Raw genomic sequence first — 69,957 nt, 5'->3', positions numbered from 1 at the left:
ATATAATCATCAATTCATCATGATAGAAGCAGAAAATATACATGCACTCCAAAACCTGAGCGATTTGCTCAGGTTATGATACAGGAAAACCTTCCCTCTTTATTGAATGTAAATCATACCTGGTAGTCAGGTTTGGTAAAGTAGTCAAGGCTGGAGATGTGATCCAAGAACACACCAAACTCTGCCGGTAGATGTTTGAGCATCAGACGATGATCATAAGTCTCTTTCAGCTTTCCCACATGTTCCTAAAATACACAAACACACATCAATTATATGTCATCATTTGGAGCCACCAGGACAGAGCTCATTTTTTTCAGTGCCCTCACTTTATCCTTGATCTTCCTCCACGGCAACTGACCGACCAAGAACTCCACCAACATGTAGAAGAGAGACCACAGGTCATCGTGACGTCCCATCTCCTGCAGAATGAAAACAACTCTGAGTTAACAGGATTGGATAATGTTTGACTGTCAAAAAAGAAAAGAAGAGGAAGACATATGCAGGACAACATCACAGATGAAACAAAACCTCTATCGCATACTTGGCAGATACTGACCTTATTCTTGTGCGCATTGACAGATGCATATCGCACTGTTCCCCTAAACCCTGCGACTGGACGGGGCTGACAAATAAAGACAGGCATAGTCATTAAATGGTGATGCTGATGATATCTAACCTGTTTATGGTTAGTTTCAAACAAGATTTTTAGACATAAACTTTTAATTTGCTTCCTGTTACAAACAGAGATTTGGAGAACAAGATAAGAATTGGTTTAAATTTCAAAACTCTACACGAAACTACAAAAGTATCTGTCTTTATAGCTGCAAAACATGCATTATATTCAAAAGTTACTTGTTAACTTTGTCTCCATTGTGGATTTACAACAGACCAAAACAATAAGCTACACAAAAACTCAGTAAACAGAGCAGAACCTTTATCAGTGGAAAGGTCCCTGTTCTTAAATGTGGAAGTTAAAATAGAGCTAAAATAGGACTTTCATATAGTTCCACTCCTCAGTTTAAAAGCTAGATGTCACTAAATCCTACATACTGCTCCTTCAGATTCAGTATATAAGCCATAACAGAGAATGCACTTACAGGTCGGACCTCCTGGCAAGAGTTGGTGAACTGGCGAGCTAAACCAAAGTCCAGCATGTAGCAGGTACGACAGGTGCTGGGGAAGCGACCCATGGCAAAATTGGACTGTAGCAGAAACAGGAAGTTGAAAAAGAGTGAAATCTATGTGCAATAAAATGTCATTTCTATTTACAGTATATCCATATATGAATAAGAAATGTCTTCCAGTAAGGGAATATAATTTAAGAAAGCACCTCAGATGATAAACAATATTTACATTTGTTAGTTTTAGGAATCTAGCCAACACTGACGCTGAGCCGACTTACTGCAAGCAAAAAGCAAACTACTGAATCAGCAGCAATGTTAGCAGCCAGTTACAAAAAAATGATGTCAGTGGCAGAGTCCAATGCTGACAATAGAAATAAAAATATGACTATATTTATATTACTTATCTGCCTTGAATATACTGTAGGGACATATGTGCAATCAAAGAATGTCCTGCACCCAACTCCCTGCTACACACCGGTTTGATGTCACGATGCAGGAAGCCAACAGAGTGGATGCTCTCTATAGCTTCCAGGATCTGGCGCCCCAGACGGAGGGTGGTGCTGATGCTGAATGTTCCTCGAGGCATACTTCTCCTCAAATCGGCCAGGTTTCGACCCTAAAGGGCCACGCAAGCAAGTTATTAGTATAGAGGCAGTTGTCTGATAAATCTCCCCATTGCACCTGGCTTTTAATGAACAACAAGTCAATCAATCAAATCATCCATCCATCCATCCATCCATCGTGCTCTAAACAAAGTGAACAGTGTTTGAAAAATGATGAAACAAAAGAACAAAAGTATTTAAAGAGGCTTTACTGTTTGAAATGTTTGGCCTGGGCGATAGACAGATGTGTTCAGCGGGCAGGAAACAAGCCAAAAGTGAGGTAGAACATGAACTGAGCTGCACACAACAGTTTAAGCACATGGTGTGGTCGGGAGCCAGTGCGGTGCAGTAAAATTTGACATTCCTGTGGGAATGGTTGCACAAATTACAACCAGATCACACGTTCATAACACCCCAAGGCCAACTACTATCCAATTCAAGTAGGATGCATTTATAATTTCTGATCATGTCTTGGGTAACACAGCCTCATGTGGTCGATGGAAAACGAATCTTATACCTGCAATTCACAGCATGTGATGCAGTCTATCAATAGCCTGCAGCTTGAGTTTGCTTCTGCCTGATATTCTGCAAAATGCTACATGCATTTAAAGTGGAAATAGTTACTGTTCTTTTGGCCATATTTGTTTTTTGGGGGGGTTTTTTTGCATATACTGTAGGTTAGCTGCTGAATTATTTACATGCAGCAGTATTTTTTTAGAAATTTCTAAAATGTTTATTTGCTTTGGTTTCATGTAACCATCTTCTATATAACAGTAACTTTGAGTAAGAGCTCACCATGATTTCTCCAAGTCAACAGCCCAAAGTCCAATCAAGGCCAGGGTAAATAATCAAAATGGTCAAACATTGCACATATTGACTGAATGGTGGCTATGACCACAAGACACAGTTACAGCATGACTGGAAATACGCTAAACAGAAGCAAGCTAGTAATCAAAGCAGAATAGGTGCTATGAGGATGTTTATTAGCTCAATTATAAGTTTTTTTTCTTATTAATTTAGTTTTCCCTTTGTTTGTGTTGTTATTCTTGCTCTTTGCATGGTTGTGCTTTTTTTTATTTTATTTCCCAAATAATCACTGAGTAAAATGTCTAAAAGTCCACTCAAATAAATTCTAGAGCTTTAACTTAGCTTGACTCTGTGATTTTAAAATGCTTTGGACAGCCAGTAATCCAATTCCCACATTTTTTACATTTCCAAATATATGAAACACAGAAAGGCAAAAAATCTTTATTGCACAAACTGAAATTAGCAAATGTTTGACACTTGCTTGGTGAGTGATTTTGTTGACTCTTAAAGAAGCTTCATTTAGAGTCTTTTTAGAGACTAGTCTTTTCCTTTGGGACTAACCTGAAGCTCCATCACCACGTAGTTAAAACGGTCATTACGGCCGCATCCCACAAAGCGACACACGTGGTCTTTACCTAAGAGAAAAAGGACAAGAGAGTTTCAGGATCCTTCCTCTCACCTTACACGTGCTGTATTATTTGAGGGCTGGTTGTATGAATCATAATGATGTGTGCGCCCATACTTAGTCGCCCTACCGTATCCAATGTCCGTGCCCTCTCATCAGCAGCTTCACTGTATTATTTCCCTGCTGATTTATGGGATATAGCACATGACACCAGGTCTAGACATGTGTGCATGGATGCCTTGAGCATTTGTGTGTGTGTTTATGCATGGGAAGGACATTGCTGCACCGGCAGGTTGGCTGCAGCCACACCCCAAAGCCCTTCAGCTAGCAGCGTCTACATGCATAGTTAGTGACAAGACCTTCGTGCTAAAAATGCTACTATTTAGATCATTTGTTATTACAAAATTGTTATTTAAGGGTAAAAATACATCAAAGTTGAAAGTGGGTTATATTTTTTACTCCATTATGCTTTATATATCTGCTGGTTGATATTTACTCTCTACAGCTGGGCGGGTCAGCAATGGTTGGGGGGCTGGAATTGAGCCCATCTCAAATTATATGCTGGTTCCCTCAGGAAGCAACAGGACCACGATGCTCCAGGCCAAAGCCATTAGACAGCAAACATGATCCCAGCCCATTGATTTTCTTCTTGGGAGGGGGGAGGTAAAAAAGCATTGTGGGTAAAAGGGAGAAGGAAGGACCTTTTTTCTTTTATAAAAGAAAGAGAAATGGAAGTAACATAGTCCCCCTAAAGGATCTAACTTTATGTTAACCCTGGGAGTGTCCAAGCACAGACAACCGTACACTTGCTGTGTTGTTTCTGTTAAAAAGCAGGACCACCACAGATGTTTTTTCCACAGCATGGACTGAGGCAAATTGTGCTGAACCCTGGGCCAAACTGTTTTCAGATCTATATCTATTCTCAGAGGGAGAGTTTATTCTACCCTGCTCTGATGCTAACAAGTGATACCAGCATTTTCTCCTAGGAGGAGATTTTTGGAAGGAAACATGCTAAGGATAGACATTGTGAATGCTTTTTCTTCTCTTAAACATTTGCTGGATGATAACAATAAATACTCTGCACGTGTGAGACGATGGGCCAGTACCAATAAGTGACATCAGTGAATCCATTTGCACTCACCCTGGAGCTTCTTGAGCACCGCGACCTCCATCTTCAGCACCTGTTTGGGCTGCTGGGCCGACTCCACCTTCAGTGCCACGCTGACCCGCGTCATCAGGTCCGTCGCCTCGTAGATCTCCCCAAACCCACCACCCCCGATCTTCTTCACCTGGAGTAAAGATGATGGCACATATGATATATAAAAATACTACTTCTACTTCTACAGAGTAAAAGTAAGAGGTGAAGATCATTTCAGGCTTCACAGAGTTTATGACAATTAGGTGTTTTGTCAACTAGAAGAATACTACAATGGCATATGAGCCCACAAACTGTATGCAAAAGACAGATGTAGCCTTTGAGTCTGTAAAGGGCCTTAAACCTGTGCTTTTTCTGATGGTGAGCAGGGGGTTATTCCACTTTAAAACCAACCTCCTTGCGATTTAATAGTATTTATTATCCTTTCTGTGGCGTGATATAACTGCGATTTGGTTTGATCCTTAGTTGGAGATTTTTTGTTCTTATTTGAATGTATAGAATTGAATTGAATAGTTTTTTCTTTAAAAAAAACGATTCTGATTAAAACTGCTGGCAAATGGGAAATTTCTTTCCTGGTTAACCAGCAGGAATTTATATGACTCAGTTTATAGTTCACCTATACTTGTGCATAGCATCGTCCTTATTTCATTCTTTTAGCTGCTTCTCAACTACCAGTATTATTCAAGCTCATCTTGTATCTCAACTACTACAGCTTTAATTTCCCCTAAGCTCTGATGTGCCCTTCACTGTCCTCCATGCTCGCACAGAGTTTTCTGTCGCACTTGGAGCTAAAGTTGTGGGATTAGCTGCAGCATTCTTATGTAACTCCTTAGATGACAGGAAGTGGAGCCAGTTAGGAATAACAGCCTCACATGGAGCCCAGGCTGGCACAGCAGTGAGAGACATGGGCCTTTGGGGAGCACTGCTGCTGCTGCCTATAGCACAATGCACTGCCACAAATAGCTATACAGGCTATTTTTGGATCACCCGTACTGCAGCAGCAGAACCTGGACAGAGAGACATGACCCCAAACTGTCGAAAACACAGGTGAGACACTTAAAAAGAAAGCGGTGGTGCTCATAGGCAGGGGAAGCATTGTTTGAGGAACAAAGAAATCCTGTTTGTGGAACAGAGGGTGACCTCGGGACAGGCAGTGATGGGGCTGCACAAACACGCTGCCTATTGTAGCTGGAAAACACGGCGCTTACCACTTTCCATCGTTCCTTAACCAGGGAGAGCACGCTCAAGATGTCAGTTTGCTCTGCTCCCCCACTCATCCCGTCAGCAAATCTAGGGACGCTGCCCTCACTGCTTCCTCCACGACCAGCAGCCTCACACTGGGCAGAGCATTTGGGATCTGATGAAGAACCCTACGGAAGTCCAAGAGAGAAACAAAGCAGTCAGAAGCGGAAGGAGGAAATCAGCTGTAATCTGGTTACATTTGACCAAGCTGCACTTTAGCATCTCAGGCTAACATCCAGCGGGTTTTACGGCATTAAAAACACTACAGAAAGCATGCATGCCGCTCAGTTGAGAGACCGACCGTTGCCTCAATAGCTGAAGCTTTCTGATACGTGACCATTGCAGCAGCTGCCACACCTGCTGCCAGCAGCTGTCCTTCTAGACAAGCTCACCCAACAAACTCACAGGCAAAACTATTACATTACAAAGAGGTTTCATCATCTTAGTATCATTTTCCCTCTTCTGTGTATGAAAGCCAAGCAGCAGATCTTATGAGTGTATTATCAGATGTAATGAGTCTGTTTAGTTTCCTTAATTTAAATCGACTCAGTAGTGAACTGATTAAAAACAAACCACACAAAAATTCACATTTTTATAAATAACTGAATTTACACAAAGCACCAACTATTCTTAGAAATTACATATTCATTCATTTCATTGTGTAAGACAGTTTTAAGTTTATTTTTAATTCCACACACAAATGAAATATGGATATCTGCAGTCGTTATTTCTATTCTGTTCATTTATATCACGAGAAATTGAATGATTAAAAAAAACAAAATCAAGGGACAAACCAAAAATGTGTAGGTTGAAGCTACAGCTTACATAATACCTACGCCTGATACAAAAGAAAGAAAAATTGGCATCAACTGGGAAATTGAATGAAGATAAAAGAAAGAAAAGATGGACGATTCATGTCAAATCCAGCTGTAGATAAACTCTTTTCACATTTATCACAATACTGAATCATTCTGTAATAATTCTAACTTACAGTTCATATTAAATAAAGTTAGTTGTGTCAGTATTACTACATATACACGGTAATCATTTGTTAATAAAACATTTTTGGACTAGATGTCTAAAAAGCACCATGCTGGAGGATAAACACCTTCCAGAGGAGCCAAATTGAAGGCTTCTAATGCATTAATAGAAAAATTATTAATAAACTTAATAATAATTTATAGAATCTCTATAAAATACAACCTGTTAAAAAGTGTTACCAATCATTTAATTAGGCTGACATGATGTGGCCAAACTCCTTTAACACACATCAACTTTAAAATGGAATTTCCTTTTGAAAAACCGAGTCCATGTTCCTGCATTATACAACATCCGTGTCGCAGATAAACATTCCTCCGGAGAGCACTCGCTAGATACTTCCTTTAGTCCGCCTTCAAACACTCGCTTACAGCAAGCCCGACTTTGATTCATCATTCTGTACACGGCGCCCGAGCATCTACGGTTACGCAACCAGCCTTCAAAACACTATTTGGTTACAGGGCATGATCCCGGCATCAAGGAGGGAATCAATCCCATCATGCAGCATGCTAGTGAGGCTGGGAAGAGGGAGAAGTGTGGTTAGAGTAGATAACAGTGAAGTGATGAGCATGAAATGTGACCCAAGGTTAAGGCTCAGGAGTAAGGTGGTCTTTGTTGAAGCTACACAGATCCAACGACACAACTGGACCAAACAAATCCCTTTTAATGACTCGCAATTACTGTAATGGACTTACATTACACTAACACTACAGTCTATTTTAAAATGTTTACCTTCACGGGACAAAAGGGGCTTGATTATGAACCCAGCTGCATATTTATATATGCTTCCTACTATGAATGTGTCTACATCTCCTACAGCTTTTCAGTTTTTTTGTTTTACATGAATTGGTGTAGCGAGGATAATAATAAGCTAATTTATTCTTTATTTATAGGCGGTTAAACATATCAAATATGTAACAAATGGCATGCATAGAGCTCAACAAAATACACGACCAACCAAATATCTTCATAATGGAAAAACTTAACTGAAATCAAGACACGTGCGATAATTCGAAATCAACAATCACTTACTAAATGTCGTAAAAACAGCGCAGTGTAAAAAATATCAGATGACATTAAAGTGGTTGTGCATTTTGGCCAGTGCAGCACAATGAAGCGGCTTTGAGTGATCAGACTTGTGACAATGCAAGGTTGGAAATTTGTGTGCGGTCATTTATAACACTGCATATATTCAGTATATATGCTCTGATTTAGTTTAAAATGCCACTAATCTCTACATTGTACTGTTTTGCGATGAACTAGGATGTAGCACAGTTTTACTGCTGAAGAAGCCTTGAGGCTAACCCTAATCCTAATCCTTACCTTTTATTGTGTAAAAATGACTGAAAACCATATTTAATGATACTAAAACATTTTAGATTGTCGAACTATACTAGAGTATGCTCTACAGGAGCGCCACTCATTCTGTTGTCAGCAGGCTTGGATTAACAGAGATCACAGTCACCATTTCACATGCTAGAATTTTCCAATTACTATACCAAACACAGCAGAGTGAGTGCTGACATTCATTCACCATTAGTTCTTTTAAGCATTGGGTCATTCACTCTTCTTCTTTCAGCTGCTCCCTTGGGGGCTCGCCACAGTGAATCTTCTGCCTCCATCTCACCCATGGTTCCCTAACATCCTCTTCCGTCACACCTACCCTCTGCGTGTCCTCTGTCACTACATCCATGAAGCTGCTCTGTGATGTTTCTCTTTTACACCTCCCTTGCACCTGCATCAACATCCTTTGCCCAGAATATCTGCTATCCCTCCTCTGCACATGTCAGCCTTGCCTCTCTAACTTTATCTACAAACTGTTCAACCTGAGCTCTCCCTCTCATGTACTCATTTCTAATCTTGTTCATTTTGGTCACTCCCATTTAAAATCTTAGCATTTTCAGTTCTGACAGCTCCAGCTTGGCTTCCTGTCTTTTTGGTAGTGTCACCAACCCCAAACCATAAGTCATAGCAGGTCTCACTACCATCTTGTAAACCTTTCCTTTTCACATCCTACTGTCACAAATCGCCTCTGACTCTCCAACCCACTCCACGCTGCCTTGCACTCTCTTCTTCATTCTCCATTGCTTTGAAAGATTGACCCCAGGTATTTAAAATCAACCACCTTCATTACCTCCGCTCCCCCCAGCTTCACTGTTACACCTGTCTCTCTCTAACTCCTCTTCTCTCCTGAGCATACCTCCTGAATCTTTTATCTTGCTTTGGTTCAAGAGAATCAAAAGTAAATCAAAAGAGGAAATATTTTTAATTCACACCGGCTAAACTTCTATAAAAGTATTTTTCTTGGTAAATTAGCGATGAACACAGGAAGTCTTTGAGCCAACTGTAAATTCTCAACGTTGAGCTAATTGCTGCTTATGCAAAATCACAGAGCATGCCATCAAACGTGCTGCACAAAAATGCTCATATCCTCAAGGGATGGGCAACTTTCTCTGTGATTGAATAACTAGTGCTCTGAGTGAGAACTTCAAGGTCATCCCATGTTCCTGTGCTTTCCTTCAGGGTGTTTTTTCCTCAGGGTCACACCTGGGTATCACATATAAGAGGCTGTAGCAGATAATTTGCTTACAATTAGTCAGAAGTTGGAGGTTGTTATTTCATGCAAATAGGGTGTGGGGAAAGAAAGTTTTAAATAGTGGCTTCATCTGAGGCCATCTTTGACCCACAAACACACCAGCATTCATTCAAACATAAGCTTGTACACATATTGCACAAATCAACACACCTGCACAAGCCAGCCCGGCTGCCTCACGCTGTGACTAATCTAACGCCTTACAGAGGGGGCACGGTTCCGCTCCTCCTCCTCCATACCAGACACCGCCAATGACGAGAGAGAAAACAACAAGCCCACCAGAAGCAGCCTTTGGACCCCAAAATTAAAAGCCGCGTATGACAGCCAGCTCCTGCCTCATAATGCATCCCGCTTCCTGACACCAGCATCTCCATGGCGACGATGGTGCAGTGCCATTTTCATTTGCTGACTGCAGCTGGTCATCGCCTCTGCCCTTTAGGTCTGCTGGAAGCTGCAAGTTTACAGCTACAAAAAGCATCATGAAATGTCAATGAGTGATTCTGCCGCAGAGTAGCTCTCCTTGAGAGTGAATATGAATGTGATTTGATGGTGAATATTCACAAAAACAACAACAACAAATCAGACCTGACCCTGAAAGCTTGCTATGCATACATGCGTATAAGCCTGGATCCAACGAGAATATCTTCTGTCTAATCCAAGAGTGGCCTGGTTCAGTGGTAGGACGGAGAGACTGCTGCTGGATGAAAATTTATCTCTGGACTGACTTCTCTCCAGAACGATGGGTTCTATCAAGAGGAGGCTGGGAAGCTGGGAAAGATGGGACCAGAAAGTGTGTTTATATAGGGAATCAAAGATGCATTCACGTAAAGAGCTACACTTGCCTCCAGTGCATCTTTTTGATCATTGTTAGTGCATACCACAGTGACCAAGCAAATACAGAGAGGCCTTCTGTATCGTATTCAACGGGATGTGTCGATAACAAGCTACAGCCGAGTCCCAGCAAAGGTGTCACGCCGCTCTGCAAAATGAAACCCCTTCTCTTGTCTGCATAGACTGACCCCGGCTTTGCTGTGGAGAGCTGTTGCATAGCGATTTGGTTGCCACAGCAGATTTACTCAGGCGCGTCCACGCACATTGGCCACCCGCAGGCCACGCAAGCCCATCCTGCCTGACTTTAAGCGCTGACAACATGCAGGTTAACAAACCGAACGCATGTACGAAGCTGCCGCCGACAAACATGGGGGTGTTAAGAGTGGTGGAAAAAAAGAGGAGGCACTGAATCATCTGGATCCTTACCTCGGGTCTGAGCTGCCAGCCCTTGTTCCAAAGAAGAGCCGGGTGTGGTTACGAAAAATCCTTTTGGTTTGGGGGCGGCGGGGACGACAACGAGCGGAATCCCATAGCGAGCGAAGCGTCCATAGGCGGAGGTGGTGGTGGAGTTGTCGGTGACTGGAAATAAAATAAAAGAGCGAATGGAGGAGCGAAGGAAATATGTCTTAGTGTGATCGTCCGTTTTCTCCTTCTGCCTGTCACCTCAGCATCTTTATCTGTCGCTGCGGATCCGTGACGTGACAACTCTAATGATCAGCAGCCTTCCTGCGCGCGCGGCCCCGATTCGATCGCCCCTCGCAACAGCACGGCCACGCGCGCGAGGGGGCCCTCTTTAAAGCTCGTCTCCGCGGTTTAGCGTTGCGCGCACGCGCAGTACGCAGTCACCGCGTCTGCGTTTGTTTTCCCAGCCCAAAGCGTATGCGGAGTGTCATCGTATATGGACGTACAAAGGAGATATGAGAAAATGATGTTAGAGGATAATATGAAGGATACAATCGGTTTGGTTTGGAACGCGGCCACAAAAGACGGTTTTTTATCAATAACACTAGGGGGCGGCATTAAGCAAAAGACGCCATTGCTATACAAACAACAAGACTCAGTGATGAAAAGTGTATTTTACAATACAAAACATACGATACACGGTTTTTATTTAAGTGGAACAGAAAAAAGTGCGACAGCAAAGATATTGTCAAAAAATGTTGCATTTACATGTAGTGATTACGTGATTTTCTTGTAGTTCAATCTAAAGAAAGGAAAGATGATATAGTAAAACAATTGTAATGGAGTTGGGGTAAATAAGTTACCTCAAAACTCTGCTTTCGGTCATGTGAAATAGAAAGTTTAAACAGGACTGCATAGAGTTCTGTGAAAAGCCAAGTGCACACAAAATACTTCTAATTAAAGAGGGCAAGTAATAGCAAGGTGTTGCTAATCAAATGATCATCAGCAAGTGTGAGCATCTCTATAAAAGCAGAGGTTTTGGCATTTTGCTGGTCCGCAGGACTCAGATGTGTGTTATTACAATGCTACACAGTGTGATATAGGGGAAATTGCAAAAAATCCATCTTCTCTAGTCTCTTCTCTCTAAGTAGCACAGCTTGGGAATGCAAAATTGCATTTAAACAAACCACACGAATTCTGGAACAATGTCCTTTAGAAAGATGAGGCCAAAGTGGACATGTGTGGCCATAAATCACAAAACCAAACACAGCATATCAACACATCATACTAACTATGAAGCACAGCCGTGAAAGCATTATGATATGGGTTTGGTTTTCAGCCACAGGACCTGGGCACCAAGACCCTAAGGCCACCTACAAATCTAAAACTGAACAGCTGGAAAAGAATCAAGGTGTTGCAATTTTCCAGTCAAAGGGCATTCTTCAACTTGATTTAAATGCTTTAGTGGATCTTAAAAGAGCTAAAGATAAACAAGGGCCTATAAACCTCAATGAACAGAGACAACATTTTAAAGAAAAAGTGGGCCAAAACTCATCTGCATCAATGGGAGAGACTGATGAAGTTATACAGAAGTCATGGCACAGACATAACACATATAAATAATGAAAATTTAATGTCAGCAAAGGACTGCCGTAGAGTTAGATTTACATCACAGTTTCTAAATCCTTACTTTTACACATATATATTGCATATGAAAATAATAACATACTAAAAATGAAAATACTAAAAATACAACCCTAAGAAAATGTGGTTTGTAAAAAGACTATCCCATTTTATCTGCATAAAAATAAAATATCCAGTGAAAAGATATGTAAGATTACTGTAATATAGCTCCATCTGCAGAAAAAACTGCAAGATTGCAATACAGTTATTTCTGTTTGATTCTATCTAGCATGCTCTGTGCACACTGTGCACCCTATTTTCCCTGCACCACTATGGTGCATTGGTGTGGAACAATTGTTATACAGTGTATATTCAGCACAGCTGAAGATTTTATTTGTTTGGAAACCGAGTCTTAATAATTTCCTGTTTTGCACAGCTTTGATTCAATTACATTTGAGATTAGTCATTGGCATCATGCAATGCACTGTAACTGAACAGCAGTTTTACTAGGTTTATTCCAATGATTACTTTGACTTACTTTCTTTTAATGTGTACTCTCATTTTATTTTTGTTATTTATTCTCTCTTTTCTGTCAGGGGATCAAAGAATTCTCAGTATTTTTTAAAGCCTTTAAGCTCTTTGTCACACTATCTTTGAGAATTTAGCCCGCACAAAAGTGCTGTGGAACATCAGATAAACATCAGCCACAGCCATAAGTATCCTCCTATTTGCAGATATCTGGGTCAACATACGATTGCAGGACATTTTCTGTCCCAGCCATAATTTGAAAATAATGAATTCATAAATACTAAGGTATGCATTTGCTGTGTAAATACACCATTCCTGAGACAAAACGTAAACCTATTGTTGGTTTGAAAAACATTATTTAAAAATACAAAATGGCCTTTGAGAACCTCTGAGAAGATCTCATTTAGAAATGTCAAACCATTTACTATCAGCATTTTTTTTTTTAAAAGGAAACCATTCACAACATATATGCATCTCAGTTACCAAAACCTATTTAGCCTGGAGGAGGAAGAGACGAAAACAGGGAGACAACCTGACAAAGAAGAAGTGACATAGTTGAGTCATGTGCTAGCACCATGGGTTGACCAAAGATCAGTCCTCTTTGACGTATTTTGTCTTTTTCCAGTAATTTCTGAAGACTGAGTGTGTCACTCTAACTGCAAACCCATTGCCCATGTTATCAAAAGAAGACAAACTCATTTCAGAGTTTCTGTCCTTTTATTTACACAAATACATCCTTGACTTTCACAGATCATTAAATTCCACAGATAATATCTTTTTCTGATAAAACACTAATACTAGTGCTGATTTGCAACCCTGCTATCATATAACATTAACATAAGAAATGCATATTAAAAAATTACAAAATATTATTATATTAACAACAGTTTTGTGGTCCCGAGTATTTATTTGTCGCAAATATGTCATAATCTACAAATAAAAGGATATATCCATTCAGGCGAGTCATTTTTTGCAACCCTGATACTCTAACTTAAACCCTGTTGCCATGTCACGATTGATAAAATGATCAGAAATCTTTTTGATTTTGGTTTGATCAGAAATAGATCAAACCTCACAAGGGTTTGATCTATTGCCTTTGTAACATTCTGAATTATTATATAATGGGTGTATCTGAGCAAAGATGTGGAAAATAAATACTGAAAAATGCTTTAAAAAAATTGTATCTTTGATGCTCGAGCTGGATTTTTTTTTTTTTTTACAAAATCCCGCCCCACAGAAAAAGACAGAAAAAAATATAAAGTGAAGGGTCCTTTCCTTTTTTCTATCTTTAAAATAAATGTATTCATCTATTCATCTGTCTATTTATTCATTTATTCATCTTTCAAATATCAGCCAGTTCCTGTCAAGCGTTTGCAGTTCCGTATATCAAATGGCATAGTTAAAAACTGTGCGAAAGCTTTAATTATTTCCTTTTTTTAAAAATGGTTTTGGAGAATAAATGATTACAAAAACCCGAAGTTGACAATTGCTTTGGTGTTCTCGAAAGTCCTCGCGATGGCAGGTGTGTTAGCATTACCGAGCTCTGAAAAACAATGTCAGAGTGGGAGCTCTGTCTGTCATAACGCTGCCTCGTCATTGTTGGTGACGTCCCCCCTTCCACCCGGTCAGAGCTGTGTTGGTAGCTGGTAGGCAGGAAGCTAGCTGCTGGCTAACCTGCCGTGCTACCTCCTCCGCCTCCGAAGGCAGCTGAACGGAGCTGTGAATGAACCACGCACTTCAATGCATCCCGTGTGGCCGCGATGGCAGCGACAGAAACGGTCTGAGCCTTAGCTCTTAGCCATGTAGCTCAGTTGTCTGTTATATCTGTAGTTAATGTTAGTGTGATTCGTGCCCTTAGCTGTTTCCACCAGTAGCTAGCTTTTTTTCTGTCCGGGATAGACAGCGGCAGCTAGCCCCCCTTTCTCGCCACTACAGGAGGATGCTGAAGCTGTTTGGTGCACTGGTTATCCTCGGACTGGCCCTGGCGTGCATCACCTCCTGGGTGCTGGACAGCTATGACACGGCTTGGCACCCTAAACGGAGCGTTCAGCACCCGACTGTCGGTGATGAAGCTGAATCTAAGGGGAGTTCTCCACCATTTCCCGGCGAACACTTGAACAATATATTCTGGTTTGTACAGGTGGGCTATTATTCCGTCTGTAGTGATTATTTACATCTAGTGTGTATACAATACAGACGTTTGACTTTGTGTTAGGGTTAAGCTCTGAATGATTGACAGAAAGGGGTCAGTGTCCACAGAAGTGCTCCGATGTTGGGTGAAAAGGTGTTTCAACACAGAAACACAGCAACTCTGAGCCAGACTCTTGTTCTATAGCCTTTATACCACAAGAGCTGAAAATGTCACAGAGCCCCATTTAAAATATTTGCCTTTACCCCTCACCTCCGTGTGTGTGTGTGTGTGTGTAATTCAAGGTGTCCGATATTCACATTAGTCGATTTCATGACCCAAGGCGCATCCCAGACTTTGAAAAGTTCTGCACCGACACCATAGAGGTGATCAAACCAGCTCTTGTGCTTGCAACAGGTACAGTGATCTCTAACTAGTTCCTGTTAAATTCTTTGCATTATAATATGACTGAATGGGTGTGGCTCAAGATCGTGCATTGCCATCAGATGACAGTTTGCTTACAGATATTTCCTCCTTTTTTCCTTTACCCCAGGGGATCTGACTGATGCTAAAACAGAGAGTAAGGTGGGATCCCTCCAGCATGAGGTGGAGTGGCAGGCGTACCACAACATCCTAAAGAGGTCACGTGTAATGGAGCGCACCAAGTGGATTGACATCCGCGGAAATCACGGTGATTAACCATGGCACTTTTTAAAAAAAATTACTATGGTTTCTCAAGGCTCACTGATTCAGCTGAAACATCTTCAGTGTGCCGAGTGTACAGCTAAGATTTTCAGAAGAATCCATGGAGCATCCCACAGGAAGTGGTTCTACCCCTCCCCTTCCCTTTGTCTGTGACTGGATGTGAAACAAGACACCCTGAATTTGTAACTGTCAAAAAAAGGGAAAGCTGTTCATTGGATCTGCAGTGGCTCTGACAACTATTCTGCTGCTGATTACAGCTGCTGATGTGTTTCCCGGATGTTTATCTGTGGGTCCTTTAGTAAAGGGAGATTTTTCTTTGTTACAATACAGTACAAGAATAGTTCATCGGTCACCTCCCATACAGCTTGTACACTGCTTAATCTCACAGTTATTTCATTTTTCCTCACAGATGCTTTCAACATTATTTCACTGGACAGCATCACCAATTATTACAGGTTAGTACAAAGTACCAGTAAATGGCCAGGATAGTCCCTTACTGCATTTCACAGCAACAAGAGAAAGCTGATTGGAGTATGCTGTGGCATTTGACGCCCTTAAACCAGTATAGTTGCAGACTTGTTTTCCATTAATAGTTCAGCTATGTGAACATCCTGACGACAAAAATAGAAGCAGGACCTACACGAACACGCTGTTTCTTTTTTTTCTTTTCATGTTTTATGTGACATTGGTGATGCTTCTGTTAGCGCTGGCTGGTCTTTAATCTTCCCGATATTCTTTAAAGATCGCATTTATTTATTTATTTAAAAAAAAATCTGTTTTATGCTGTACAGTAGCTTGATGCTCATGTGTAACGTTTCTCAATTTTTATTCTAGGAAATACTCAGCCAATCAGAAAGTAGGCTCTTTCCACTACGTTCACACGACCCCCTTTGGCAACTACTCCTTTGTCTGTGTGGATGCCACCCTGACTCCAGGCCCCAAGAGGCCGTACAATTTCTTTGGTATTCTCAACCAGGTGAGTTTGTGCAACATCTCTTCATGAACAATTCTGAGATCTTTAGAAAGAGCCCAGTTCTTGAAGGACCTCTGTTAGAAAATGTGGTCCAACAAACGGTAAAGAAAACAGGAAAGAAAACTGTAAACGCACAGTGTTTTAGTTTCTGAGTAGCAATAACGAAAGTATCTGCTTAGCTGTCAGTTTTCATAAACATGAAGTTTTTTTGTCATATCTGACAGACTCAAATGGACTTGCTGGACACGTTCAGAGCTGAGAGTCTGAAAAGCAACCAGTCGATCTGGTTTGGCCATTACACCACCTCCACCATCGTCTCTCCTTCTTCAGGAGTACGAGACATGATGAGGCAAGAACAATCCCCGATTTTGAATGTTTTTTTTCTTCCTATTTTTATTTTAAGGGTGAGCTGAGGAAATGAAACCTTTTTTCCATCACGTCATGGTGCAAACATTCAGCAACCGCCTCCTTTTGGCTGCAAGCTAAAATTGTGTCTCAGTCTTAGAATGATAAAAAACAAAAGTAAGAAGCATTTTGACTGGCTGCTTGTTTCAAATTCATGCTGTGGAGTAAAGTACATCTTCAACTGCCTCTGTTTGCAGACACTTAACAAGTCTAACTAAAATTTCTACGTTTTTGTGTTAAGATCTGCAGTTGCATATCTGTGCGGCCATCTGCACACTCTGGGTGGCCTCATGCCTGTGCTGCACAGCCGGCATCCCCAAGGCACTCTGGAGCTGGAGCTGGGCGACTGGATGGACAATCGCAGGTGTTTATATTCAATAGGTGTTTCTAACAGTAATTTTCTTACTTGTATTTCTGTTTCTGTCGTATTATCGCCCATATTTTTCTAACATCTTTCTACAGGTACAGAGTTCTGGCCTTTGACCATGACCTGCTGAGTTTCTCTGATCTGAGGTTTGAGCAGTGGCCTGCAGTGCTCATCACGAACCCCAAAGATGCACAATATCTGCACCCAGGGGTGGAGCCACTGGGTCGGATACGAAGGTCGACGCACATCAGGTGTTTTGTCTATGCGTTGAATTTTCTGTTTTCTTATGTTCCAGTGGAAATGAATTTCAATTTCTAATATTTAAGAATTCATTTTCTTTCCTTTTCTGAAGGATCTTGGCCTTCTCAGAGGCCCCGATCACTGCGGTGCATGTGAGTGTAGATGGGGAACCACTGGGGAAAGGTCACTCTGCTGGAGGCCCCCTTTATGTTCTGCTATGGGATCCATCTCTTTACCTCACAGGACTGCATACAATCAGAGTTAAAGTGGAGGTCGGTGCAACATTCATTTATCTTCCACTTTATTGTGTTCTGAGACTTTTGAATATTTCATGGGTCTTTTATTAGATTAAGAAGATTTGTTTTCCTTTGTTGAATTATGAATAGCTGTATTAGATTTGCTGTCTGGGAATTGTAGCTAGAAAACACCCACTGGTGGCTCGGGGTTTGTTGTACTCTCATACTTTTAAAAAAATGCTTCTACCTTTCTCTAAAAACTAAGAACTTCTTGTCTTTCTACATGTGCATGTGAGTCAGGACGCGGCAGGCCGGTCATCAGTGCGGGAGCAGCACTTTACTCTGGAGGGCGATCTAACTCCTACCTTCGGCTTCGTGCAGTCTTTCATCCTCCTCACAGATCACTACGTCCTGGGCCGTGTGGCCTTTATATTCATGATGCTGCTGAATATTGGTGTTCTCATGGCCTTCAGGTTTATGCCTATTCTCTCGGGCAGAGGTGAGCTGTCTCTGACTAACCTTCAGATAAATACACCATCATAATGTAACAGACTGTTCAGGTTCAGTCGCACTGAGCTTGAGACACAGACAGGGTTCTCAATAAGGATGTCAATGTCAGCTTTTAAAATGCACACTATAAGAGGTCTTTCTGCACTGTGCGCAATCATAGATGTTTGGTATTTCATTATGTCTACAGGATTGACCTCTCAAGTGTGTATGTCACTCCGCTTGGTCAGTAAAATAGACACTTTCTACTACTCTCTGCTACTGTTCAACCTGTGCACGGCCTTAGGTGAGTTTAATGCTGTGCCTTATTCCCATTTAACTTTTTCCATCCTCTTTGTCAAAAATTGTATTTTATCTGCCATTCTACACTGTATCTGTCATGTGTAATAAACAATAGAGTTGTTTGTGATTGCCAGATTTGAAGTTTGTACAAAGCAATGTACAAATAACATCTGGTTTTTACAAGATTACCCAGTAATCTCTCCTATGTTGCTGTAATCCATTTCTCTCTTCCTTCAGGCCCGTGGTTCATAGGAGAGCTGATTGATGGCCACAGTGGGGCCTGCTTTGCCTTTGGAGTATTCATTGATGGACATTTCCTAGAGGGCAGTCTCACCTATGTGGTTGGAGTTGTTCAAGTAAGAACATTGAATTTTTTCCCTCCTTGTTTTGGACACATTAGCCTCTCTGTGATTCTGTGCATACATGTTATATGTCCAGCTGTAGACTGTTACTGAACATATTTGCTTTACATTTAAATTAATTTTGTTTTCAGCAATTCTTAGGAACTGTGAACTTCCTGCCCAGCACTGACTGTTGTATAGGAAAAACTAACAGCTTGTCAACACTGTGGCACCCTTAGAGGTGGAAAGCTTGGTCAGGACCTGTAGAAAAATACATCAGTGACATGGAAATGAAGGGAGCATTTCAGAAGTTCCCCTAAACTACTTAATAATGATCATGATTCCTGAAAACAAACTCTTTAGGGTGGAAAAAATCACTGGTTGAGTCATATTGCCACGAACTGGATCAAAGGTCAGACATAATTGAGCAATGTCGCAAATAATGGAGTTAAAGAGAACTGAAAATTCTTTATTTAAACTGAAAGTAAATATACAGTGGCAAAATCTGGCAGAAAGTTGCAGAAAGAAAATTAAACTCAAAGTCAAGCTTAAACAAACTTGCCTGCTGGGGAGAAGAGAGAGAATGGTAGCTATAAGGTCCTTTTTAAACAATTAGTAGAGTGGCAACATATTTCCTCTAAAGACTCATCTGTTACACCCTTCATGAACCAGAAAGAGGAAGGACAAAGCATGCAGATGTGTGGGGGAATTACAACATTCCCTCTCTAAAGCTAGAAGCTATGATATAACCTGTGGGTACTGCTTCATTTATAAATGCATGTTCTGTTCGCATCAACTAAACTCCTTTCCTCTCTGCCAGCTCCTCTTCTTCAACATGCCCCTCACTTCTTATCTCTGCTGGAGCCTCCACCACCGTTGCCGTGGCAACACCTTCCGATCCCACTTCCTGCGGCCTGGCTGCCGCTGGAGGACTCTGGCTGTTCACCTATTCATGCTGCTCCTCCTCACCTGGCAGGCCCATTCCTGCTACTTCCTCCTGGAGACCTATGGCCCCATGGCCTTTTTCCTGTCTCCTGTGCGCACGTGGGCGTTAGGGCTCAGCCTGCTATTGGTCTACCGCGCCTGGACAAGCCCCGCCTCTCTCATTCGTGACACAAGCAAGAGCGTCTCTCCCTCTTGACAGTAATTGCACGGTACCGCCGCTGCTTCCCCTCAAGCCTGACTCTCAGATATATTTTGCTGTCTCTATCCACGGCGCAAGCCTCAGTTTTCCCTGCAAAGCAGCCCCTTCCTTTCTTTCTTTCCTCTATCCGAAGCCACTTCACAGTACATCACTCACTATCCTGTTTCTAGATAGTGTTGTTTACTTAATATGCATGTTGTTGTAAATCACCGGCGAGCACATTTCTGGCCATATTCATAGCAATGTGTACAGTGTAAAAAAAACAATCAAAAAATACCTTTGATACTAAAGGGTAAATTAGCCAATCTGAGCTATGTGACAGACTAGTCCAACGTATGCTGCTGTTGACAGTATACTGTATTAGAGTTGTATTCTCCTGTGGTTTAAGCTGAGTCATTTACTTGAGATTTAGCACTTTTTGGAAGTGTTGCCTTGGCCAAAATGCCACTTCACCACTGCCAAAGGATGAATAAGAAAGATTTCACCTTTCCTTTTCTTCTTTTCTCGTTAAACCCATTTTCATACGCTAACGAAGGCTGGATGTGCCAAAATGATCCTTGTGGTTACCTTCTGATAACAACTCGGTGCATAAGAAAGGATTGAACCACCTTTTGTATGCTATATCCTTTTCCTTTTCCATCTTGTGAAGGTCACGCCAGTAGTGGAACCTAGACGATCGTATTCTCAAGTAAATTTTACACACAATTACAGATAATCACATGAAGGGAAGTACAAATTAATCAAGTACTGTAGCTGATGTGTGTACAAGAGGTTTATGACTGCTAGTTTTCAAGTTAAACAACTGCCAGTACTGTTCAATGTTCACATTGGAATATTCATATCAAAACTTTAATACCAGTCTTTACCAAAACACAGAGAAGCCGCCTCCACTTTTTTCATGTTCCTTTAAACATGACTACAGAAAGCAGCTGTTTGTTTCTCAGGAATGTGAGCAATTGAACAAAAAGCTGGTCCAAGTAGTACTTCAGGACAATGTTTTTGTACTCCTAGAGTAGCTCAGTAAACTAAACCCGCATTAAACAATCCAAATGTGTGGTGGCTAAAAAACAAAAAAAACGAAATGAATGTTTTAATAGCTTTGGTGAAATGAGATGAGCCAGCGCTATGCTGTTTTTTTTTAAATTTATTCATTCTTATTCTATTGTGTGATTTTTATTTCTCCCCACTGGTGTTTTAAATCTGCACTGGAAAGTATTCTTCATTGTCAGGATGAGTGTGGTTGAAAAGATTTTAGAGCATTCCTGGTGTTTGAAGTCGATCTAACTCAGCAGTCCCCAACCCTCGGGCCTCGGACCGGTACCGGTCCGTGAGTCGTTTGGTACCGGGCCGCGAGGGTTGAGGCTCAGGTGTGAAATGTATGGTTTTCAGGGTTTTTATCGGTTTTCAGCGTTATTTTTGTTATCGTTTTTATCGTTAACTCTGTTTTCCTGGGTCTTTTCACGTGTGTTATGAATAAATCTTCTTTTTTTCTGGTACCAGTACTAGTTTTATTTTGTTGTATTTATCCGCGACACCTTAAGGCCGGTCCGTGAAAATATTGTCGGGCATAAACTGGTCCGTGGCGCAAAAAAGGTTGGGGAACGCTGAACTGATCGGCGTGTGTGTGTGTGTGTGTGTGTGTGCGTACAAACATGTTTTCTCTATGTTGCTCAGATTGCTAATCTGTGGGAACTGTAAACTAAGTCTTTCAGTCCTTTCTAGTCAACAGTAGCAGTCGCCTGGATTCTACAAGAACTCATCTGAAGTACAGAAATGTGTTGAAAGACGCATTAAGTGTTTTATTTTCTTTTTTTATCCTCAGCCATACACAGCAAGAACTGTGGGGATCTGACCCTCATGGTTTAATACTAGAACAGCTGCCAGACACTAAATAAATGAAAGTATGTGCCGTCTTGATAACGGTGGTTTAATTACTTTTTCCACCCCTTTCTGCACAGACAAGTCTTCATTTGTATAGGAGAACCACCAAGTGTACAAACAGGAAACAGATGGATATTTGGAAATTATGGACTTTTGTTATTAGGGATTTCTTCTCTAATCATGCTCAGTACCTCAGTCAAACTGTGTAATCTGTCCACAAGGAGGCAGTGTTGAATGAATATGGATGAATCATGACTGTGCTGCATTTCACTCTCACTTTAAAATTATGCATGGGAATGTTTTTTGTTTTGTTTTGTTTTTGAACAAAGCATCAGAACTGTGTTTTTATTAAAAGACGGGTTTATTAGTTTAATGCCACTAAATGATTATGGTTAATAATGAGTCTGGATGTGATTGTTCTGTACTTTACACAAGAAAAACTGACAATGCCTCCACAACCATTTCAGCTCTTACAAGGAGTATATTGTAATGTGTTCAAACACTGAAGCATATGATTGAATAGATGAGGATTTTACACCTGCCACATATTTTTCTTGTGACAACTGAAATTAGAGCCGACCACTATTTTATTTTATTAATGGTTTCTAGTGCTGTGAAATAAAAATGTTCATTATAGTAAATAACTTTGTATAGATTCATTCATTTCCAAATGATGTTACACAGAAGGGAACACGGAGGCAAAACAGTGAAAAAGACAGATTTAAAAAACATACTGTATGCAATAATGGGAAAAACCCTTGAGCCACCCCTTATTTATGTTTTGTGTCCAACATGTGTTTTTGTCATTTTTAAAGTGGGCTTGAGCAATAGTTCTCTAGGCTTTCTGAAGGTTTTTATAAGGTTTTATTCATTCTCAGTCCATTCCTTAGAGCTGAACACATCTTTAGACACTTTGTTACTAGCAACCTGCTGGAAGAACACAATTCATTCACAACATTCATTTATGTGAAACGCGAAAGGCCATTTTCAGAAACTGTCTTGGTGGAAGAGCTGAAAGAACCCATCCTTTAAGAAGGAAAACTGAGAAAAGGTTGATGTATGCAAGTTACACAAGTACCAAAGTGAAAATCTGTGCAGTGATTGGTGTTATAAAGTAATATTTGGCATTTTTGGTTTAAATAATCATTTCGTGAGAAGGTCAGTGTCTCTACAGCCATCAGTAAAACACAGTGAAAGCCCCATCATGGTTTCAAGCTGCATTTCAACCAGTGTTGTTGGATATCTTGTTAAAATTAATGCAACTACGAACATAGAAATAAAGAGTCAGAATTTGATCCACCATGCAATACCACCTGGAAAGCATCTGATAGCAACGGCTTCATTTTTCAGCATGACACTGATCTCAAACACACTATATTGGAAACCACTTATTTCCCACTTTCCTAGCAAAATATGAAGAAATGAGGGGTGGCTTAAAACTGATGGCATCAACAAATAATGTTATTAATTGATTTTCTACTGACCAAAACTGGACAACAGATTAGAAAAATGTTACCTGGTCTGTTAATGGTATGGAGGATATGTTCTTCATTTAGCCTACCCAAGTATAGCTACTGATCATGCCCATCCCATTATGACCTGAGTGTACCCAGTAACTTTGAGTAAAACAGAAAAAGCCCTGCTAATTTTGCTATACTAAAGCAGAGAATTTCCAGGTTTTATCCCACATCGGCACCGTTAAGAGACTATGATTTTTAAGTTAATATCATGTATCAGTACTGCAACACTGCTCTACATTTCTTTCACTGCTGCACCAATTTCCAAAAGACTAAACAAACTCTTATTAAAAACTGAAGACTTGTTCGATTGCTAGATTTTATTATTTATAATTCAGTTGCAATTAGCTGGCCTCGGTTAATCAGCGCAATATTTTGACTGCAGCTCATTAAGTAACTTAATGGCAGAGATAACAGGCAGCAGTAAGGTTAATTTCCCATGGTGAGTGGTGAGAGCGCAGCCTCCACTGGAAACACTGGTGATTTTCTTCAGTGGGATATTTTTATGATTTGCTTGCCAATGTTTCCGCCTTTCATCATAGAGCAAAATGCATCTGCAAGAAAAGGAAAAAAAAATGAAACTGCCCACAACAACTTATAAAATTACAAAAATGTTGAAATTCATAAATACCTCCCATATTCTCTATACCATTCACCACAGTTTCCAGAACCTGAAGAGTGAAAGCAAGATTAAAGCGATGAAAACAAAGACAAAGATGAAGCGTGCAATTTGCAAAGGTGCTTATACAGTGAACCATACAGTGAACCACACAGCATCACCATTTCCTCTGTACCTTGATTCGACCTGATTTAATCCACTGGCTCAGCTCACACAGGGCAGCGTCTGCTTTGCTCATATAGTTTAGCACCGTAAAACGTTCCCGGGTGATATTTTTACTTTGCAGGTTCTTCTGAGTCTCCTCGCTCAGAGGTGGTGGATATGGCACATCCTTGTTATACTGTGAGATCTGACCACACAGGATTATGTGGCTGCCGTTGTTCATCTGGAGATGAGTGCAAGTCGATGTGTCAAGTTGAGCTTACAGCACACAAAACACTCACTGTTACACCTACAGCCATCACGTCCAACACTATTCTTTTACAGTACAAACCGTTTACTTCCCAAAAATGATTCATCCCCCTATGAAAAATTCATTCCTTTATGAGTCTCTTCGACATAAAAGCTTGGCTGGTTATATTTTGCCGATATTCAGCAAAATATAGTTGTGATGGAAGTTTCCAGATGCATTTTTAACCCTTTCCAAAATGATTAATACCTGCCTCACTATTAAGCCAATTGTTGTTTACTGTGCAGTATTTGAGTACACTCAGTATTTTCCAGATGTCTCTACAATTTTAAACAAATCCAAGCCATGTTGATTTCTAAAGCATTCCTGGGGGCTATAAATTGAAGTGAATTGGTATAAACACTCTCAGTTCATGGTCAGTACTAGGACATCTGCCAGAATGTAAGAAGAAAGAATTAGGTGTGGATCTCCGGTCATGTGTTTTAAATGCGCGTGAGAATGCCATAGGCTACAAAACCATATCCAAGTGACTCAAAGTTCCTGATGCCAGAAAAGAGCATTGTTAACAATGTATTCCACACCATCAAGAATGGAAAAGGCTCCGTTAGAATACCTAAGGGGACACCTCAGCTCACAGCAGGCCAACTGTAACCCACACAACAAAACCAAGGATATTCTGCAGAATACCAGCAACTCCAGTTTTCATGGTTCTCAAAACAGACACTGCAGAGAAAATTTTACAAGGGGGATGGGAGTCTTTATGGTCAGGCAAGGAAGACCACTCCTCAGTTACAGGCATACAAAACTCACCTAGCCTTTGCAAAAGCTCATTTGGATTAAGAAGCCTATAATTAACCCTATAGTTGCAAATAAGAGATAAAAAAAAATAAAATTCTGATTGAGGTTTAAAATGTCTTTTCAAGAGAGAGTTACATAAAGATTTTTTGTCAGTGTCAAATAAAATGCAAATTATTAAATATATAAAAAATTCATGTGCCTGCATTTCTTAAAACCTTATGTCACCTTCCTATGTTTTTGTGCAGGAGAACACTTGTGCAGAGTACCTGTGCTATAACAGCATCACTAATGGCACCCCCTACGTTGTCAAAGTAAACATCAATGCCATCAGGACAGCTCTCCTTAAGCCTCGTCGGGACATCTTCCAGGTGATAGTTGATGGCTGTGGAGAAACCCAAATCTTCCACTATAGCTTTACACTTCTCATCAGAACCACAGATCCCCACCACTCTCACACATCCATCCAACCTGCCAATCTGGGAAAAAACAAAACAAAACAAAACAAGCAGAGCAATAGATCTACAATTTTATGGAAGTCTAGCGCATTTTTCCAACATCTCAGATAGTTTAATGTCTACAAAATACACTAAACTATCGGGTACTTGTTGCATTTACCTGCCCAGCTATGGAACCACAGGCACCAGCTGCGCCGCTTACTACCATCGTGTGATTGGCTCTTTTGGTTATGTGACCCTTCTCTCTGATACCCAGTAAGGCAGTGAGACCTGTTATTCCAACTGCACCCAAAAAGTAGGACAAATGTCCATCAACCAGCTGTGGATCAACCTGCAAAGAGACCAAAACCTGAGTGACATCAGCATACATACTGTAGCAGGTAAGCTGCTTTTAGTCAGTGTGTTTTGCAAACACAGGGTATGAATCAGTTCCTTCACATTTGCAGAACACAGTGTAATTTTTTTTATATACATATCATTAAGAAAGGTTTCCTCTTCCTGTCTGCAAGAGGAAATATGACCCTGTTCACCAAACAGTGGTGACACACAGCAACAGAGACCTTCTGTAAGTCACTTCCGGTCATAACAGCATGGGTTTGCCAAGGCCAGTTGAATGAAATGACCACATCTCCCGCAGCAAAATTATTGCAGCGGCTGGAATCAATCAGTCCCACACCTCCACCATCCACGCACTTGGAAATCTGCCATGGAGTCAGGTAATCAGCACCGGTGTCCTCATTCATTCTACATCGCTGACAGGGAAAGAGTTTTAGTGGGAGTTAAAAAAAACAAAACACAAGTAGTTACTTTACTGTGCTGTAGTCTTTAATTTTAATTACAACGTTTAATTACTCCAGACAGCAAATGCTAAAGGTCATTACTGATGCCTGCTGTTGCTGTATCAATGTCATGTGTTTGTATTAATACCATGTAAGGGTCGACTGAAAGATAAAGCGTCCGAACAAGAACTTCCCCATCTTTCAGGTCAGGTGCTAAAGTAATCTCCTCCAGGCGGAAATTTTCCGGAACTGGCGCCCCGTTTTTACCTGTATGCAAAAATAGAAGGTTGAGTAAACACTAGCCACGTGATTGCAGTAATGGTGCAGTATCAGTTACTGTATTAAAGACTTAAAAACTCAAGGTGCAGAACACGATAAAAGAGGAGAGTAAAAATGTTACACACCTGGTCGTGAGTTAAGAACGACTCTTTGCACCTGCATCTCACTGAAATATCGCGAGCACCGAGGTTGAGTTCGTAGCAATGACTAAAACAGGCAGCAAACGTTAAGTTTCTGTGAGCGGTGGGCTCGGTTACAGTGTTAGAGAAAACAATGTGGACAAAGTATTTTACCGTAGCAACACGTGAAGATATCCAACGGCTTATATTACCGAACAGGTTTCTTGTTATCAGTTTGCAGGCTAGCAGAATGTCAACAGAGACCACGAAGAAAGTCACGACCACAAGAGCGAGAGAATTCCGTGCTGCTCAAGTCCGTGTTCGTTTAAATCCCGCGAGGCTGACTGCTTAGGGTTGGTGGATTTTTTTTTTTGTGTGTGTGTGTGTTTTTTAGAAGTTTTGTCTACATTTAGATTTGCTAGTAATTCATTCTTTTTTTTAAAATGCAGTATATATTGAAATAATATAAGCTCTAACTTGAGATACCTGAATGAAAGTGCGACATTATTCAACCGATGTTCCGGTGCAGCGGGGGTTTACTATCTTGCCTGTGATAAACTGTGATAAACTAGGTGCCGTTGAGCCGTTAAGACATAAACGGTACGCGGCCTCAACAGCCCCATTTTATTACAGTCGAGTTTATCAACACTGCAGCTAATTAACATTTTAGCAGTTCATAGTTCGTTTGACATTTACACATTCACTGTTAATGTCCCGTTGCACCATCGACTGCTAGCTAAAACTGAATCAAAGTAGGACTGGGGAAGTGACGCCTGGTGAGGGGAAAAAAAAGTTTGATGCTTAAATCAGTCGCTACCGTTACACTATTCTAGCATGCCGTCAGGATTAGGTGCAGCGGGGCGCTGTCGAAACAGCGAGATGATGAAGGCTTATGTGCCATGGAAGGGCAGTGTTTAATGTAAGTACCGTTACTGCATAAGGGCTGTTTTGCATGCTGCTAAGTATTTTGTTTATGAAGGCGAATGCTAAATGGGAAGCTATTAATGTGTCATTACTAGACAGCAAGCTTTGATCTAACCCCTGTTTTGTTTTTTGTTTGTTTTTTTTGTTTTGTTTTTTCTTTCAACCCACGTCCTTCTCACAAACGCGAGTTGTAAAAATCCCAGAAAGCCCCCAGACTACCATTCATACCAGCGATGTCACATTTATCTGAAAAGTCCCTCCTACGTAAACAGTGACACTTGTAAGTTAGGTTGGAATGTGGCGACGTGCTAAAACGTGACTTTATTAAGGAGAAGCATCGGTTTTGGGCAGTCGTTGCAAAAGCGTGTCAGCATTTACAGTGACATTTATGTGCACTTTTTAGAAACCTCTTCTGTTGTGTACATGGTAGATTAGATTACTGTACTGATTAAGAATGTGGGCTTTAAAATGTCAGCACACAGAGGGAAGATGCTTGTTTTCTTGTGATTTCATGCTTTCCTTTTCTGCACTTTGTTCTTACTGTTTCCAGAAAATCCAGAATCCAGATAATGAGCTGGATTCCTCAAACATTAATGACTATTCCATTAATCAACCAAATGTTACAGCCATAAACCTTGAAAACTTATATTGGTGAGTCCTGTCAAGTAATTTGAGATCCACAGAGAAGAAGGAGAGACTACAGGCCTGCACTGCCGTGATCTTGCCCAGTGTTGTAGTAGAAATTAAAGGATGCAGCCGTAATTAATTTGATCCTTTACACATATGAAAAAAGGCTATGCACATTGGTGAAAAAACACCCACACCCCTTTTGGTTTATTGAATTGTTTCAGTTCACTGAAGTCCAAAGTCAGCTGATATAGGCTTCAGACCCCCTGCAACTGTGATATGGTTCAGAAAAGGGGTGGATGGTTGACATGAATGTGTACATACATGTACAAAGAATAGTTCTGAATAGAGAACACCACAATACAGTTTTGCTAAAATTTAGCGCAAGCAGTCAGGGCTCTTTCACTTTTGTTTTTAAATAATACTCATAATAATAATAATAATAGTAATAATAATAATAATGTCATTGTCATCATACACACACACACCTGTTGTTGTCTTCTTTCTGTCTCTTTGTCTCCATGATGATCTCCTCCTTTTCCTCCTGTCAGCACCACTTGCCAATATCACTATCTGTTGCACTTGTTCACTAGATAGAGCTCTTCTTGGGAAAAGCACAGATTTGAGATGTGTCTACTTGTACAAAGGGAGTTCTTTTTTTTGCTTGTCACAATAATAATAATAATAATAATAATGACATAATAATAATGATGCAGGTATAAAATATTCACTGGATACTTGCTTCTTCATTTGTGAGGTTCGGCAGGCCTTCCACTGGTGAAAGCAGCCTGGCTTCTTCATTTAGATCCAACCACAGTTTCAGATTATAAATCCACTGCAATTGTGAGGTGCTGCTACAGCTATCCTCTTGTTAGCTTGCTGAATTGGTTGAGCAAAAAATGAAAACTTCCATTAGCTTCCTCCAAAGGGTGCACGGGCTCGGCCTTAAGAGATCGGATGAGGATGAGCCACTATTTTACCACATCAAAAGGGGCCAGTTGAGGTGGTTTTGCAGACATGTCCCACTAGGAGGAGGCCCCAGGGCAGACCCAGGACACACTGGAGAGACTGGAGAGATTACTCTAGGCTGGCTTGGGAATGCCTAGGTGTGCCCCTGGCAGTTAGAGGAGATGGAAGTGGTGGAGGCCCCTGGGTACTTGCACAGAATGCCCATTGGATAATCAGGCCGAGCATACAGATAGTCAGCTGTTATATTAGTGCATTCCTTTAATTGCACCTGTGTGCTTCCTCTTATTAGTTATCTGTGAAACTGCCAATTTCTACTTAGAGTATATCTCATTTCTCTGTTCCACGTTTATTTTCACAGTTTACTTATTTGGATAGCCATTTAAGCTGTTTTTCATTTAGAAATCCTTACATGCTCTGGCTGCAGTCTATGATTCAGTGTGGAGATTTTGTCCTTATCTGTATTTTGTCAGGAAATTGGGCGTGCATTTCGCAATGTTTCCTAAGGTAATGAAAATATCCCATTGAATTGAAGACAGTGTGATTCCTATGAAGTAGCATTTCATTGTTTCACATTATTATATGGAAAACTAAATCACACAACCCTTGTTATAAACACTTTCTGTGCCCACACCCTCAAGGGCCTTTCTGCATTTGCCTCTAGAAACAATCTTCCGTCTGCTGTTTCCACGTGTAAACATTACACATAGATTTCACAGAGAAAATATTCAATAGAAAGCAAACAAGAAGTGTGAATGCAGTGAAAGGAAAGTGAACGTCCTTCCCCTTCAGACCGTCGGTCCTCCCATGTGTGTTGGAATTTCCCGCATGGACTGAGAAGGATCTTGCTCCGTAAATTACGGCGCCTTGCATGTCAAAGGAAACCCCTTATTTGGGCAGGGAAGTGGGTGTGGCCAGCGCGCTGGTGGTGTTGGAGGGCTGGGTTGGTGGCTGGGTTAAGGGAGGGGTGAAATCACAAGACGAACAGAGACGCTCAGAGCAAATAGGCCGCATTGCCAGTGTGTATGTTTTTAGTGCAATCATCGTGCAATAATGTGCAACAGACAGCGGCATCACTGCGCTCACGTTTCTCCAGATTAGCACCCCGTTTCCTATCGGGAAGGACTCTTGTTTACGCAGCGAGGTTGACCCGCGCACCCCCTCCTCTCTCCCCTGTCTCTCCACAAATTTTCCCTCTTTGTAAGGGGAGGTGAAGGGAAGAAAAGTAGCAGTGAGTGAGTGAGGTCAGCAACATAGCATGAGTCAACCTCGGGGATATATGCAGTCATCATCGCAGGAGTGCATTGTGCGGGCCTGCTGCCGCTGCTGGCCGCACAGAGCTGCGAGTGTGCGATCCTGCGGGCTGAGCTGCCGTTAGTAGCAGCTTTCATGACAAACACAGTAAGTATCGGGGAACACGGGGCCGGAGCCACGCTGTCGATGACTGTGGCGTTGTTGATACGGTCGACACTGCGCGTTATTGTGGCCACGGCTTGCTGACAAAGTTTTGTTTACCTCGCCCGTGGCGGACTGGGCGGTCGACAGATCGGAGCTCCATGCGGGGCTTACCGCTCGCCCTGTGCGACGTGTTTAACGTGCCAGTGAACGCGGATCGCAACGAAAATACATAGAAAGAAACGTGACGTATTAATTTTTTTTGACAAGTTGAATCGATTAGCGTTGTCTGTTAGCCGTGCCACCACACTTTCTTTCCTCTCTCGTCACGGGGAGCTGCATTGTTGCTTCGGTTTGTTGCAATGGGACATGGCATTAGTGAGTAGATAATCCGTTTTCTGCAACAAAGGGCTTCTCGTAAAACAGGCTGGAAACAGAAAGTGATGTGGAGGGAGTGGGTCCAGGGCAACACGTTGAGTGTTCTTGCGTTTTCTTTATTTGTGCAGGCCGCGTATTGTGTGTGTGTGTGTGTGTGTGTGTATGTGTGAGCGCTAGTGCTGATTTTGAATTAGGAAATGGCGATGGATTAGGGCGGCTAATGGTGCTTGACATTTATTTTAAGCCATTTAACGTGTTAGTTTGTATATTGGGCTAAACCCCAGGCTTGTGTAAGGCTGCACTTGTGATGCGTCATGATGATCTCTTACCTCAGATGGTGCGGTTAATGCTCGGCATGGTCAACCTTAACCGTTTTTATTTAATTATTTCTTTATTTACTTGTTTATTTTAATCATCCTGCAAGAAACGTGCAGCTTTTCGTAGTGGATGTGTCAGAGTTTGACAACGTGTCTGCATGCATGTGTAGCAGCACATTGTGTTGCTACTGATGCAGAAACAGCTTCTTAGCCCACATAGTGTGGCGATTCACTTTACTCTGTCAGTGGTGTCTCGCAGAGAGTGCAGGATCTGAACAGCTGCAGCTTTCTATTTTAAGCTGTGTGTGTGTGTGTGTGTGTGTGTGTGTGTGTGTGTGTGTGTGTCTTACCAGGTCACCAGAGTAAAGGGTGACAATTGTCAGTCACTTCCTATGTTGTCAGAAAGGACCTTTGGCAAGGCCATCCTGTAAAGATTCTCATGTTCATTTATGTAATCATCTTACCAAATTGTTGGTGTGCAACACGAGCCGTGCAGTGATTACAAAGCTGTAATGCTTTTCTCTTGAAGTTGTTTAGTGTTGCACAAGGTCTGTTTTGTTTTACACAGACAGAGAATTGATTTGAAATTTTAACAGGAGCAGCCAGGATGTTTTTGGCAAACTGGACTGTGCCAGAATCTGTTTTGAAACTCGGACATCAGATAATATTTTAATAATGGGTTACCAGCAATTGTCAAGATCTTTCCATAAGCTAAAAAAAGCCTTCAAGGCCATTTTGACTTTTTCCTTGCTCCCCCCCTTTGCATAGATAGTTTCATACTGACTCATCTTTGCTCACTTTCAGTTGCCCTTCTTTTTCGAGTCTCCGGCCGTGGTTCAAAGGGCATGGGTTCCCTTCTTTTCCCTTTGATGAGTCACTGAGTTGTAAGAGAAAAAGGAAAAAAAAAGTGGTTTCTATCACTTTGAGTCCGCCGTCTGTTACGCGGGAAAGGGAGCTTCCTTTTATTCAAAGATCACGTGTGCTGTTTGATAATGGTGATAAAGCAGTGGCACAATGTACAATTATGCTTCTTTTTTTTTTCTCCCACAGTGCTTGTTTTTGTTTCATTGCTGATTAAATGCAGCACAGTAATATCCTGTGTAACATTTCCAGGAACTATTGATTTGGCTGTCTCTCTCAACTACCTTATTTTGGTTCCAGTTTTCTACACACGTCTGGTTGTATACATGCTAGCCTGCATGTAGGACATCATCCCTTTGTCACATGAGCTTTGTGAATAGGCGCCTCGCATGCTCTGTTCTCACACCCATGCTTTTCGGTCGAGGTCTATTGCTGAAAAAGCAAACAACAGGTTTTTAAATGATTGAGTCAGGGATGTTAATGAGACCCTCCAGTGGGGAGAGTCCCTTTAGACTGATAGCTCAGTGCTTGACATCTGTCTCATTTTCTCTACAGGGTGTTGTCCATGAATGAGAAAAACACACAAACGTCTTCATATCTGTTCGCTCCCGGCTGACAACCTGTGACTAGGTCACAAAGAACTTCAGAGGGGATAGACGATAACCTTGTTCAACCTGGCTCCTGCTTATTCTGATGTCAGTGTGATTTTTACTGGTTTATTTTATTGTACATTCCCTATAAAAGGGTATACGTGTATATTCCCATCTTTGATTGCTGGATTGATACATTCAAGTGGAGTATTATCACTTTAGCTGACTGAAAATTTTTACCTGCCTCGGAATATTCATGCCCGTCATGAGCGTACCGGCGCAGCAGAAACCTAATGCCAAAAGAACAGGCAAACGAATCACATTTTTCAACGATCAAAGTGTAGCAATGAAGGAGACTTCTCAGCACCCAGATGGGTCCTACTATGTGGCGAGTGGTAATGTTTCAGAGCCTGGACAGAGTGAGGCTGCAAGTACTGTGACATCCAATCCAGAGGGCCCTCATATGTACCTCAGCTCTGTCATCTTCAGCCCAGATAAGGGCGACCACAGCAGGGGTCATTATCAGCAGACTGTACCCATGAAGTGGGCTCACCAGGAGCCCAATCAGCAGCAGTCGAGAGCTGCACCTTGGACCACCATGCCTCACTGGGGGCAGAACTTTCCAAGTTATATTGGAGGAGTAACTGACTCAAGGACCCAGAATGTATTTGTGAAGTCAATGCAAGAGACCGCTGGCTTGCAGCCACATCAACAACCCCCTAACAGAGCTGCAGACAAACCTGCAGTGGAAGTGTTCAGGGATGTAGGCAAGTCTCGGGGGATGGAGTGGGAGCAACAGCAGCAGCAGCCGCAAGTTTTTCAGGACACCTTAAAATCCGGGGTGATCAACACCCAGCAGCAGAGCACATCCCACCCAGGAGGAAGCTCAGTCCTGCAGTCCTTCCAGTTGGCCTTTGGTCAGCCCAAGCAGCACCTGCCTGCCTACTACCAGACGTTCCAAGGTAACAAGACAACTCTACCTAACCCTCCAAACTACTCGGCACAGAATGCAAAATCCCAACATCATTTACAACAGCTGCAGAAGCAAGAACAAATACAACGGCAACATCTAATCCAGCAACAAATGCAGCAGCAACAAATCCTTCAGCACCAACAACATGTGCAGCAACAGCTACAGCAGCAGCAACAAATACAGCATGAGCAGCAGCAACAAAAGATGCAGCAGCAACAGCTCCAAATTCAGCAAATGCAGCATCAGCAGTTGCAACAACAAAACCCCCATGTGCTTGACTATTACCCTGGTGTGCAAAATGCAAACCCTCACGCTCACCCCCAGCCCGTTGTGGTACACTCCTACGAGTCCTCTGGTCCAGCACCGCCAAAGATCCAGGAACCAATCATCCAGGACATCACACCAGAACCACAGCAGCCATCAGACCCGCTGCAGCCCCCTCTGCAGTCTGAGCACCTGACTCAGTCGCAGCCTCAGATGCAGCCTCAATCCCAAACGCAGCTTCGCAGATCTCGACGGCTCTCCAAGGAGGGCGGCGCGCCTTCGGACAATCCCTTCCTGCCTGTCCCCTTGGAGCAGTCAGCACCAGTGCTTCAGGGACCGCAGAACGGGTCACGAGACATCCAGGCAGCCCCGACAGGTGTCATCCAAAGCACACGCAGGAAACGCAGGGTTTCCCAGGAGGTCAACCTGGAGATGCTTGCTCAGAAGGCCTCAGAAAGGGAGTCTCCACCATCACATCTTAAGGTAAATGCATAATTTCATTTGGAAACTGGCAATGCAGCTATTTTTCCCCCCTTGCCTTTGCTTTTATGTGCCTTTCTGTTTTCCATGTTGTTTTGCCCACTCATCTGCTTCTCAGCTGTTTTCTATCAAGCATAAGGACAGCAGAAACAAGTATTGATGTAAAAGGACAGAATGTTCTGAATCTGAGTGATTGCACTGCTGTTTAAATCTAAACTTGTCGCTACAAGCTGGAAGCCTTAATTGCAAATATTTCGGTGAGAGCTGGAAGTCTAGGTTTCTAGCGTTATCCCAGGGTATAATTGCATTGGGATTTTTACTCCCAGAGCAAGAGTGGGAACTGGGACAAATGCCCCTGCCAGGAAAACTGTGCCAAAAGTTGTGTTGTTGGTGATTAACGTGTTGCTGGAAGAGATGCTGAATGTAATCAGAGCCCAGTGAAGTGTACGCCGCAAAAGTAAACTGCTCAGCTCTGCCCTGTGGGGAAAATCTGCAGCTAAGACAAAACTTTACATAGCAAATATTAAATTGGGGTAAAATGTGCTCTAGGAAAGCCTCAATGTATGACTTTACACCTCTCACAGGATTTGTTAAATGTACAAACCTGATATTATACCCTGACTGTACCATGCAAAGTCATACAATTATCTGTGTTTATGTGCTGAATGTCTTTATTGTGCAACAAATGCTGTTGCTAAACAGTGCTGAGTCAGTACGTCTATAGTTAAGCATGGCTTTGGCCTGAATTTCCCTCACAGTTAGCTGCTTGTACAGGCAGTGTGTTTAGTTACATGCTTGCACGCCCTCCCCTTCAAAGCAGAGAAACTCCAGCCTGCCCTCCCCCCTTTATCTATACAGGGAGGGGTGCAGGGTTGTCCTGCCTGCCTGCAGTGCTCAGCAGAATATCTCTCCACCACTCTGGTGGAAGGGCTGGAGTTTTCCACCAGCAATAATGAGAGCTGCTCCAGCTTAGCCACAGTGCTGCATGCCTTTCTAACCATGAAGATGCAGCGTGCAGAGACGGCATGCATCTGCCTTCAGCTGTCCTATAATGTGGTCGTTTAAATGGCTTTGAAGTTGTTCCTCAGTTGATCGTGGCACAGAGGCTGCTCGGGCCCACTCATTATGGTTTGTCGAAGGAAAAAAACTGTGAAGAATGCCTTTGGGGGTTGTTCCGTCGAAGTGCATGTTAAATATGTCACTAAAGTGCTGCACCTAGCAGTAAAATACGATAGTGAAAGGGCTGAGAGTGAGACATTATTATATTTCAAATTCTGACATTTGAAAATTTTCTTTCCACAGCTGTTCACTTTCTCTTGTGCTTTTTTTTTTTTTTTTTTTTTTCCCCCAATGTGATTGGTGCCTGCATCTGTTTGAGTATTGATTTAATTGTTGTTTAGTGGGATTCCAGTTCATTGTACTGATTAGAGTTCGGCAGCCTGTTCAGCTGAATTAACACCCATCCTGTTAATCAGATCTATTTACTGGGGTGTGCTAAGCTGGAAAACAAAGCTACTCTTCCTTGGAGTTGGTAGGCAGTGGCATTGTTTACAGATGTTGTTTATAGGCAATTGATTTAATTGCTTGGCCTTTTTGCTCGTTGCTTCTGGTGAGTCTTTAGTCTACAGTGTTGTTGTTTGAGGAGTCAGATTAGCTTTTTTTTTTTTTTTAAATACTATTGAGTAGGCAGTAGAACTCATTTAGTATGGGTATAATTTTTTGATATGTCATATGCTTTAAAAGAAAACCATTTATAAAGAGCATTGCAATAACGAATTTTCATCTCTATTAGGAGCCACACAGGCCATGGAGTCCCACAGAACAAGAGATTATGAACCCTAAGCGACCTCGAGACGACAACCTTGTTCCACTTGTTATCCCCGTGTCTGTTCCAGTCCGGAGGCAGGAACCCTCGTCTCCCGAGAGTGACGAAGCAAGTCTGGCAACCAACTGGCCTCACAGGTCTTCAAACTCCCAGGATCTCGGGCGCGCAGACCACAAGCCCTCGGTCATCGTCACCCGAAGACGCTCACTGAGGAACTCCTTGTCAGACAGTGCAGAGCAGGTGGATACACGTGAAATTCTTGCTGGTTTTGCTTTTTCTACACTTAAAACACACTTTCATATGCAGAACTCATTCACCAAAATCTCAGAGGGAAGTTGCATGGGACTCTCCATGCAGTTAGGGAGAATAGACTGGAGTCCCAGCTTTTATATACATTTGGTTTTTTTTTTCTTTTTAATTCCAACTATAAATCCTTGAATTTATTCCACATTGTCCCACCCATGAACACATTCTCCCTTCCCCCAGCCATGCTTCATGCGTTCCCTGCCCCCATATTCGTCCTGTACCCTTTTCTCCCTTTCTCTCATTTATTTGGGTGGAGGGGGTATAGCTGGTGAACTCTTTGCCCTGTCCCAGATCAGGCAGATTAGCAGGGTTTAGCACTGCCATACTGTACATTATGTACCTAAGATTTGAGGGTTGGGGTCCCTGTTCTCTCTCTTTTTTTTCTTTCTTTTTTTTTTTTTTTGAGGCGTTTACAGTCACTAAACCAACTTTGTGTATAATTGTTTTTTTTGGTTTTTTTTGCATGTTTTTAATTTGAGACACAAAAACTTCTGCTATAACCTCACCTCTTAAAATAAAATTTTCCTTCCTTCCCAGAACGATGGCGCAGAGGGTGAAAAAGACGACGATGGCAAAAAGTCCAAACGCCGTCCACGCCCTGAGCCTCTCTTCATCCCGCCACCTAAACCTTTATTCATCGCCCCGCCCGTCTACTCCAGCATTACACCCTACCAAAGCCACCTACGTTCCCCCGTACGCCTCGCCGACAATGCTATCACCATGCCCCCCTATACACCACCGCCGATCCTCAGCCCTGTTCGTGAAGGCACCGGCCTGTACTTCTCCACTTTCCTGTCATCTGCTTTGGCCAGTGGCCCAGGCCTGCCCCCTCCCGCTACACCCAAGTCAGCCACACGCAGCCTATTGCGATCTAGTAAGTAAAAAGGAAGTTTATAAAACTCGATTGAATGAATTTCCAGTTTAGATGTCCTTTGGATCAAAGTTTTGTGCACTTGTAATAAGCACCTTGCTGTAGTTCCCCATAAAAAACTGAATGTAAGACCAGGTACAATTTATTTATTTATTTTTTTATTTTTTATTTTTTTTAAATATATTAGAATTTTGACGGACTGCATATTAGTGTACTCCTGTGCTGTGTCTTTGTTGTTGCTGGAGTGAGTGCGTTATGTGTGTGTTTTGCTGCCCCCTTAGACAGCTGCGACATCACACCACCAGTTTTGTCTGCTATGAGCGAGGCCACTCCGGTCAGCAATGAGCCGTGAGTATTTCTCCTGTACGATCAGTTTAGAGGTTAAGTGCTATTTTGAAAGGAATTATATTGCTACAATGAATTATTCAAAGCATAACAGTGAATTGAATTATGAAACGTCTAGAATGAGAACATAGACTTCTTGAAATTCTAATCCCGTCTTTTAATGCAGCTTCCCCCTTCACCACAGTTACCACTAAATTCTTTTGCTCTGTCATCCACAGCTAACATTATTACCAGAAGTTGTCTCTTTGAATCAACTATGTGGCCCAATGTCGCACTAGAACATCGCGTTTTTTAAGGTGTACATGAAACCTGGTTTCAGTGTGATATGCAAATGTTATTTAAAGTTTTGGCAGAGTTGGAAAGTGATTAGAATGGGCACATGTAGCCGTTACTGATAGTAAAGCGGGGCTACCTGTTTTGCTTTAAGGATGCTCACTGGTTGCACTTACTGTGTTATAAATACAAAGAAACAATATTATACAATCTCATTTAATCAAAAACTTAAAAAAAAGGACTGCTGTTGGAAAAGAAATGCCTAGAATGAGTAATAGATTGTGAGCGTTGTATATGGTAAGATCCTAGATGGAAGGACCCTAATCCAGGGTGAGAATGGCATACACTACAGCTGCTAGTGAAAACTACTCTATTGAACGTTATGCATTTACTGAATGTAAATGTATAGAATGGCCACTCCAGAGAACTAGTGAAAGTAGATGTTGTAATGAAAATGTAAAGAATTACAACCTTAAATGCATTCCTAGATAAAGTCAGCAGTTACTCCATGAATAAACAAAGCCACTGATAGCTGGGTGTGTATGAAAATCCATTTTTTGTAGTTGCATCAACGACGAGTTGCAGTTTATGGGGGTGCATTGTGCAAGCTGTTGCTTCACTGATGCCAGCTGCTCAGATGTTAGGCAGGGACGAGCTAGGGAGGCTTCCCATAAATCATGTTTTCAGCTGGATCTGGTGTGCTTTCAAACGCAGAACAGCCTTTGCAGGTCAAGTTTTAGTAGCCCACTTTCTCTGGGGGAGGCTGCCAGTATACACACACACACACTCAGCTGGGTACACAGCAGTTTCTCTGGAAATGCAAGGGAGGGAGGGGATATCCTAGCTCTATCTGTTGACAGCATAATTTTCACAACTTTCACACTGAGATATCTGGTTTGCATTGATATGTAAGCTTTTAAAGAACTGTATCTGATTCACATTTATTTTTGCATGGTTTTGTTCTTTTTCTTGCTAAATCCAGACCATCAGTTCAGCTGGGTTAACAGTACAAGAGCTGCAATGTTCAGAGCCGGAGCGCCTCAGCAATTTTTCTGTGACCTTTTAAAGAATATAACAGACGAGCAAAGAAAATAAAAATGTTCTCAGAAACAACACGAGCTTTACTGTAAAGTGCAACTTGATACTGATACTCATAAAGCAAATGCTGTCTTCGCTAAAATATTTAAGAGTGAATAAATGCCTCGTGAATGCAGAAAGAGTCGATGAATTTTAAATAGATCAAACACCTCCTGCCTTGTTTTTAAAACTGATGTCCTGTTCCCAGACGCATAAATATTGGCTCACGGTACCAGGCGGAAGTACCAGAGCTGAGGCAGCGATCTGGTGTCGAGCAGGATCATCATCGTGCAGAACTGGTCTGGGTTCCCCTGTGCGATCTGGAAGGAAAACCTGACCTTGAGGAGAAAGGTGAGTCACTACCTGAGAGTTTTTGAGAATATGAAGTGAAACCGAAAGCTTATATAATGGCACGCAGATGGTGGTGCAGTGAAAGGTTTGATAAATGAAAGTGGCCTTAAAGAAAAAAAACGGCTCTTCATAAGAATTTCAATTCATAGTATATAAATGTTGCAATATTGCGGAATTGATTTAACAGCTGGAGTATGTAATTTTGTTGAGTCATGGATAATAAAAACATACCAGAACACTGAAACCAACCATATTTTGTCTCCATGTATTGCACATCTTAATAATACATTTTCTTATTGTCATCACTGTATGCAAAATCATTTTTTTCTCTCTTGCTTTTGCAGTGGAAGACCTCATGCACTTGGCCTGCTCCAGCGTTTTATGTGGAGGAGGCACCAACCAGGAGTTAGCCCACCATTGTCTGTACGAGTGCAAAGGGGACATAATGGTGAGTTCAACAGAACAATCCATACTGACTGCAACAGGGATCACCGTGAATAATAAAAACATAACTGGGAGCTGTACTTCACCGTGGTCGGACTCGAGCCAGGTTTTCTTCTAGCCCACTCACACTTTACACCAACCTGTTTACCTCTTAAGACTGTTTTCACTTACAGATCACAGATAAAGTCCACACAGATTATATTGTGTTACAGTATAGTAACATTCGGTAGAAGTTGTTAAATGGTAATATTTCATATTTGAGACAAAGGCATCATGCATAGTTCTTATATGCTCGTTTATTGTTGCAGTGCTCCATGTAACAGAATGAATGAATTATATTTGTCGCAGCACAAAAGCAGACAAGAATGCACTAATAAATTACTAAAATTTAAATAGCTAGAATATTTGGCAATTTTGCTTGAGATTTTATTTTGAAATCTCATGTGAACAATTCTGCCTGCGTGTTCAGTGTAGGAGAAAAAAGGCAGAGGAATGAAGAAAAAAATCAGTATTTGTACTGATGTGTCCTTGTCAAAATAATTAAATCCTGCCTGCAGAAAACATGTCAAGCTGTATCTTCGGTACCCTGAAAATAGACCAGCACCATTTCAAAAATGCACTGCAGAAATCTTGAGCCACCCAATATTTCATTATACCTTTCTAGGAAAATGGCAAATGGGTGCAGTGATTTATTGCAACATTATTTATCTCAGTCAAGATGATCCCCTCTGGGGAGGCCAATTCATTACTGATAGGATTGCATGGTCTTTTTTTTCTTTCTTTTTTTTTAAACTACATATGCATTTATGGAACTGAGAGTGTGTTTGGGATCATTTTAATGCTGAAAAATGAAGCAGTTATCATCAGATCGTGTTGTATGGTAAAACTGATTTGGATTTCAAGATTGGATTTAGCACTTTATAGGACTTACTGCCACTGATTTTCAGTCCAGTTCTCGTGTAATTTGGAATACCTCAGACTTTTCTTCCCGTTTCCCTTCCTGAAGAATGGCAGATATTAATCTTCTGTAGGCTGTTGGCCTGTCACTTCTTCTTGTTGTGCTCAACATGTCCAGTTTCCTCGAAAATTTTAAAGACACACTGCACATCATGCTGAGATATACCAAGTTGTTGGATAGTAAATCATTGGGAATCACTGTGTTGGTAGAAAAATACTCTACTTTTCATAGATAAAATGAGTGCTGCTTTGAGATTTATGCAGTACACTACTGTATATTATAGAATATACTGACTGCCTGCTTATACATGTTCGGTTTAGTGATGAGTGCCCTTACATGTGCTGAGCATGTTTTTAATGTAGTCATTCAGTGCCTTTAGCACTTGGTGAGTAGTGAAAGGAAGTGAGTGATCAGTAGAATTTCACTTTACTCTGTTCTGAAACCCCGGTGGCCTGAGATGACAGAGATAGTAAAACCGTTTGGCCGTTTAGTCAGAAGCAGACTGATCCTCCTGTATCGAGGCACTAAGAGGTACATGTGCTGCTGGGGGCTGTAAAGCTGAAACATTTATTTAATCAGTTGATAAACATAAAATGGTTAAGGGAGATTTTAAAAGAAATGTGCCACATTTTTGATAGCTCTCATGCTCTTAGTCGGAGCTATCTGCCTTTTTTCTTTGTCATATGTGGTAGTGAACATATCTTTAGTGGTTGATGAAATTGTTGGCTGCATTCCCAGGTGATTAGTGTTATGTTTTGAGTGTGCTTTAGTGCATTGTTTCACACGTTGAGCTCAGAGAAAAAGACAGCACGGCCAGTAAAATGTACCGTGGCTGTCAGTCACGTTGTCAGGTTCACACATTCTTCTTGGCGTTACTCGCAAGAGAAAAGCGCCTTAAATGCAACATGTGACATAAATGTTTATGACCTTGCCATCACTCAGCGTGGCGTTCCTGAGAAATCTGCCTGGACAGACGGGTGTTCCACTACACTGCAGCTATGGTGCATCCTGTGTCTCATACTTACTGCAGACCACTAGTTGCATCTGAGCACATGAACAGATCGATCTAGTGAAGATTTCAGTGCTGATACTGCAACATGTAAGCCACCGACTGAAACGCAACTTTCACAGCTGCGTTCAACAGCAGAATAATAAAACATTTACATAAAACACACCAAACCTCAGTGTTTGTGTGAGAAATAATAGACTCTGCGCTTGTTGTAATGAGGTCAAAGAGTGGTTGCTGTTAAATGTTGAGGAGGCAGCATCTCTAGTGGCTCTTACCCACCATATCAACCCCATTAAATTCCCAGCAACTGAACATCCAGTGACTTTTTCATATATATTGACTTTAAAAACAATGCTAAATGTCAGTCACTGTTTCCTGAAATACACAAGTGTGTTCTTCTGTCACACTTGATATGGGCTTAGTGTAAAGACAATTTAAAGAGGATGTGACTGATGATGGTATGGTAATTATGTATGATACTCATCAGCAGAGGAAGACTCTTTGCATTGCGCATTACGTTGCACTTCATTACAGTGACTTTAATGCAGATCTTAAATCAATACTTCCATTACTGAAGCAGAAGTTGTCTTGCAGTGTAGTAGTAGAGCTGTCAGTGTGCTTTATGATGCTGGTGGTTACGATTTCAGGCCCTAGCGACCAGCAGTGGTCCAACGTTGTCAAGGAAACCACGAGGGGAGGGGGAGGGGGCTGTCATAGCGCCCACTCTCTGCAGCGGGCCGGCTCGAGCTGCCGCCTTCCAGCATTCATGCACAGTCAGTTTCTCCTTTAAGAGCACAAAGTTAATTGTTATTTTGACAATGGCAGAGAGCGCGTACAATTATGATATAAAGCCCTCAGATACCTGGCATTTTCAGGGAAAGTGAGAGCAGTGGTTATCTCAGTCCCTAGTTACCTGTGAGAAACTGATTCACGCTTTGGCTCAGAGTGTTTTACGGATCTATAAAAGCACAATTGGAGCGCCTAATAGAGCAGGAGTTGGCTTTGTGTAGCAGGAGGGACTGGCTGTATAAAGGCTCGTAACAATCACTGCTGTGCAGCTGCTGTGCCGTGTTTATTCACTTTCAAACACTAATGGTATGTTATTTGTTTTTCAGGCTGCTCTGTCCATGCTGATGCTGAGGAATCCAATTTTCCCAAAGTCTCATCATTTGTCCAACTACCATTACTCAGGTAAATTAAGATTTTTTCTTTCAAATAACGTTAGATTTTAAAAAAGGGTATTTGAGATTTTTTGTAAAGTAGGAAAAAAACACTTGATTCACTATCAAAAAGTTGATTTTCAAGCCTTTTTCTGTGCTAAACATATCCAAGTTGTTTGGTTTCGGTCTGCAGTGATATTAAGTTCATAACGTGGGGTTTTTAGACTGAGTGCACAAAGCAAGTTGCTATACGGTAAGATTATCAGATCAGATTAGATTAAAATCAAATTAAATTGCACCGTATTTATGCACCATCCTTGTTTTTGTGACCTTGTCAAGTAAAAGTCATATCCATTATTGCTATTTCTGTTATACTCCAACCAGCTGGTACTTCAAGAAACTCAAAAAAATTCTTATAAATCATTGAGAATTCTGATTTCACCCAAGATGAACCCCATGTGTGCATATTTTGGCTTTCCATTTCATTCTTTAGACCTTTTTTTTTTTTTTTTAGCCCCAGTTTTTGTGCTTTCATCATTAAAACAGTGATTGACTTTGAGCCCTCTGCCTTGCCTCAAAGCAGCAGCAGCTGCAGTAGTGAGAGTGTGGCCGTGGTGGGTTAGTCGGTGACTGTGGAGGATTGTCAGAGTCAATGTGATGAGGGAAGTAGGAGAATTGGGTGGGGGGGTTGGAGAGGCTTGCAGCATGTGGTTAATCCCAAGCAGGAGACAGGGGAGCCTTTGTTTATCTAGTAGTGTGTGTGTGTGTGTGTGTGTGTTGAGAGTGGGGGTGGAAATGAACTTGATGAGGCTCCACACACACACTTTATATGGAAACAGATAGTTTTGGAGTGTTTTAAACTAACAACTGCATTTTTTTTTCTTTCTACTTCTCCTCCTCCTCCTCTGTCTTTCTACAGGATCAGACAGTTGGACAGCAGCTGAGAGACGCCAGTTTAACAAAGGCATCGCTGCATACAAGAAAGACTTCTTCACGGTGCAGAAACAGGTATGTGTCCTTTCAAACACAAGGAGAGGGAAGTCCAGACTACAGTGATGGAAGAACAAGGCCATCTAGTAGCTGTCAATCACTTTCTACTATGATCACTGTAGACATATTTTTCTTCCTTTGAGTTGCTTCATAGAAGTATTTCCTTTTGGTTTGATGTTTTTTTTGGTGTCTCATAGTCAACAGGTTTTTCTCAAAAGTGCAAAATGATACAATTTTGTTGTCTGAACCATTTCAGAGATCAAGGAGGTTTTCTTTCAAAAATAAAATTTCAGTGTTGCTGAGGTTCCTGAGGATTTTGCACATGACGTTTACTTGTCTGCCATATTGGACCTATGATAACTATAGTAACAGTGTCGGGTCAGTGAATAAGGCCCTAGTTACACAGGCCTAGAGGCTGGTTCATAACCATCTGGCAACCAGGGATCATGAGGGGACAAAAATGTATATTCTCCAACTGTGCCTTTGGTCACGAGCAGATTGCTGTGGTCAGCCTACATGCAGACTCGCCAGCTACTTGCTGAATGGTAGTGAAACTGTGAAAAGTGCAGCATGAACTGGAAACTTAGGCCATGTGCTTTCAAAGCAAAGCAAATTTTATCATTTTCCAGTTTACTGCACACTTTTCCAAGTTTTATTACCGCTCTGAAAGCAGTTGGAGTTTGCTTGCAGAGAAGTTTGTCTCTACAACTTCAGGCAGCTGCAAATATCTGCCAGTGACCAAAAGAATCCTAAAGATGTTTTTGGTGTAAAACCCTATTTGTGATCAGCTTCACCCAACAACTGCCAGCAATCCCTTGCCAACCATTTGGGAATACCAATTTTCCCCCAGAAGATGTTGCATCACATCCAATATGGTGGATGTGATACAACCCCTGTAAGGTTACTTTAACTATCATTGGCTTGCGTCAAGACGGAAACACACTCACTTTAAGAGAGGGTGATGTGGCATCATTTGTCATTCGGGTTATTGCTTTACTAAAATAGCCTCTCTCTAGCCAGTGAACCCGAGAAAGCTAATACTGGGCACTAGCATGGTCCATGCCTTTACTATAGACTGAGGCTGGAGAGCTCCTTACCTGCCACTCTGCACCAAGCACATCAGCTAGCTCAGCGTTCCCCAACCTTTTCTGCGCCACGGACCGGTTTATGCCTGACAATATTTTCACGGACCGGCCTTTAAGGTGTCGCGGATAAATACAACAAAATAAAACTAGTACCGGTACCGAAAAAAAGAAGATTTATTCATAACACACGTGAAAAGACCCAGGAAAACAGGGTTAACGATAAAAAACCGATAACAAAATAACGCTGAAAACTGATTTAAAAAGCCTGAAAACCATACATTTCACACCTGAGCCTCAACTCTCACGGTCCGGTACCAAACGACTCACGGACCGGTACCTTTTTTAAAGGTAGCTTTAAAAAAAGCTACCTTTAAAGCTCTGACCTTTAAAGCTTTAAAGCTCTGACCTCATTTGGGTGCGATTGCTTGTTTTAGCAGCTCTGAAATGCTCATCCATGTAGAGCGACTGTATGAAAAAGAGAAATGTTTAAAATTCACTAATAAAGAGCGCGGTTGCGGTTCACAGGTATCCACAAAGACGGTGGCCCAGTGTGTGGAGTTTTACTACACCTATAAGAAGCGTGTGAAGACTGGCCGCAATGGTACGCTAACCTACGGTGAGACAGAGCCTTTGACCACAGAAGAGGAGATGGACCGCAAGGTCAGTCTTAAACCATGTTTCACATTAGCGTTGCAGAAAATAGCGGATAAAAGGATGTCTGTTTAATACATGCAAATATCCTCACTGATCGCTGTTGAACTGAACTACCGTATGTAAAAGTCTGTAGCTGTCTGCAACTGTGGTTCATGGTGTCTACAGTAACCTTACACACTGATAATAGAAGGTAGAGCATGTTAAAAAAAAGTACAACTGCAGGCTGTTTGGGTTTTATGGTAACTGAATAGTGCTGCATGCATATATATATCTCTATATCAGCATGTTTGCTATAATTGTATTTAAGTAGCCACAGTGCGAATGAAGTCATGTACAAAATAGCTCTCAAAATTAATTGTATACTAGTAGATGTAAGTTTCCCTCAGACATGTGTGTCTTACAGTCAATGTTCTTCTTGGACCAGCAGGGCTCTCACAGACTGGAGCCACAGCGGGAGGAGGACAGCAGGAAATGGGAAGGGTCAGCTGACAGGAAACCGGATGTCTGCCCTACCAGGACGTCTCATGCGCTGCCGTCCACAGAGAATGTACGTGTGCAATTAGAAGAGCTGCATGAATTAAAGATGACGTGAATAAATTAAATGAAAACATGTATAGCTGAGCAGCGAGCGCAGAAGTCTGTCCTTTCAGTGTTTTCTCCTCTTTGTCCTCAAAGATGAGATAAAATGAGTAAAACAGTATTTTTAATATAATACAACCCCAAAATACGAAGGTTGGTGCTCTAGTTTGGTGGCACTGAATTTCTATCATTACTGTGGTTATTATACTCATTATACTTATCGCATATAGTGTGTTATTTAGTAGTATAATATTCGTGCTTTTTTACAAAAATAATTTTTCACAGTAGAAATAATGTAATTTATTTTAATCATCTTTAGTTTTTTGCTTTTGTGCACACACAAACTATTCTAAAAGATATTGTAAAGCGAGTATATCGACTGAAGTTTGATATAAATTAATTTAAAGCAAAGAGAAACTGCAGGAGAGTTTGGGAAGATAAGATTAGATTTTATGGAAAATGTTTTGCCGCAAACTGATTCCTGCTTTAGAAATGTGTCAGTTGAAGATTTGTCCTTTTGAACCTTGCCTGAGTTGCTGGTTGGCTGTTGTTTTTGCTGCCCCCCGCTGGGGTTTTGGAGAAGAAAACTCAAGTCCTCCCCTCAGCTCTCTGCTCTGCATTGTGCAACTCCATAGTCTTTGTTGGGAAACGGTGACTCGGCAAGAAACTTTTCTCCTTTCTTTCTTTTTCATTTTTAAATGTTAAAGATGAATTCAGGCTGTGCGTATGTTGCAGTTTGATTGTGTCCTCATTTATGCGTCCACATGCATACCGTTGTGAAGCTATTCTATATAAAAGCTGCTCGTAAAGTGGCTTCAGCTGCACTAAGCAGCTATGTTAAAGGTGTTTTGGAGCTTTCATGTTAATGCACTTCTTTCTTTTATTGGGTGTGCAGCCTGGGACCGTTCTGATTATGAAAGGCCAGGACGACACGGGGAGGGAGCAGTCGCTGTCCCGGGTTATTCACCCCCCTCACCCGCCACCTCCCAGCTCCAAACAGCGCTACGAAAGCAACGCCCGCAAGACGACTCCTTCGACAGGCAACAAAGGCCCAGCTGGTCAGGAGGGGGAATTTCCCTGCAAGAAATGTGGCAGGTTAGTGATCAGAAATGTGGCATCAGTCACCGCTGTTGTGTCGGAGAGGCTGGGGTGAGTCTGTTTGCTTATGTAAAGATGACAGCAGCACTCATTCGAGTTGCGTAAGTAGCCTTAGACAGGACAAGATGGGAAAAATAAAAATTTTGTCAGAAATATTTGTACTTCTTTTGCCCACTTGGAATATGAATGGTAAATAGAGGGAAGTGTCTCATGGTGTCTCTCTGAAAGAATCAAACCGTCCTGTCATGCTTTGGTAAAATAACAACTCGTCCTCTGGCAACACCGGCCATGTTATTGCCAACTGTGTCCTAGCAACCGAAACACAGAGTAGATACGGCACATCACACCTCCTGTCAGTGCAGCTCTACCCAATGACTTGAAGAGCACTACACTTGCTCTTCACACCAGCTCAGTGTCCTCATTATAGACTGTCCTCCACCACAGATATCCAGCTAGGTGATTCACAGCTTTGAAATGTTTTATCGCAGATCTGCTGTTGTGTCACATGACGTGAGATTTATTGTGGAGCTAAAATGATCGAATTTTAGTACTCTTTGGAGTTGTAATGTTTTCTGAAAATCATTGTTGTTTAGAAGCTTGTGTTCGTGTATGCTAGTGAACTTTGACCTCATTCTTTACAGAGAGACAGATTCTTTGCTGTCTGGAAGTACTGAGCTTAGAGTAAATGTGTGAGAACCCTTTATATGAGTTGTTGAATAATGTGCAGTATTTCAATAACACTTGAATAAAAGAGGCTTTATGAGATAGTTCCCAGAGTGTATAATCTAATTTTCATTTTGTGCTCTTTAAAATAATAAAATAATTCCCCCCGGCTGAACCCTTTTACTTATAATGATGTCTTTTTGCTTAGTGGGCTTTGAACATTTTCTCTACACCATAATTCATAAAGTTATATATTCAAATTCTGCATATTCAGTCTTAAGCGGTTTGTTTTACTGTGACCATGTCAGGCAAACAGCAGCTGAAATGGGTTCCACCTTTTTCCAAACAGCCTTGTTTTCTTTGCATGTCTTTCCCTTTGCATTGGTACCCGATAGTGTTTGTTTGTTTGTTTGTTTGTTTTAATATGTTTAAATTAAGTTGTCAATGACATGGCTGAGGAACTTCCAATGTGTCACTGACTGTTTCAAAAATAAACTCTAGAGAACCACAGTTTCATATCTAACAAGTCAGACCTAGTGATGAGGAAAGAGGTTTATCTGTCTCTGGCAACACATGATTAGTTGTTCTGATAATAGTGATGTTGGAGGCTGATGTCTTACACGTGCCCTGTGTGTGTTCAGCCACCTCCATTTGTCATGTTGCAAACAGACGCACATAGCCAGGACGTAGCTGGTGTCCAGTGTCCGTCCAGTACCAGCTTTTTTTTTTTTTTTTTTTTGATGCTTGAAAGCAGCTTTGTGTTCCTGACCTCCAGACTTACAAACTGAGCTTAACTGAGCCTGCTTAACAAACACAAACAGCACTGCTTTCCTCTTTATAGCACGAGTAGCAGATTGCATATTTATGGAGCCGTACATATTAAATGAGGCGATTATGCAGAGTTGCATTTTAGCTGCTTGTAAAGCATGAAGGCATTAATATAACCACTCTGAGCAATGAAAGCAAAATGCATCTTTGACCTGCTTTTCCCTAACCCTGCAGGATTTTCTACAAAGTGAAGAGCCGCAGCGCTCACATGAAGAGCCACGCCGAGCAAGAGAAGAAGGCTGCGGCTCTGCGGCAGAAGGAGGCTGAGGAGCGGGCGGCGGCTAAAGCAGCCGAGGCCGCTGCCATCCTGGCTGCGCGGCAGCAGAACGGGACGCGACAGGTGGGCGGCGACAGCACCAATGATGACTCTTCAGACGCACAGGACGAGGACGACGATGACTGGCAGTAAATGGGAAGACCATACACACCGAATGCAACGGTAGCGAGGTTTGATTACTGAACAGGAGAAGGACAGTTGAAAAGAAATAAAGAAACTCTCCCCCCTGTGAAGTTTCTGTAAATTTTTGTGGAACAAGAAGACTTCTGTTACTTGGCACATTCAGGGACAGATGAGCTCCCGTGTCCTCATTTAACTGTGAACGCGTGGACTGAGTGAGAGTGTTTTATTCGTGTTGGAACAACGTGCTTTCCAAAACTCACCAACTCCCCTTTACTCTGCTTGAAAAGCTTTTCAAGTGTTACCTCTCTTGGTCACAGGGCTCGGTCAAATCAAAGCCATGCCGCTTCTTTCGGCGCTGTCCTTTTTCTCCACTCCCAGCCGCGGCCTTCCTCGCCAGTTTGAAACTTGCCCTGCATCATTTTGACAGGTGTGGAACTCGTCAGACCCCCTTTTGTTTAGTTTTTTTTCTACTTCGCTTCTTACGATGAGCCACAGCACCCGCTTAAAAGCTGCATCTCGACCGTCCAGCATCGGGTGAAGTTTTGAAGACATTAAAATCGGACAGCTGGGGGAGCGTTGAAGCGAACGGAGGCTCGTGCTGTTAGGTTCTCCGCTCCGGGACGGACAGATGGATGGATGGCATGTGCAAACTGTTGCCTCTGTGTCGCCGCTCTCCTGGACACAAAGCTGCCAAAAGCTTTGTCAGACGCATGTGCGCCAAATGGGTTCTCTGTGTTCATTGGGCTTTTGTTCTGTGAAACCCCCTCCACCTACTCCACCTTCAGCCCCGTCACCTTTTATAGCTCCCAGTTAGTTCCTCACTGTCGATGCCTTGGATGTTATGCTTTTTATCTCAAAATGACAATCAATTTTACACTGTTTTTTTTTTTTTATTGATATGTATACAGGTGACGTTTCTTTTTTTTTCTTTTTTGCCTGTGTAGCTGTATACGGTTATTGTTGTTTTTTTGTGAATATTCCTGTTTATGATTATTATTATTATTATTATTACTATTATATTCTGGTATTGGCTGCAGTTTAATTAAGCGCTTTTTCCCATCTTTGTCCAGAGCTTTTTTTTTTTTTTTTTTTTTTTCTGTTTTTTAATTTTTATTTTTTTAATTTAAACAAAAAAACTCAATAATGCTACTTGCTGCCTGTTTATAACTGTGAGATTTCTTTTGGAAACATGAAATGAAGAAAAGGCAGAGATGTATGTGCAATAGAACAAGTTGACCCCCTGTTACCTGAGTGTTCAAGCCCACCCGGCCCCCTCCCACCTTCTCCTTCACGCTTACAACCAGCTGCTCCGGATGCCTCACTGGCACCGCTGTAACTGATGGGAAGCATTGACTCAGACTGTTGAAACTGCAGGTCTCTACAGATGCACACATTGAAGCAGAAACGGCAATGACCAACTCGAGACAGTTCAATTAAATTAGTTTGGATAATAGTGGAAATTTTTGCTTGTACAATCTGGCTCAAGCAAACTAAAATTGTCGTTATCCTGTGTAAGTAAATTCTTTACTTCCATCAACAAATGGGTGAAGCAGCAGAAACTTTGCTCACTGCTAACTGAACCAATATTGTAGGCCTTTAGCACATACTTTCTACCTCAGTATGCTTTTTCCTCATACTTCCATCTAATTACTGACGGAATACAAAAGGAAATTTCTTCTTGTGGCTGGTTCAGACTAAAATGTCATATTTTGTAGGTTTTTAGAGGCAGTTCTTTGCTTCGTCTGTCTCACAGATTCTTAAATCTGGCTCTTTTATTATTATTTTTTCTTACACATGCCCTCTAGCTAAACCTGTCAGCCACAGCTCATTATTTACACTCCCCACAAACTGTTGATGATGGTAAATAATTTACTGGCAAAAGCTGAAACACAGGCATTAAGAGAGATGGAAGCTCGAACTTTACAGAGTTTTATCGCTGTCATACAAATTCCCCTCGAGTGTTTGCTCCTAAGTTTACTATAAACACTTCACACAGACTGTTTACTATAAAACATACAGATAGGGACAAAGGGAGGGACCATTCTCTACTTCAGTACCTGATTTTTTTTCTCTTTGCAGGCAAATGTCGGTGCCGTTATTCAACTCGTGTTCTTGCACTTGGTTGCTGATATTCGGTGTTTCTAAATTGAAGCATGATGCGACAGAAGAGAAGAATAGTGTCTCTCTTTAGTCAGCATGGAAAAGTGTCTCAGTCTGCATATGGATTGTTGTGGCACCAACACGCTCCAATGAGAGCTTGGCTGTGGGGAGGGGGTGGTCGTCAGCAGCAGCAGCAGCTAAAGGACAGTGTGACTCAGCTTACAAATGCATTTGATAATTAAATGGAAACGTGTGCAAAAGAAATAAATAAAATAAAATGCACGTTAGTGGTATAGCTGTGATAAGGAAGCTATTTAAATGACTTGTATAACAGTGTGGCTGATCAAAGGCTGATATCGAAATTGTTTTAACCCTACGCCGTGCATCTGTGGTCGCTTATTTTCTGTTTACTTTATGCTGATACGAGGCGCCGAATCGGACCACGGAGACGGTGTGTTTTGATCTGTCTATCGCTGCATATCTGTGTTAAGCCCTTCAGCCCAGAGCCAGCTTCTGTTGCCATGGCAACAAATGGGTTAAAGGGTTATTTTCCTTTAAAGGACAAACCACAGTGGGGGAGCTCGGGGGAGCGGGGAGAAAAGGCTCCAATTACCGGTTAGTCCACAAGTTAAACCTGGGTCTATGCACAGACTGTTCGTGTGTGTGTGTGTGTGTGTGTGTGTGTGTGTGTGTGTGTGTGTGTGTGTGTGTGTGTGTGTGTGTGTGGCAGGGGGGCACCGTGTTAAAAGAACGTGTGTCTGTGTGTGTCTGACTGCTGATAGGTAAGATGTTTAACTGTACACCAGTTAGTGCGGAGAAAAGAAATTGCAGACTGTTCACATGTTTGATATGTTAATTTATATTTCTTTTTATTTGGGTTCATGCCGGGGGAGGGAGGGGGATGTTGAACAGAAAAAAGGTGTTCCCGCTTCTTAAAAGCAGACTTGTGGGTGAAGTCGAGGCCACGAGCTTTCCTTGTTTCTTCTGGCCGGTTAAGGGAATTTTGAGGGGACAAAAGGTTTATTTAGCTAAAGATTAGAAATCTATATAAGAATGGAATTCTATGTTTGCATACTTTCTATGCTATTTTCATATGAGGTTCACACTAATGATGAAAACAGAAAGGAATCTCAAGTGCTTTTTACTACAGTGTAACTTATTTGTTTTGATTTTTACCACCTGTGTTTTTAGTAATGATTTATGAAGCACTGTATATTAAAGTTTTAAAATATTCTGCAGGACTTTCTGAGTCACTTTTTTCACCCCTCACGATCACTACACCAAACCAGACCTGATAAAGTTCTAACAGTGACAGTTGCTGTTGTTTGCATTACTTCACAGCCAGCACACAAGGGGGCAGCATTGCTGCAGCGGTTCATTCAGGCAGAGAGAAAGGAGGAGGAAGCTGTTCTGTGCCCAGAGCCAGGCTGTTCTGTGATGGCTTAATCACATCTGATTGGCTTATGTCATATTTAACCATATAGCTGTACGCTATTTGGTATCATAAATATGGGACATGACAGCAAGTCAGTGCAGCAATTTATTCCAACCTATTTAAATATTCATGGAAATACAGTAAATCAGACAAAAACAGTTTGTTCATATTTGGTATGACCGTCTTTCTTCTTCGACACAGTTTAATCTCTTAAAGATCTCCATATAGAAGAGAAACCAAAAGTTTCTCATTTGGGTTCATCGCTCCTCGGTCCTGTTTCTGCTGGTTTCCAGTACAGTTATGGTCTAAATTAGACCATAACTGTACTGCCTACAGCCTTTCCTCTTTCTCTTCCTTAAATGTTTCTTGACCACCACCCTTCCACTGAGACAATTTCTGCTGAGGCTTCAACGAACAGTAGATCAATCAGCTGCATCTCTCAGGTCTTTGCTGGATTTATTCCCATTTCTTCAGGATCTAGCTTTCAGAGACTATCCCTCTGTTCTAGTCTTTTAGTCTAGTCCAGTTTCCTAATATCTATCTAGCTATGTATCTATATATATGTAGACGAATACATAGATAAACATTACATCATCCTCATTGTGAGGTTATGCTCTTAAAGATAAAGTTCCTGCTCTTATTGGTGAGATTAGAGTGAAAACAAAAGTGTGTAATACAAAACTTTCATTTTCATTATTGAGTTTATTTCTGAGAGAAAGTGTCAAAGGTTTCTCACTGCAGCTTAGGATGCGCATGCGCAGGTTAGAGCATGAAACTTGTAAAAACCTGAGCCTTTGTAACAATGATGCTTGGGTCTATATGGCTGTGACTGTGTAGGATGTTTAAGAGATAACTGTAGGATCTGACAGTGGAGATAAAGTGATGAGGGGAACTGAATACTCCCACTAGCAGCAGGGCAGTCTGGGAAAGGCAAACAAGAACAGCATGCTGTTCAGATGTGTCCTCTCGTTCTCTTTTTGCTCATTCCAGCCCGTGGGAGGAGAAGGCGGAGGAGGCGGAGGAGGAAGACAAATAGGAGGAGTGGGAGCCAAGGAGGGAAACAGGCATCACAAAACTTTATCTGCCTATCTTACAGCTGGAGAAAATTAGAGATCAGGGCGGGCAAAGCTTTGCAAACACTGAATCAAAATTGCACAACACCTCCATCACATCCATCTCTGAGCGTTGGTTGAGTTTGAAAAATTGCACTCATCTTTTACATCTAAAAACACTTCTAAGACATTCCTGCAACTTAATGATAACTTGTATCAGCGCCGGTATTGCAAAGCATCCATCACATCAACAAAGAGAGACTAGAGGCTATTTATAACAGCTCTCGTACAGTCCAAATCCCTCCCCGAGGCTCAGACAACATGTGTCAAGAGAAACTTGACAAATACAGCCAGGTGCTCTCCCTGAGTGTGTGTGAACAAGAGTGTGTGTGGGAGTTAGAGAGGAAATGAATGTGGGGATTTTTTTTGTTGTTGCTCAAACCCGATATATTACTTTTCGTGCCTGGCCATCAGAGCCAAGCCCAGCAGGAGGTGTGATATGAGAACTCTCAGCCTGATGTCCAGATCCTGCCAAATCCTGGACGGATCTGCCACCTAAATGTAGCACCTAAAATCTGACAAATGTTTCCAAACGTTTGCTGAAAAGTTCAAGGTTACAACAAAGAGTATAAAGGGTTCATTGATTTAAGTTTAATCTGTTTTGTTTTTTTGTCCAGACAATGAAAGGTTTTCAAGATATCCATCCATTTCAAACATGAAACATCTCAGCAACATTTTGACTGACTGAAGCTGATTTTGTGGCAGACATTTATATACCCCTCAGCTATCTCTCTGTGCAATCATCTCAAAGGTTTTGCAAAATATATTTCCACCAGCTCTTATTTTATTGTACCTTATAGCTTTCTGAGGAGCCTTCCTCCAGAGTTAATAACCACTTATTAGAACACTGGAGTGTGTTTTCAGGCATTTCTCATCTGGTTGCACTCACTAAGCACAAAAAAGTGACAAAATAAACTGCATTCAAACCCTGGCTTCCATCTCACCGCTGTACAGATGGCTAATAATTATGGAATGAGGTGGGTGTGAACTGTTGGTTGCACAGAGTCACAGAAATGTTTGAAGGCTGCTCTGCGACGCCCCAAGGTGGTGCGGGAGGGGAACGCCTGACCACCTCACAAGCAGCTGTGCATATTGTTGCATTCAGGCGTAATTAGCAAAGGTTTGCATACTAATGTGCTAAATTAAGATGCTGGACGTGGTGATAGGATGCTGATTAGTGCAGCCTCACAGAACCACATCCGTGGCCTTTTATTCCAATCCCCGTTTATTGTTGTAAATGATTAATGGCATTGTTTCACCACAGTCGCAAATGGTTTATTTTCTCAAGTCGTTCCTAAACAGAGGGAGGGGAGGGTGCAAAGAGAGTGAAACAGACTAAAATAAAGTTGAATTTCATTCTTATAAGGAGGCCCTTGTTACTGAAACTACCTGAAGCCATATTAACAGAGAGGAATGCTTGCTAAACTCGTTCATTTGGCTTAAACACATGGAAAAAAAACAAGATTTTTTATTATTTTCCCAAACATCCAAGCCCAGGCTCGGAGGCCTTCCCGTCTCATTAACTACCTCAGAGCAGAGGCTTTCTCGTGGGCTTGGAGAGGCCGACTTATCCCCTCTCTGTGTGGTTTTTGGGGAGCTGGCTCCCATACAAGCGTTCATGGCAGCGGTTCATCGTTTCTGCACACACATACACACACTGGATCCTTATTAGCAATTACAACGCCAGAGGGTCTATTTATACACATCTGCTGAGACAGAGCACTGCAGCGGTAACAGATACATCCAGCAGCACTAATCAACTCCAGCCCAATCCCTGTAAACAAGATGAGAGGGCGGATAGAGGGAAGAGAGGAATAATGTACCAGGGGAAGGAGGAGGGTGAAGGCGGGAAGACAAAAATAGGAGAGGCGGCAGGATGGAAAAAAGAAATTAAGAGGGGAAGGGTAGAAAGAAAGGGACCAAGGGGTGAAAGAGGTGTAGATGAAGACTGGGAGAGTATCTGAGAAAGCCATCAATAATCAGTAACAGAAGTAAGGACCAGATTCTTCTCACAATAGCTGTTCCAGCTATTCTCCTGCTACACAGTCTTTCAAAGGAAAACTGAACTTCTAAATTAACATATACAGCCAACAGGCTGCTTTGGAATCCTCACCGGGGATAGAGATGACCCCGATTTACCCAATTTGTGCAAGACTCATTTTACAAACTCCCCACACCGGATTTTATTTTGCCAAAGCCAGTTCAAAAATGATAATGGGAGTGTGGAGGATTGTGATACTGTCCAACTGGAGTGTTTGCAGGTGACCACATAAAAAGAAAAAAGGCAAGAAGTCTTTTGGCTTTTTAAGTAGTGCAGCCTCTCCCCACCGTGCTGCTACTACTGCTACTACTACTAAAGCCATTAAAAATGCAAGAATGTCTGCTCCACATTTAGTCAACCTTTTAATACTTTTAGAGGATTTGGGAAGCTTGAAAATTGATCTTTGAAAACAGCGGCTCAATATTTTGGGAAATACGCTAATTTGTTAAATTACAATCAGGAGCTGTTTAGCATAGCTTAGCATGAAGACTGTAAACCTGGGGAAACTGCTAGCCTAGCTATGTCCAAAGCAATACTGCGACTGCAACACACCTCAAAGAAGTTAAATTAAATCATTTTAAATAACAGCAGATTTTTTTTCTAGATGAGGTAGAGGAAGAAAATGATGGGAACACCTTTCAAAAAAAAAAATCCATATATTTTTTAGACTTATCAAATTTAGCATCTTAGCTGCTAGCATAGACAGGTTGTGAGTCTATCACGGGGCTTAAACAGAGAGACTTAAGTGAAAAACAATGAAGATTAACAATACATTAAAAGTGTTTAAATAGCCTTTTCGTTGTGGAAATGAAGCTAGCTTCCTCACTTATACACCAAATGGAGTTTGAAGCAGGGGACTTCCTGTTGTGGTGCATGTTTGAAGTTGAAGGCCTCAGTTTTTATGCTGAGCTATACAAACTGACTGCTGGCTGTAGCTGGACAAATATGAAAGTGGTATTTTCCATCTGTTTACACAGAGATTAGTTGTAAGCAGTTCAATCAAAGGTTATCTCCAAATCTCATATTGCTGTGTTTAAATAATCAGAGGCCTAAAGGACTCGATAATTATCTTAGCTCCTTTGAGCTCCTTTTGCAGGATGGTTTTTTCTCCTATGATTTAAACAATAGTCATTTTTAGCCATCTTTGCAGTATCATCTTTAGACTTGGAAGCAATTAGGAAAATTGCTTTGTTGAAAATTGCTAACCTTGACTGAATTACTGCCATTAGAGCAAGAGAAATCCCTCTTTCTAACGGAGGGGAAAAAGTGAACAACTCTTTTAAACTCCTAACAGTTATTACTAATTACCTGCGAGGGTCAGTTTTTAAGTGAGTGAAAAGTATACAGTTGATTTCCTGTTCTCATTTTTTGTCTTTTAAAAAATCCCACTAACAGGTTTAGTAGCTGACGGCAGGCTGGACATTCTACCACATGTTCACAGGCCGGTGCGGGTGTAAGGAACATTTTCACAAACACACCGTCTAATTAGCAGACCAGTCCTGTAGGAAAAACTGATGTAATGTTGGAGGAATATTAGCGTGCTGCCAGAGGCATAGGCCTAATGTATGAACTGGTGCGCTCCAGATTAGGACTTCCATAGCTTCACACATCTGATACAGATTCACTGTTAAACTGAAGGATGTAAAATATCCCTCCTGTCCCTCGGTGCTCTCACGCATTGTCCTTTTTAAACCCCCTTCTAGAAATCGGAGGCTGGATTTAGTCAAAAGCTCTATCATGCAAAGAAGAAGCCATATGTAAATAAGACCCAGAAACACTGCCATCTTCTCTTGGCCAAATCTTATTTAAAAAGGACTGAGGCAAAGTGGAAACTGTCCTGTGCAGCAGGATGGCTTCATAGTAGAATCTGAAAGCTTAACCGCACTGCCTGCAGTCCAGACCTGTCAGTCACAGCATCACAAACTGAAAAATACAACAAAGAACACCCAGGACTGTTGAGCAGCTAGAATCTTATATCAAAACAAAAATAGGACAATATTTCTCTCCCCAAAGTCCAGCAGCTGGTCTCTTCAGTTCCCAGATGTTTGCAGACTGTTGGGAAGAGGGGGATGCTACGCTGTGGTAAACATGGCCCTGTTCCATCAGTTTCATAATGACCTTATATGTTTCTTAAAATTCAACATTTTTTCAGTTTAAACATTTGATATGCTGGGTTTGTGAGATCTGCAAGACACTGCTTTTCCGTTTTTATTTACATTTCACTCAGACAACCGAGCCAAACTCCAGAATAACATAGTTCAACAACACATTACGAAGAAAGACATGAAGTTTATTGACAAGAATCATGATTTTTAAGGTTTCCAGATATTTTTAGCACAAACATCTCTGGTCATGTCTTGTTTTAATGTTGTTGCCTCTGCACTTTGATTTCAACCACAATTAAAGTGTTGCTACACTTTTTGCTGTCAGTCATCTGTTCCTGCTTTTTCAGGTGGATGACAGGATGCTACAGATCCTTGCCATGACCTCACCTGCTGATTTTGTGCTCCACCAATCATAAAAAAATGACCTTCAAACCGCCTCCAGCTTTTTAAACAGGGACAAGGTCACCGTGCAGCGTTTTGCACTGCCACCAGGGGTCGCCAAAGTCAATAAAATTTCAAGAAGATTTTAATAAACATTTAGAAGTTAGAACCTGCTGTGGAGCTTGTAATTAATTTTATGTGCTGTTCATGTTTAGTGATCATTTAAATTAAACTATAAGAATGGCACTTATGTGTTTTATTTTTATTTGCATGTTTTATTTATCCTTCCTTTTCATGCTGTCAACTGCTGCGGATCCCGTTCACAACAACTGGATCTTTTCCAAGAATTAGTCCATCTTTCTAGCGGCATTCCCAGGTCTGTGTGTGCATGAGTTATTACAGCTGTGAGACAATTATTTTCCAGTCTTTAAAAGGTTCATGGGTCTAATTTTCTTTTTCATGCTGACACAGCGGGTCTGTGTTGGCAAATTACCCTGGTTTCCACCGTGACGGGGGAAAAAAACCCCTGGAAGCCCTTCACCTTAAGTGCTGTGTAAGTCAGCATTAGTGAATGTGTACTGCCTGCACTATGCTTTCTTTATGATCAGCAAAATTATTCGCACTTTAATAAATTAGGCCTCAACCACATGAATCATGTATGTGCCGCTGGGAGCCAGGAATAAGTGTGCTCATCACTGACTGCGTTTGATGCATGTACTTTTGTTTTTGACAGTGCTTATGGTCACATTTCAGGCACTAAAGGCTGTTTACCATGAAGCTATGAACTTAACTAAAGCTGCAGATTTCACACAAACATCTGAGGGCATCACAACCACAAAGATGTGGTATTTCCTGTGCAGAAAGCTGAGAGGGAAATGTTTGAAGCCACAGTGGTAGCTATTATTATCATCACAGGAGGCATTTAGATGCACAGCACCCCACTATACCAATTCAAAGAAAAGTAACCCTACTTATTCGTAACTTCCAAATAAAGTTATTCAAAAGCAGGGAACCTGCTTCGACTTTCTTTTCCCCCCCATTCAGATCATTTAGTTTTCCAATGCAGAAATTAAGCACTTTTTCACTGCTTTATATTTGTAAACATCCATAAGTGTTAAATAGATTTGCTTGATTAATATAAAAAGTTTCTGCCTAAGCTTTCGATCAATTCTTTTCTACTGTACCTTCATTATCATTATTGGACTTTACTGATGCATATCTGGCTTGTAAGTGCTTCATATTTTTATTGATTTGTTTAAATATTGTTTCTAATAATGTCTGATTTCCTTTTTTCTAGATGTTATTTTACTTGACTGATTGATATCTTTCATGGATTTAAAGCTGTTCCATTTTCTTTTAGAAATACTGGCCAATCTGTTTGTGTAAGACCTTGATCTGGATGTTGACTGTGTAATAGCGGATGTTTACTGCTGTATGCACAACGGATGCACTGGGGGGAAATTCTTAACCGGTACTGATACGGGCATCTAGTTCAGGACAATTTCAGAACAAATTTACATCTGTTAATTCGAGTTTGGTGGAAAATGTAATCAAAAACAGAATGCTACTTGCGATTTGCATATCTCATAAACTCATATGTTATTCACAATAGAACATAGAAAACATATCAGATGTTTAATCAGCGAAAATTAACCATATTTTAAGAAAAATGTTGGCTTCTTTTGAAGTTGATGACAGCTACGTGTCTCAAAGAAGTTGGGTGCCATCAATAAAAGGCTGGAAAATGATGTTCTTGAACATAAAATTGTGAAGACTTTGAGTGTCTCATCCTCTACGGTGCATATTATCATTCAACAAATTGAGAGAGTCTGGAGAAATCTCTGTGCGCAAGGTACAGGGCTGCAAATCAGTAGTGGGGAAAAATGGATGTCTGCACGCTTCCAGTCCTCAGGCGGCACTGCATTCCATAACAGTGTGATGGAAATCACCGCATGGGCTCAGGAACACTTCCAGAAATCACTGTCTGTGAAAACAATTCACTCTGCTGTCCACTAATGCAGGTTAAAGCTCCATCATGAAGAGAGAAAGACAAATATAAACATGATCCAAAAACAGGCCCATTTTTTTGTGGTCTGATGAATTGACATTTGAAATTCTTTGTAGATCATTGTCCACCTGTTTAACAGCCTTCTTCATCTCTGATGTAATGCATGTTATGAGGGTGCATTGGTGCCTAGCAAATTGTGCACATCTGGAAAGGCATCATCAGTGCTAAAAGGTATACACAGGTTTTAGAGCAACATATGTTCGAATCCAGATAAATCTTTTTCAGGGAAGGTTTTGCATATTTCAGCACAACAATGATAAACTGCATTTATCATCTATTACAACAGCATGGCTTCATAGTAGAGGGATACAGGTGCTAAACCGACCTCCCTGTAGTCTTTAAATGTTGCAAAGATTTGTTGCATCATGATACAAAAATTGCGACAAAAGAAGACGCAGGAGTGTTGAGCAACTAGAATCCTAGACAAGACAAATATAGGAACACATTCCTCTCCCAGACGTCCAGCAGCTGGACTCCTCAGGTCCCAAATGTTTACGTCATGTTTTTAAAAGAAGAGGAGATCCTACACAGTGGTAAACATGGCTCTGTACCAACTTTTACAAGACATGCTGCTGCCACCAAATTCAAAAATATGTAACTTTTTTCTTTAAATGGTGTCTGTATCGTCACACATCGTCTCAACTTGTAGTTTGTCAGCATGGTCAAGCTTGCTAAGTGCAGTACAAGACCGTAAATAAAAGACCGGCCTACTGTAGCTTCTGGGTCTGAAAAGCTAATTCCATAAAACTTATTTTCTTTTAATGCCCTGAAGGGGGCAACTCTGAAAACTAAAAATTTTATTGTGGCACTTCTGGGAATTTATCAGCTGGTCTTCTTCATAGAAATACGGATGTTTATATCATACTAGATTGCAATCAATCCCTGATAATGTCTCACCGGCATTATCATGCAGTTTAACCGGAAAATAACAAGTGCTTAGACAGAACCTTCAGCATGTATGAACAGGCTTTTTTTTACACCGTATGTCGCAGCCAGTTTGGAGGAGAAGCAGAAATAAATGACTTGATTGCCAAACATCCTCTGCATGCCTTCATCAGCTGCCTGAGTGTCTGAGGCCTTGCTCGAGATTTTCCCCTGACAGCGAGCCTCTTTGTTTAAGACAAAAAGGGTGACAGCCAGACTGACGGACACACTGCTCATCTGTTGTGGCTTATTTGTGTCTGTTGCCACGGCAACCGTCCTGCTGTGATGGCAGAGGGAGAGAGACGATGGTGGCTGCTCTGCTTTTCAAGGGCAAAACTCTGGAAACCAAGCGGAAATGTGCGGCGAGCTGCAAAGACTCAAACCTCCCATCTAACCAGCGGCCTGGTCAAGGTTCAGGTGTCGATTCCTTTCAAAAGCCAGATACTAAAATGGAAACATTAATGCTGCTGGGATGAAGTCATAACTCACATTATCTTCCATTATCATAAAACGGAACAAAAACAGGAGGCTGATGGGTTATTCTTCTTGGCTTGACCTGATAATCAGTGCATCTGCACTGGGCATTTATTTTTAGCCGTGGGTAAGGCTTTACTTCATAGGTTGGGACAATGTTGATAATAAATCTCTCTTTAATGTGTCATCCTGTGGATTAGCAAGTTTTGTGGGTCCAGAAATAGACCTTTCATGGCATCGAGTTCCCACACGTGTTGTGTTTTCTGTCACACATTTTTAAAATGATATCATTTAGAGTGAGAAGTGCGAAGAAAAATACACAAGCTCATCACAATTGGACAGCTCCGCCTGCTGATGAAGATCATCTAATCCAAACAAAAGTTTATCATCGCGCAATAACTACTGCTGTGTATTGTATCTGGCTGTTACTGGCTTTTATTCCAATATGTTCTCCTTATTTTCCAACAGCTAGTTAGATCTCCATGCATAGGATCAATTAAAGTTTGCAGAGAGTCAATGAGCAAAAAACCAGCAAAAGAAGCGACACAAATTTTAAAAAGTGTTTAATCAGACTGACCGCCCTAATAAAAAGATGAGACCAGAGGACAGTCACTTCATAACATATAATGGGAATGCAAAAATCAGACGACAGAGTTCAAATTCATAAAATAAAAGAACACGCACACAAAATGTGTCTGAACGAGAGCACGGTTTGTTTGCTGGTTTTGATTGTGACTTCTGAGCATGCTGGCTTCTTCCATGTAGTTTCCAGGCAACATTTTCACTGCAGGGCCCCTGAACCTGACAGAGACGCCACGAAAAACACACGTCAGAAGGAGCAAAGTACAAGAAGGGATTTGCTTACTATCTTTGTGTATGAAAATGGCATGGAAACTATAGGAGACGAGCAAATGTAAGCAAATGAATGAAAGGACGATGGACGTGAATACCTATTTATTTATATGTGTGGCTCTCAGCTCCACCGCGTCCAAATCCTGGAAGGAAGAAAGACAGTGATTTTTAGAAAAAAGTGATTAAACATTGGTTAAATTGTTAAACATTGCAGGAATCTAAGACAGAGCAAATCCTTTCATTTGGTTTGAGAGTTTAAAGAGACGTTTAAATGTTTTACTGCATGTGCGATCAGCTGATAAGTGTGCTCTGATAGGACCATTTCTAGTCTACACAACACAGATGCAAAACATTATCCCCAATCAGGGCGCAGCTCCTGAGTCTCAGTACCAAAGGTGATTGCGTCTGTCTTTTATAGTTTTTTGATTGTGCTGTTCGAGAGGGGTCAGAGCGAGTTCAGTTATTGTGTGATCTGGATTATTCGAGCTGAATGCGCTTACCTTTAGGTCCGAACAGAGCAGCGTAGCAGGGTTTGTTACAGTAAGGCTTGCCTTCATGCTGTAAGAGGCAAACATGTGTCAAACCATCTGGAAACAGTAAAGCTGTTACTGTGCATGTCTGCATTGTGAGTGTATTTAGAAGGTGGTTTTAGTAAAGTAAAACACTTCAACGTTATGCAGATGTGATAAAACCGTGCACACAGGAGGTGAAACTACAGGATATTTTCATGTGATTTGACTATCTCACCTCTGCGTGTGAGCCTGGTGAAAGAGTCTTGCTGCACTTCTCACATCTTAGGCAGGGCCTGTGCCAGTCCTTTCCCAGTGATGTCACCTTCTCGGCTGCAAAGCACAAAAAAAATCAAATGTAATCACAGCGGACTCTAACTTATCCCCACAAACACACATAGTATCATCTGGAGAGGACACGGAAGCTTTCCACGATAACTTACTGGGCCGGTCACAATCTGAGGCGCATATGGGGTATATTAATAATAGGTATACATATTAATTCAGTGTCTGTTTGAAAGTTGGGTGTGGTACTCGAAGCCCGAAGTGTCCCTGAGAAGCGTCCCTCATAAACCCTGATATAGCCAGTTTTTAATCAGATTGTCAGGGCTGTTCTGCACAAAGATCCATCATAAGGACTGTAAACGTGGGAGGGAACCGTACTCAGCAGAGACCTATGTTTCATGTATGGAGAAGACAAGTCACATGCTGACATGTGGTCGAATTGCAGCCAAGAAACTGCTCAGGTTCAGCGAGGCAGACCTCCGAGCCATAGAGGGGTAACTGAAGACAAGATTAGCCTCTGCAGATTTTCTAAAAATTAAAAAGTGAGAAAGGACAGCGGATGCACGAAAGAATGAAACTGTCAAAATGTCAGGAAATGACCTATTTAGTTCCCAAGAATAGCCCGATGTGGCACGGGGTTATGCAACAGATGGTGGATGCAGGGTGGGGTCAGCCTCTCTCTCAGGCCAACTCATTGAAAATTTTTCAGCTGAATGTGGTGGACAAAAAAGTCCGACCCTGAAACAATGACCGTGCTTAACTTCAAATAACAAACCAATGCGCTGAGCAAACAGTGGCTTGACAGTGATGTAGGAGAATATAATGATGCACATTCACGCTCCCTTGATCGCGTATAAATCTGATAGTCTCATTGTTTTGTGCGACAGCTGCAGTATTTATTTTACCTCATAATATGACGTGAAATTAGGCGAGCCAGACAGAAGAATAACGAAGTTCGCTCTCAGCTTTGAATCTGCAGCTCGTTGGAGCAGGTCCAGCATACACAAACATGCAAATCTGAATGGAGAAACGTACCATGGGAGGGGAGACTCGCCCACTTTTACTTTCAAATAATTTCCCAAATTTGCAAGGACAGGCTGCTATGCTAAAAAAGGAGAAATAAACAGGGCGTTTTAAGCACTTAGAGTTATGAGAACTTTTTTCTGCACGTGTTTATAAAAGTACACTTATTTAGCGAGTTAGATGAGAAAGCAGATAACAGCCCGCATTTATTTCTGTCCAGAAAAAAATAACTAGCTGCTTAGCCGAGGCTCTGGCTGATTAAAAATATCCGTTATATGTGGGTAAATTAAACACACAAGACTCAATGTTAAGCTTTAAAGATGCACGCACAATCTCTACACATCCTAATCAACACACTGCCCTGCTCCCAACAGTGGTCCTGCAGCACAAAGCACGAGTGTCTGAAAAGTTTCCATCAACAGCAAAGTATTTGCTTCTTTTTTCTTTTGACTTGGACCTCCATCATTCAGGCAGGCAGCGGTAGCCTGATCGTTTCCATCTGAGAGCTTGCTGACGTTAAGATAGAAGAGCAGCAAAAGAGATGGAAAAAGATGCGAGGGGAGTGAAGTGCAATAAAGACAATCGCACACTGATGTGGAAAGGAGTGAGTCGGTTGTGCAGACAGTTCAAGACAACGAGAAGATTGTGAGCACACACAAAGAAGGCAAAGCTTTGTTCTAGCTTTCTTCTCCTTCGGCTGGATATAAACTTTTTCTTTTCGTACACTGGGGAAAAAAAAGAGGAAAAAAAACAAGCCATGTCTGACTAGCTTGTTCTGGCCAAAACAAATTGGTTTGCTTGTATTGGCCAAGAGGGAAGAGTTTATCCACGAGCAGGGAGAATGGAAAGTCACACGGACCATCCATCTGACTGACAGTCCAAAGACTCGTCTTTGTATTTTGCATTGGCCTCAGCTTCTATACATCTTCCCCAAGAGAAGATTTATCTGTTGCGCTACTGAGCAGGAGACAATGTGGTAAATGGATTAAGACACAAATAAACCTGAGCGAGCCCCCCTTTTTCCTCCCCGGATGCTGTAACTGGTCCCTGCTTTGAGAGCATTCTCACAAGATAGACGGAGGTGTATTTAAGCAGAGGAGAAACCTGTTTCCTTGGTCTAGTCATTATTCACGGAACTCATCCCTCATTAAGGAGGACAAACCACTTCCACCAGGAGCAAAGACCTCAAACTCTAAAGTAGTCTGACAGCAAGAAAGCTTCCAGAGTGCAGTGACCTGTTAAAACTGCTATTTATCTGTGTAACTATCTGATTACACTTAATTTATTATTTGTGATTGTCAAAACTTAAGTGTATTCAGTATAGATAATATTATGTATCACAGGTGTAAGCAATAATCTAATAATTCATCCTACTTCGTGCATACTTTGACTTCCTGTAAATTGCGTATTTTTGAGCAATTTAACTGCTTTTTTAACGCTAAACTCTTCCAAAAATACAAAACATGCACTATTTCTTATTTTCTAAACATTAGCAGGTTATTAATATACACCAAGAAAGCATTATATACAGGTTTACTATTTTGCCCCCCGTCTAATATGCAAGTGAAAGGCATGCGTCTCAGTCAGTCTGTCAGACTCTTGATTTCCTGTTTCGTCCTTTGTACAAAAAAGCCACCGGTTTTTAAAAACTAGAAAATCCCGGATGCTTCTCACAGTGTTAGTACACGAGTAAAATTGTAATAGAGAACTCAGATCTTACCGAAGTAAACTTCCTTCTCGCACTTTGGGCACTTCGGCATTTTTGTTGCAGCTGTGAGTGATAGTCTGGAGGAGAGAGCAAAGTCTTGATAAAGTTTCCTGCAGCTGTCACCGGCCCACCTGTTCGCTCTGACTGACCACGCCTGCTCTAAAGTGCAGATGTTGCCGCGCTCCGTGCTGCATTTATAGCGCAGAGGAAATAGTTCGACTGTGTTTTTTTCCTGCAGTGGGAGAGGCCTCAACCACGTTGTGTTGAAGAGACGTGTACGTGCAGAGCACATGACACGAGGAACCGAAATTAAAGAATGAGCTTGCTACACATAAAGTGCATTTCTTTTTGCACTATTATAAAACAAGGTTTTGCTTTGTCCCTGATTGTGAGCTGCAAATTGAGCATTTCTTCTTTTCAAGGTCACATGATGAAATCGATCAAAAGTTGCTCTGTTTTAATGTTGTATAATTAAATAAATATAATCATGTTAAATTGCTGTTCTCTTCTCCTTAAACTAATGAGCGATCAGTTAATTAGAGTGTAGCATTTCATAGGATGAATTATTTTAAAAACACACTGAATTATTCATCCCCAGAAAATCTTCTGTTCATATTTAAATCTTCATGTCCACTTAATCTCTCATCTCCCTCGTTTTAAAACTTTAAAAACAATGATTGTGTGACTTGTAACTCCTATAAGAAAGTATCAACAAAATGTTATCCTGAGGAATCTCCCACACCTGAGCTCCTTCTGTAAAAGGAGGGTAAAAGGGGCCTCCTCATTGTCATCATCATCGATCTGTTTGACACATGGCTATTCACTGCTGGCTGGCAAGTTAATCCACATGATGAATAATCCAAGTCGAGGTGCACACACCTGTGCACGAAGAGCTTTGTGTATTCAGGAGTGCAGGTTTTCTGTGGCCATCATAAAACGTATGTATGTACTCTTTGGAATTACTCTGAGCAAATAAGTGCCAAGTAGAGTCAAACACAATGTGTTTAAGCTAACAACACAAAAAATAATTACATGCTTTAAATGTAGACAGTGATTAAACTTTGAAAAACATTAGAAAAAGGAAGCGAATGCTTGGTCACAGTGAAAAAAAAAACAATTTCTAGACACTAAAGATCAGCTCTTATCTGCAGATCTGATGTCTGGTTCTTTTGAGGTTAGCCCCTTTCAGACTAAGCTTTGGGCTCTGACTAGGCTGCTCCAAAAGGCAGCTACTTCAGTGCCCTACTCCATCGCAAAACTTCTACCCAGCTTCAGATGCTGTCCAAAATGTCCAAAATTTATGCGCTTCGTCACGTTTTCCAAAATCATGCAATGTGCCGGGTTAGTCTCTGCTGGACTGATTCTGGCATCTGGGCCTTAAGTTTGACATGCTGACACATATGATACCTCAAAAAAACCTTTCCTTTGACTATGGTAAGACTCAAAGGCAGACAAATCTCCAAATTAACCAAAAACAATTATAATCAAGGGTTAAATCTCTGTGAAAAGAACATGTAAACATAAACAGAAAATGGCTTAAAATAATTTAATTAATTGGTGAAATTGAAACGTTTTCCACTCAAGCTGCAAGCTTATCTGAAGTAATCCAAACACACATGGATGTAAAGATAAGTAGCAATATTCGCTTTTATAAAATTAATAAAGTAAAAAATGATTTTAATTGAGTTTAAGTGATCAGTTTAACATGTTGCAAAAGGTTTGTGCACCTGCGTGCGGAGGTAGCTGCACGGCACCTGCTCTCTTGTTTTTATTGTTGGTTTTTATTCTTTTAAGAAGTCACTGTTGGCGTGAGATTGCATCACATTCATGACAATGTTCATGTCAGTTGACTCTCATGCTTGTTCTTTGCCGTAATCACCTCAGCAGAGGCCGATCACACCCAACCGAGGGCGACTTTTGACCTGATCAGAAAAGCCATTGTTGCATAACAATCCATATGTGCATGAGTGAGGACCTTAGCATGTTGTGCATACAGACACGCCTGTTGTCTGCCACAGCTGAAGGACTTCTCAAACCCTCTGAGGAGCTTATGGAAATTAGATCACTATGACAACCAAAACAAAACAAAAACAAAGCAAAAAAATCAGTTAAGATGTTACCTTTAGCTATATTTAGCGTTCACGAGGATAGCAGAGCTAATCAAGACGACAGTTTCACTAAGATCATTTGAAATTGCCCTAAACACAAGATCCAACCCATATCCCTCTAATGTTAGGTGTCAGGCATTAAATTATTTTCTTCTTCATCTGCAGGGAGCAGTGTTACTTAACAGCGGCGGGAAACATACCAAAACGAAGAGGGAGAAAAGAGAAATCCAACCTAACATGCTTCCATCAGTGCTAGCGGTGTGACTAATCAGGTCCTCGGCACTGCAAATTTGTGTGCACTGGGGGAAAATCAAACAATGCTGAAAAAAAAGAAGATCCAGTGCAGTATGGTTGAAATCTTGTTAGCTGTGGTTCACGGCGAAGGTTTAACCTGCAGGTTTGGCTAAATCGTTGGTGTGAGAAGATCGCCATGTAATTTTCTTCATGGGATGGTTTCCATTAAATTAGAGATGTAAGGCTGAAGCCTAATCTTCAATGATTAATTGGTGAACTAATCTCCCTGCCACCCAGGTAGCTGCAAGGGAGCGGTGTTATGGCTCAGTGGCCTGAGATCTGCTCCAGAGTCTGCTTGGGCTTCGTCCAGCCATTGAGGTTGATGAGTTGCTGCCTTGTAATTACACCAAAAAAAGAGATTAGTTCAACTCCCTTAAATAGGCAAGATTAAGGTGAAGGTTTTATGTTCTACATCACTAATCAAGCACAGTAATAACTCAAGAACCACATGAAGACAACAGTGCACACATGCACATCAGCCGGGTTGAGCTTTGTAGGCAGATGTGAGCTTCAGTTTGCAGCTTTTTAAGAGTTAAAGCTGTTTAGGGTGGCAGAATTGTTTGGACAAACTGGTTTTAGTTGGTTTGAGGTTATACCTTTGATGGAACTCTGCTGAATCAGGAATAATGGACTCCATTTTCAGCTTGGTGTAGTCACGAAATTCAAAAGTCTTCGGAGCCAAAAAGGATTAAAAGCTGCAGATGGCCACGTGAGGCTGGCTCCAAAACTGAGCCAGTCCCCATGATAAAATGGTGAAGTGTACAGCAGGAATTAATGTGCTTACAGCCCAATACAAATACAAACAAAGCTATTTTCCCCTTTCGTGACAAAAGCAAACAAAAGTTCTTTTCATCCTTCAAATTATATCGAAATTATTTTTATGCCTAAAGTTATGGATTGTCAAGTGCCAGCTAGACCTCTAGCTTCCTGGCTCCAAGAAATATAGGCAGTGTTGGGGAGTAACGGAATACATGTACCGCCGTTACGTATTTAGAATACAAAATATGAGTAACTGTATTCCGTTACAGTTACCGTTTAAAAAGGTGGTATTCAGAATACAGTTACTTTGTTGAAATAAATGGAATACACTGG

At 41.5% G+C, this 69,957-nt stretch overlaps 5 protein-coding genes across 12 annotated transcripts in view; 2 read left to right on the top strand and 3 right to left on the bottom strand.

The window, feature by feature from the left end:
- Window positions 1-10,779, bottom strand: part of ttbk2a (tau tubulin kinase 2a) — a 19,400-nt gene extending 8,621 nt beyond the window's left edge. For 2 of the 5 annotated variants that reach the window (XM_005736573.1, XM_005736577.1), the window contains exons 1-9: window positions 10,445-10,779; window positions 5,523-5,684; window positions 4,300-4,447; window positions 3,095-3,168; window positions 1,600-1,740; window positions 1,098-1,202; window positions 557-622; window positions 327-419; window positions 120-245 (exon numbers count right to left, since the gene is read on the bottom strand). In XM_005736573.1, the coding sequence (XP_005736630.1) occupies window positions 120-245; window positions 327-419; window positions 557-622; window positions 1,098-1,202; window positions 1,600-1,740; window positions 3,095-3,168; window positions 4,300-4,447; window positions 5,523-5,591 (822 nt within the window). In that variant the 5' untranslated portion in view covers window positions 5,592-5,684; window positions 10,445-10,779. Of the gene's footprint in view, window positions 1-119; window positions 246-326; window positions 420-556; window positions 623-1,097; window positions 1,203-1,599; window positions 1,741-3,094; window positions 3,169-4,299; window positions 4,448-5,522; window positions 5,685-9,340; window positions 9,653-9,777; window positions 9,956-10,444 lie in introns of all 5 variants that reach the window. The other 3 variants (XM_005736574.1, XM_005736576.1, XM_005736575.1) reach the window with 3 other exon arrangements.
- A 3,350-nt stretch (window positions 10,780-14,129) lies between these two features.
- tmem62 (transmembrane protein 62) lies at window positions 14,130-23,347 on the top strand. Of its 2 annotated transcripts, none has more exons than XM_005736572.2 (14): window positions 14,130-14,349; window positions 14,507-14,711; window positions 15,005-15,116; window positions 15,253-15,390; window positions 15,814-15,859; window positions 16,239-16,380; window positions 16,602-16,726; window positions 17,024-17,146; window positions 17,245-17,400; window positions 17,502-17,661; window positions 17,926-18,124; window positions 18,323-18,418; window positions 18,652-18,770; window positions 21,858-23,347. In XM_005736572.2, exons 1-14 carry the CDS (start codon window positions 14,312-14,314, stop codon window positions 21,987-21,989), a joined length of 1,791 nt encoding a protein of 596 aa, XP_005736629.1. In that variant the 5' UTR covers window positions 14,130-14,311; the 3' UTR covers window positions 21,990-23,347. The 2 variants fall into 2 exon arrangements, with proteins under 2 accessions (XP_005736629.1, XP_005736628.1); XM_005736571.1 differs by lacking the exon at window positions 21,858-23,347 and adding an exon at window positions 19,576-21,237 and having other exon boundaries at window positions 14,132-14,349.
- Window positions 23,348-23,597: 250 nt separating this feature from the next.
- Window positions 23,598-26,991, bottom strand: ptgr2 (prostaglandin reductase 2). The gene is made up of 9 exons (XM_005736570.2): window positions 26,930-26,991; window positions 26,762-26,843; window positions 26,506-26,624; window positions 26,139-26,330; window positions 25,739-25,909; window positions 25,390-25,599; window positions 24,092-24,301; window positions 23,929-23,968; window positions 23,598-23,851 (listed from the first exon to the last, which is right to left on the bottom strand). The coding sequence occupies exons 2-9, from the start codon at window positions 26,796-26,798 to the stop codon at window positions 23,787-23,789; spliced, it is 1,044 nt and encodes a 347-aa protein (XP_005736627.1). The 5' UTR covers window positions 26,799-26,843; window positions 26,930-26,991; the 3' UTR covers window positions 23,598-23,786.
- Window positions 26,992-27,046: 55 nt separating this feature from the next.
- Window positions 27,047-49,556, top strand: mideasb (mitotic deacetylase associated SANT domain protein b). Of its 3 annotated transcripts, none has more exons than XM_005736568.1 (13): window positions 27,047-27,108; window positions 32,779-34,533; window positions 36,323-36,595; window positions 37,199-37,535; window positions 37,814-37,880; window positions 39,436-39,578; window positions 39,923-40,026; window positions 43,105-43,180; window positions 44,069-44,157; window positions 45,750-45,884; window positions 46,303-46,425; window positions 47,353-47,552; window positions 49,221-49,556. In XM_005736568.1, the coding sequence occupies exons 2-13, from the start codon at window positions 33,070-33,072 to the stop codon at window positions 49,453-49,455; spliced, it is 3,246 nt and encodes a 1,081-aa protein (XP_005736625.1). In that variant the 5' UTR covers window positions 27,047-27,108; window positions 32,779-33,069; the 3' UTR covers window positions 49,456-49,556. The 3 variants fall into 3 exon arrangements, with proteins under 3 accessions (XP_005736625.1, XP_005736626.1, XP_005736624.1); XM_005736569.1 differs by lacking the exon at window positions 27,047-27,108 and adding an exon at window positions 27,441-27,674 and having other exon boundaries at window positions 46,306-46,425; XM_005736567.1 differs by lacking the exon at window positions 27,047-27,108 and adding an exon at window positions 27,441-27,674.
- A 13,076-nt stretch (window positions 49,557-62,632) lies between these two features.
- Window positions 62,633-66,670, bottom strand: crip1 (cysteine-rich protein 1). The gene is made up of 5 exons (XM_005736566.1): window positions 66,476-66,670; window positions 63,686-63,780; window positions 63,439-63,496; window positions 63,037-63,081; window positions 62,633-62,887 (listed from the first exon to the last, which is right to left on the bottom strand). The coding sequence occupies exons 1-4, from the start codon at window positions 66,513-66,515 to the stop codon at window positions 63,041-63,043; spliced, it is 234 nt and encodes a 77-aa protein (XP_005736623.1). The 5' UTR covers window positions 66,516-66,670; the 3' UTR covers window positions 62,633-62,887; window positions 63,037-63,040.
- Between the last annotated feature and the right edge of the window lie 3,287 nt (window positions 66,671-69,957).

This window comes from Pundamilia nyererei, unplaced genomic scaffold (genome assembly GCF_000239375.1).
Source record: "Pundamilia nyererei isolate P.nyererei 1_Seehausen unplaced genomic scaffold, PunNye1.0 scaffold00070, whole genome shotgun sequence".
NCBI classification, from domain to species: domain Eukaryota; kingdom Metazoa; phylum Chordata; class Actinopteri; order Cichliformes; family Cichlidae; genus Pundamilia; species Pundamilia nyererei.
Note: the sequence above shows the minus strand (reverse complement) of the source record. Positions and strands in the feature narration are given on the sequence as shown.

Bases quoted from the DNA above. Each gene is read 5' to 3' on its own strand.
- crip1 (XM_005736566.1), bottom strand. From the start codon at position 66,515: ATGCCGAAGTGCCCAAAGTGCGAGAAGGAAGTTTACTTCG. The intron at 63,781-66,475 runs GTAAGATCTGAG...TGTGCTTTGCAG, and splicing joins CGAGAAGGAAGTTTACTTCG to CCGAGAAGGTGACATCACTG. The intron at 63,497-63,685 runs GTGAGATAGTCA...TGCCTCTTACAG, and splicing joins CACCAGGCTCACACGCAGAG to CATGAAGGCAAGCCTTACTG.
- ptgr2 (XM_005736570.2), bottom strand. From the start codon at position 26,798: ATGCAGGTGCAAAGAGTCGTTCTTAACTCACGACCAG. The intron at 26,331-26,505 runs GTATTAATACAA...TTTCCCTGTCAG, and splicing joins TTTCAGTCGACCCTTACATG to CGATGTAGAATGAATGAGGA. The intron at 25,910-26,138 runs GTCTCTGTTGCT...GTCTCTTTGCAG, and splicing joins CCGGAAGTGACTTACAGAAG to GTTGATCCACAGCTGGTTGA.
- tmem62 (XM_005736571.1), top strand. From the start codon at position 14,312: ATGCATCCCGTGTGGCCGCGATGGCAGCGACAGAAACG. The intron at 16,727-17,023 runs GCAAGAACAATC...TTTTGTGTTAAG, and splicing joins GGAGTACGAGACATGATGAG to ATCTGCAGTTGCATATCTGT. The intron at 18,125-18,322 runs GTGAGCTGTCTC...TTATGTCTACAG, and splicing joins GCCTATTCTCTCGGGCAGAG to GATTGACCTCTCAAGTGTGT.
- mideasb (XM_005736568.1), top strand. From the start codon at position 33,070: ATGCCCGTCATGAGCGTACCGGCGCAGCAGAAACCTAATGCCAAAAGA. The intron at 39,579-39,922 runs GTGAGTCACTAC...TTGCTTTTGCAG, and splicing joins ACCTGACCTTGAGGAGAAAG to TGGAAGACCTCATGCACTTG. The intron at 45,885-46,302 runs GTCAGTCTTAAA...TTCTTGGACCAG, and splicing joins AAGAGGAGATGGACCGCAAG to CAGGGCTCTCACAGACTGGA.